The sequence below is a fragment of the Tyto alba genome, unplaced genomic scaffold, assembly GCF_018691265.1.
Source record: "Tyto alba isolate M040663 unplaced genomic scaffold, T.alba_DEE_v4.0 Super-Scaffold_13, whole genome shotgun sequence".
Lineage (NCBI taxonomy): Eukaryota > Metazoa > Chordata > Aves > Strigiformes > Tytonidae > Tyto > Tyto alba.
In genome coordinates, this window is record NW_024881275.1 from 17537081 (window position 1) to 17609169 (window position 72089).

Below are 72089 nucleotides of genomic sequence, written 5' to 3' on the forward strand. Positions count from 1 at the left end.
CGGGTCCGGGGGGTAGGGGCCACGGGCGTCCCCGGGCCACGCCGAGTGGAGGCACTTTGCCCAGGAGGGCTAAGTAGGAGAGCGAAAAGCAAGGGGAGGAGTCAGGTGCTTGTCTTTTCGGGAACTTTCTCAGCGGCAAGGAGAGGCCCTGCTCAGCCTCTGGCTGCCGGGCTGCAGCCGTGCCTCATCCCTGCGGGGCTCTCGCCGGTTTCCCCGCCCGCCGTGGGCTCCCACGGGTCCGGGGTAAAGCGGTCCTCTTCTGCCGAGTGCCATTAGGTGCATCGCAGACTTCCTGCGGGCACGGCGCTCTTCCTCATCCGGGCCGCCTGCTCCCGGCCGGCGCCGGGACGCGGGGGGGGGACGGGACACGGACCCCAGACCCACGGCTCGCAGGGGCTCGGGGCAGGGCGACCCCTCTCCCCGGTGCCAGAACCCAAATCTGTCCCTCACCCAAGAGTCCCCCTCTGCCCCGGGAAGGCTCCGCTCCCGTCCCCGCTCCGCCCGCCCCACGCAAGACAGCCGCGGGGCGCGACCCACCTGTCCCGGCCCAGGGCAGCGGCCGCCGGCCCCCCAGAACCCGTTTGCCGTTTTACCGCAGCCGGCGGGACACCCCTGCCCTCCCCCTTGGAGCTGGGGGAGGAGGGGATGCTGCCGCGTCCAGCCCCGGGCAGGGGTGTGCGGAGGGGGAGAAAGCCGCGCCGTGCCGGGGGGGGGGCCGCCTGCCCCGGGGGTGGGGATGGGGGGTGGAGGGGGGGGGGATGCGGGTGGGGTGGGGGGGTGCGAGGGGCGGCCGCTGCCCTCGGGAGGAGGAGCAGCGGCGGCGCGACAGACGAGGTCGCGGCCCAAGGGGAGACGTGAAGCCAGGGGCGGCCGTGCGGCTCGGGAGGGTGGGAAGAGATGGAAGGGTTCCCCCCCCGGGGCGAGGGCTCCGGTGACCGGCTGTGCACCGCCGCCGCCCGCGGGGACTGCGGGGAGGTGCGGAAGCTCCTGGACGCGGGCGCGGACCCCAACGGGACCAACTCCTTTGGGAGGACCCCGCTCCAGGTACGGAGCACCGCGGGGTGGGAGTGACGGGTGGGGGAAGCTGTCCTCCGCCACGCTGGCGGGGGAGGGGGGGGGAGAGTTTCGGGGCTTGAATTATTTTTTATTATTATTATTATTATTAATTAATTAATTATTATCGGAATCGGACTCCAGGCGCAGCTGCCTGACTAGAAGCGAGAGCTTTTCCCAACCCTCGGCACCCTGCAAATGCTAGAGGGAGTTTGGAGGGGTACCGCTGGCAGCAAACGAATTATGCTGAAGGGTACTCAAAAGGACAATGGGGACTGCAAAATCCGCTCCCAGATAGGTTTAGGGAGTTGACTGAGCTTGGAGCAACTTTTCTTGTTTGTTTGTTTTAAATATAGCCTTAACGGGTGTTTTCCCCCAAGGAAAACGAAGTGGGATCCCTTACTAGTATTTTCCTGTGACTGTGGCTTAGAAATTGTGACGGGGTTGAAAGTGTGACTTGAAACTAGGTATAGATTAGTAGTCACTATTATTAGTAGTATTTTTTAATACTCGCTATTCTTCAATATTGGTAGTATTAATTGATAGATATTATATGTACCAGTGTGTAGTGGAGTTGCTTTCTAGTCATTATGAGAGCTAGAAGTGTGTTATATTAATCGACATACTTACGATGAAAGGTTTTAAATGCTCGTTTAACCATTAATGTATTGTAATATAAACTGGAGTTGTGCATTTCATGAAAAGGTTTTCTCGAGTTACCATTTGAAGCAATATATTTAGTGCTTCACCAGCTAGGCTGAATAGCCATTTTGGTCCTTGCACTTTAAATGGAAAAGGAAATATTTTTCTGAGGTAAGTTGCTGAGAAAGGCACTGAGAAAGTTATTCGTTTTGTTTCTGTTGTAGGTTCAATTTCCAGACGAAAAGAGTCTCCTAATTCTTGTAACCTTTCTATTTCCTCCCCTCATTTCAGAGTGAAACTTAAGTTCTGTTTTCCCTTCACAAAATGGCAGCCACTCTGACTCCACTTGCCTTTCTGAAAAACTTAATCTCTACAGGAATTTATAAATAAGAAATTTAGAAGCATTGTCACACTCTTGTTATAAATAAAACCAAATATTTGTAGTCCATAACCTAATTCTCTCCACATAGAAAATAATGAGGAAACTTATTGTCTCGAGATATTTTTTACACTGTTTAAACTCAATTTGTGGAGGTTAAAATGCTATTGAAAATGACCATCAGAGTGAGGGAAGTAAACCTCCAAGTGTAATTCCCTTCTTTTTGTTTGCTTTTTGTTTTTGTTTGGGGGTTTTTGGTTGTTGTTTTGGGTTGTTTTTTTATTCAGTCGTGCACGGTCAGACCTTGAGAGAAAATTTCTGCTCGTGGTCCAGCTGCGGAGTGACACCGTGGATCATCAGGAAAGTTTTGTGTGTCACCCATGGGCGCCCAGCAGCTTTCCTTGCTCCTGTGAGAAGCGGCGCAGGAGCAGAAGAGTTGAGAGAGGGAGAAATGTCTCGATCTGAGGAAGGGGGAAATCCACACCCAGCACCGGCCGGAGCCCGGGCACGGCCGGGCCGTTGCAGCCCGCTGCCTCGCCCGGCCGCGCTCGCCGTACCGGGAGCTGCGGTGCTCCTCGGTGCATCGGTGAAACACATCCCGTGGGGCCGGGGGGGTTAACGTATGTATATGTCACAGAATACATACATATATATGTGTATCTATGTATGTATATGTCACAGAATACATGCATATGTATATATACATATATGCATATATGTGCATATATATGTAGATATTTGTACATATATGTACATATATGTGCGTGTATATATATACACACACTATATATGGTATCATAAATATATATAAATAGTGTGTGTGTATACATACACACAGAGATATATGTGCACACAATGTATAGTATTATAAATGGTACATATAATAGTATGTATAAATTGCATATATGTGTGTGCATATATATGTATGTGTGTATATACACGTATGTGTGTATATATACATACACACGCCACAGGTACCATATATATACCATGGTATATGTAAGTGGTGTGAAATGTGGAACAGAATGTACGGATATGTAGCACCTGGTCAGGAAATGACACGCACCGTGTCTAATATTTTAATTTACATCAAATTAAATATTTAATTTATATTCCAGCTCGAATATCTCGAGCTGGAAGGGACCCATAAGGATCACCGAGCACAGCCGTGCGCATTTACCCAGGCCACAGAGGCAAAAGCTGAGATGGGAAAATTGCGCCCAGCGCCAAAACACCCGACAGCGGAAAACTGCGCGCAGAAGACCCCCCCATCCCCGCGGCACCCCCCCCCCCACCGCTCCCCGCTCAGCCGCCGCCCCCCCCGCCCCTCCGCGGCCGCGGATCCCCCGCGGCGGGGCCGGGCGGGCGCTGACGCGGTCTCTCCCCGCAGGTGATGATGCTGGGCAGCCCGCGGGTGGCCGAGCTGCTGCTGCAGCGCGGGGCCGACCCCAACCGCCCCGACCCACGCACCGGCTGCCTCCCGGCCCACGACGCGGCCCGCGCCGGCTTCCTGGAGACGCTGGCGGCGCTGCACCGCGCCGGGGCGCGCCTCGACCTGCCCGACGGCCGCGGCCTCCTCCCGCTCGACGTGGCGGCCGGCGGCCCCCACGGACCGGTGGGCCGGTACCTGCGACACCCGCCGCGCTTCCCCGACGAGGCAGCGGGAGCCGGCCCGGCGGCGGGGGCTGCGCGCTGAAACACACACCCCCCCCCCCCCCGCTTCCCTGTCGGCCGGCGCCGCCCCCCAACCCACCGCCGCAGCGCTCGAAGACCCGGCTGCAGCCGTCCCCCCGCCCGCTCCCCGCGAAGACCCCTCTCTCCCCTTGTGCCCTGCGCGCAACTCCGCGGCAGACACGGGGGTGGTCTCCCCCGCCCCCCCCCCCCCCCCCGCCCTGCGCCGTCGAGGCACCCAGCGAGCGCTCACGGCTGCTGGGGAGGGTTTCCTTCCCTCCCTCTGCCCCAGATCTTCCGCATGACGCGATCACCCGCTCCTTGTCCTGCTTCTGGGAGGTGACGCATGTTGCTGCATTTTCTAAGAATACGCGGAAAGAGCCAAAACAAGGCTGCGGGGACCGCTCCTGGTCCTCCCCTCCCCGCAGTCTCCCCTGCGAGCGGACGACAAGCACCAACGGTTCTCCGATTCTCCATGGGAGAAAAAAAAAAAAAAAAAATTAAAAATTCGTCGTTTTCTCCCCTTCATTTATGGTTAAATTGATGCGGTTTAGAGAAGTGAGAATGCTTCGTTTCCCTTAGCAGCTTTCTCACTGCTCTGCAAGCCATTGCCTTGATACCTGTCCTATTCCTGATGGTCCTGATTTTATTAATTATTGCACAATCCTGTAGAGCTTTGCATTTTTGTGATACCGTGTAATTCTTTTATGTAGCGCTCCGAAATAGTGAACACTTTAGCCATTCCGTTCACAAGTTTAATTCATCTTCAGATCTTCTCCTCTAACCATCTTACTCAACTTAGAAAGTCTTAAAATATTTAGCACTGATCAAGATTACAAATTGGGAACTACTACAAATATTTTATATGGATGTATTCAAGGAAGACTATCCCTGTGAGAAATCAATTGTCAATCGTTTAGTTACTGTGTAGTTTTAACACCTGGAGATACCTCGTTGATTCAGAAGTTCTGGGCAACGAGCTCGGTATTTTAAAGACAACTTTCTGGGTCTCTAAATAAGATATTCAGAAATAACAACAACAACAACAAAATATGACTGAGCTTGGCTAAAAATCTGGATATCTTCACACGCATTGTCTCTGTTTTTCCTACGCGATTTCCATCATCTAACCACTGCTCCTACCACTTATGTTTGATGAAATACTTGTTATTATTCAACAGCAAAATGTCAAACAGGTTGCCTTAAAAAACAAACAAACAAAAAAAACCCCACCCAAAAACAAAAAACAAAAAACACCCAACAAACAAAAAACCCCTTGTGTTCAACTATTAAACAGTTCTGTACTCAGCGCTATTCAGTGTTGGGCGGTGTAGTTTATTTCGACGTTGTTCATCGCTTACATTTTTTGTGTCTGAATAAATACATATATGTACACACAACACATTCACGCAGAACGAATACACAGAGCTTATACGCAGATATGTATTATTTCTGCACGTACACGCCCGATTTAAAAACTTCCATGAAACTCGTTAGTGTCCTTACTTAACGCTTACAGAGCAACAGGAAAGCTCATCTGCACTTCGTACCTTCTCATGACATTATGATCTCTTTAAAAAGGGAAAGATTTTTTTTTTTTTTTCCTTTTTATTACTAAAAAACCGATGGCAAGCACACGCGGTAGAAAAAGTCACCACGGACGCATACTATGCCTAAAGGCTATTTTTTTTCCGATTCCCGCAGATACGCTGGTAATCTTGCTGCCCGCGCTCGGGAGCCCGCACTTTGCTCGGGGCACAGACCGCGGGGCCGGAAGAAGCGGCTCAGTGCCCCCCTCGTTTTGCCCCTAGTTTACCAAGGAACAGCTTTCTGCTGCTCATCTCTTTAAAATGGAAAGGGGAGGGGGAGAGAAAGAAAAAAAAAAAGAAAACAGTCTCCCCTCAAAAGTTTATAGCTCTTTGGGGGCCAAATTGAAAGGGGAGCCCCGCCCCAGAGGGCGTTTGGCAGCCGGCGGGAGTGGGGTCAGCAAATGGGTCTGGGTCTGGGACGGGGGCCGGGCGGGTGGGGCGAATGTGTTTTTATTTTTCTGCCCCGGCCCCCCTCTCCGTCCCCGGCTTTCATGCCGGCAGGCAGGAGACCGGCTCAGCCCTGGGCCCGCGGGCGGGTGACGGTCCCACCCATCCTCGCCTGCTCCGCTCGCCGCCGCGCACCAGACGCGCAGCCCGCGGGATGCCCACGGAAGGGCCCCCCTTCCCCGTGGGAAGGAGGGCCGGAGCCCCGGGGAGCCCCGTCAGAGAGGCGGCGAGTGGAGCAGCATTCATACCGGGATGGCCGCGGGGTTTCCACGCGGCCTATTCCCACGCGGGAAAACCGTGGTGAAGGAGTGTGCCTTTCCCAGGGGCTGTGGCCTCGGAGCTGCTGAAGCCCAAAACTTCCTGGAGGAAGGGAAGGGAAGGGAAGGGAAGGGAAGGGAAGGGAAGGGAAGGGAAGGGAAGGGAAGGGAAGGGAAGGGAAGGGAAGGGAAGGGAAGGGAAGGGAAGGGAAGGGAAGGGAAGGGAAGGGAAGGGAAGGGAAGGGAAGGGAAGGGAAGGGAAGGGAAGGGAAGGGAAGGGAAGGGAAGGGAAGGGAAGGGAAGGGAAGGGAAGGGAAGGGAAGGGAAGGGAAGGGAAGGGAAGGGAAGGGAAGGGAAGGGAAGGGAAGGGAAGGGAAGGGAAGGGAAGGGAAGGGAAGGGAAGGGAAGGGAAGGGAAGGGAAGGGAAGGGAAGGGAAGAAGGAAGAATTTGCACTGCCTAGGGAGGTACAGAAAAAGTTTTCCCCTCCAAATGTCCAGCCCAACCTCTGTGAAGAAATATTCACAACTTTGTTCTCTCTATAACACATCTTTCTAAAGAGAGGTTCATCACATTGAGGTAGCAGCTCTATGTTGCTTTCCTTTCTGTCATAAATGTTCATTCTTTAGACAAGGAGCCAGCAGCATGGTGTATTACAAAGCATAGTTAAATTGTGTGTGATCACTAGCATCTAAATAATTTGAGTAGATATTTTCCATTGTGGTGTCCTCTGTCAAGCTTTTATATTTAATGAAAATACCTTTAGGTGTAATGGCACTTAGAGAAGCAAAGTGTTTTCTATTACTCATTCTGGAAATTCACTCTTTGAGAACATGACCCTCAAGCTTTACAATGGCTTCATCCCCTTTAAATTCACATTTATTGCGTCTACGGGTCCACAGGCTTTAAATATCATGTTTGCAGTTTTTGAGATCTTCATGGAAGTGAAAAACAAAGACCATTTTAGGAAAGAAAGTAATCACCTGACCTTTTGTCCTGGTTGTAGCTGGGATAGAATTAATTTTTCTTCTTAGTAGCTAGAACAGTGCTGCGCTTTGCATTCAGTATGGGATTTGGTGCAAGAAGAATGCTGATAACACGCTGATGTTTTCAGTTGTTGCTGAGAGATCCAGGACTCTCCAATTCCCCATGTCCTGCCCGTGCGCAGGTGCACAAGGAGCTGGGAAGGAGCATGGCCAGAGCACCGGACCCACGTCAGCCAATACAACATTCCACAGCATGTGACGCCATGCTCAGTATATAAAGGAGGGGCGGTTGGTAAGTGGGGGTGGTTCTCACTCGCTGCTGGGATCGTGGTATATTTTGGGATTGCTATCCGGGAATGGGCTGGGTATCAGTTGGCGAGTGGTGAGCAATAGCATTGTGCATTAGCCATTTGTACTTGCTATTGTTGTTATTATTATTTTTTAAAATTATTATTATTATTATTATTTCAATTATTAAACTGGTTTTATCTCAACCTTTTAGTCTCCCCTTACCCCTCCAATTCCCTCCCCCACCAGCTGGGCAGGGGAGGGTGGGCGAGCGGCTGTATGGGGTTTAGCTGCCAGCCGGCTTTAAACCATGACAGCTTGTCTGTGCCAAAGGTGTGGAAATGTATCAACCTCACTGCGTTCTTACACAGAAAATAAACCTCAAACACTGAGTCTCAGGAGGAAAATGGAAATGTTCAGAGCCCTCATAAAAGAAAGTGAGGAATTTGAAGATAGGACAGGTAAACCACAGGATGTGCTGCTGAGGAGAAGACCTCTGAAGACATTTATATCTTACAAAAGCTCTGGTGGAGCAATCACTCCCAGCAGTAGAGGTGAGGGATGATATACCTCATTCTAGATTTTTTTTTTTTTTTAATCAGGTCTCAATCAATCCTAATCTGATACTCACTGAAGTAATTCACCATTTCTTTATTTTTTTCCTTTTTTTTTTTTTTTTTTTCCCCTCCCCCAAACTTAGAGGAATAGTAGGAATACTTTAAGATACTGTATGAACAGAAGACAAGACAGAACACTCTTTTTCTCTGTAGAAAAGAGATCAGAGGACAAATTTCTCCACATTTCTCTCTCCTAGTTACCATAGAAACTCTCGCTAAGAAAGTGTTTCTGTGCTGAGGAAAGCCCAAGTGACATAAGAAGTGGTCCTTAGGAGTTGAAAACCAAGAACCTTGCAACTAGAGGCTTCAGGTTGTTTCACAGAAAGATACACAGACGTTTTCCACTAGACCCAGCATTGTCCTTGATAGCGAGTGTAAGCTCAGGACTGAGAGTGAGTGGCTTGAAGACTTGTTTGCACCTATTACTGCAGCCAGAGGCTGTGTAACCAGGGAGAGGGTTTTCACAAGGGATCAAGGGGACAAAACATTTAGAGTTCAGCTCACACTGTCAGCAGAGGTCATGGTGTTTGAAATACCGTACTTCCTACCACCAAACTAGGTAGCTCATGCTGCCATTTATGTAGTCACTCTTCTGAGGAAGCAGCTTACTACACGTGATTTCTGAACAAAGACATTGCTACTTGAGGAAATGGCAGTGGTAATCTAGAACATAAGAACTGGATCTCTGAGGTGGGGAAAGTCCCAGGATGAGCATCCTTTTCTCTGCATGGTGTTGGTGGTTGACAGCACAGGCTGGGTAAAAAGGTAAGAAAACAGGCATGATGAGAGCTGGAGGATGGGGCAGAGGCACAGGGTGTCCAAAACAGAGAGAGAGGAGGCTGGTCCAGCTCAGGGAAGAGACATCTGGAGAAAGGAGAGACAAACACAGCAGAGTCTGCCTAAGCCTGAAAGGATGCACAACAGACCTCTACCTCACCCCATGCCAACACAGATCAATGGTTTTGTTAAAACAAAGGTCATCCCTGCAGACATCCAATGCACAAGGCTGATGAATAGTGGTACTTACAATTAGACAGTTGACCCTGTTTGGTGGAAATCATGGAAGAGAAGGCATTCCTTGCCTCCCAAGATCAAGCATTTGAACACTGTTAGCTTTACAGTTTTTTTACATCTGTTTTTACCTTAGGCCCCAACCAGTCTTACGCCCAGAGGAAGAATTGAGAGCCACGCCAAGGTACTTATAACACTGCAGACTTGAGAATTTATATCAAATATGGATCAGGTCCAAAGGCAGAGCAGATACCAGTGTCCTCCTCATATGCATTTTAAGGTGAAAACAATTTCTACCATACTGGCTTCCTACTGGTTTATCTTGCTGGCTTATCTTCAGACAGATGTGAAAGAATGATTTTGAATGTTTGGCCATTGTATGAAATCAAATAAAATGTTATTTCAGATCCTTCTCACAAGTGGATAAAAGCCCGTACAAAAGATGCTTCCTATAAAACATTAATTAAGAAAACACAGATTCTAAATTAAAATTCAAAGATTTCCATGAGATCAAATGTCTTCCTCCTTGTGCTAGAGAAACCAAACAACTGGACAGACTTCAGTTTATCCTCTAAGATACATTTCCCTTACTACATGCATTATTCTTGCTTCTGAATCTTGCTAAATATGGGGATTGAACATTGTGTCCAAATTTCATTATTATTTTCTCTTTTTGAGGTGTACATAGAAACCACTGTTTGTTTGTTTGTTTGTTTGTTTGTTTTTTTTAAATCATGTTCTTCTCTTAAGCAATGTTGTTCAACACCGTGGACATCAAGATACTCTACAGATTTGCATCATCCTTTTTTTTTTTTTTTCTACAGCTCTATAGAAGCACACAAGGTATTACAATTTATGAATGTACTTCATTTGTATATATGCTACTTCTGTTGTTGTTTTCAGTAAATGTTCATGCAGTTCTTTTCACTGTAGCAGGGCAAACTGTTTCACCAAATGTCAAGCTAAAAAATTTAATGCTAAATAATGTGCATAAGAAACCTGATTCCGTGATGAATGCCTGCCCTAAGGCAGGACATTTGAACATAATGAGAGGTGTATGCATCCAAGAAGAACATGCTGCAAACAGACTAGTCCAGCAAGCTGGTTCATAAAAATTATATGCAGAAATTACCTTCGCATTTCATGTCAGTCAACAACAATTTCTAGGAAATATCAGTCTATGTAGCCATGGAAAAAGTAGCTAATGCTAATTTAAAACTGGAGAAACTTCTAGATTCCACTCAGAGTTATTCCACAATAATTTAAAACTCTCTGTTTTCTGGTATTGCTACTGAGACCATAAGGCATTTATCTTCCTCTGCCCTGAGTAGAAGACTGAGTCAAAAGATTCATAGTGTCATTGATACTTGCCTAAGGTTTCTGGAAGCAGGTTATGTATTCAGTGGTAATCACAAGAGCAATAATGTTATTCTTTACTGCTTCATTTTATGAGAATAAAATTGAAAGGCAATAGAAAATACAGATACAGAGTTAAGTGTCGCCTTTCTTATCTACGCAGAATCTTTTTACTCTCTCTCAGTAAAAACACAAAACTAGTGTTACTTTCTCCAACAGAGTTTAACAAAGATCAAAAGATCCATATGGCCAGTAGTAAGCTAGGAATCTGGGGAGACCTTCTAGTGGCCTTCTAGTACTTAAAGGGGACCTACAGGAAAGCTGGGGAGAGACTCTTTATCAGGGAGTGTAGTGCTAGGATGCAGGGTAAGGGCCTTAAACTGAAAGAGGATAGATTTAGATTAGATGTAAGGAATGAATTCTTCCCTGTGAGGGTGGTGAGACCTTGGGACAGGTTGCCCAGAGCAGCTGTGGCTGCCCCCTCCCTGGCAGGGTTCAAGGCCAGGTTGGACGGGGCTTTGGGCAACCTGGGCTGGGGGAAGGGGGCCCTGCTGGTGGCAGGGGGGTTGGAACTGGATGGTCTTTATGGTCCCTTCCAACCCAAACCATTCCATGATTGTACAATTCTGTGATATGAATTGGACTACTGAACAATGACTTCATTGTTCATGTACAAGAATTAGCAGAAAACAGACAACCCAAAGGTTGATTTTTTCAGCCTAAAGTTTTTTTCCTATAGAAATAGAGTCAATTCAAAATCAGTTCCAGGCTGCTGAAAACCTGGGAGTTCCAGTGCAGCTGACAGACTTCATTTTTTCACAGGTGCTGTAAGGAAAAGCCCTCTCCTCCTGACACTTGGCCATGCAGCCCCATTGTGCTGATGCCACATTGAACCCTTTCACAACCTGCTTTAACTTCCTAATATGGCGGAAGTTGTTGCATTTTGGGGGAGGGACTGTATCTTTGTTTTTTGTTGGTTCTGTGAACTGATGAAATCTAAAGAGGAGTTTGATGTGCATTGGAGCCACAACAAAAGTAAGCAGCAGGGAGGGGTAGGAGAGATGGGGAACAACAGCCCTATCAGTACACAAGATGAACTGTAGGGAGTTGAAAAATCCCACAAATACCTGTGAATAGTTCTAAATGAGAGTCTCTGTGATCTAAACTCATGCAGCTAGGCGTCCTCTATGTCCTTCTGATGTTGAGACAAAAAACGAATTACCAAGTACGCATAGTCACATATGGCTTTGCATCACAATTTGCCTGAGCCAATTTATAGCAAAGGTGGTGGTGAACTTGACAATTATCTAAATAAAAAATTGCAAACTTCTGCAAAAGAGTAATTAAATGTTGATTTCAATGCTCTTGCACTGTCCTGCTTCAGTCAGTACTGCAGTGACAGCAGGGAAAGGAAGCAGTCGTTAAAACAGTTAAGCCAGAGTTTCCGTTTTAGAGGGCTGACCCCTCCCAGTGCTGAGCACCTCCTGAATTAATTTCTCCCCTTACTGATAGTCAGCTGGTTTTGATAAACAAAATACTCTTACTGGTTACAGTTCTGGGAACCCCAACTGCTCTCAGGTCTGTTTTGAATGCTAATATAAAAACTAAATTCTGATGTCATATGCCACCTGTGCTGAGGCTAAGAAATGCTTTGGATGTTGTTAGTATGCAACAGCACAAAATGTTTACTAAGTGAAAATGAGATATGAGTTGGCAATCTCATGTTAGCAAGATAGATCAATGTTAGGCTGCACAGGATGGTTTAGAGGAAATAGAAGAGGGGAAAAAAGAGTAAATCTAATGGCCTGCCTCACAGTCTAGTTTGTGCCATATTTGAACCTGCGATATTGGACTGGCATCAGCACATTATGCTGTTAACACACACACTGTAGGATGACCTGAGCAAAATAAATGGAGATATCCTCTAAGAGAAAAAGACTTTAAAAGGCATGGATAGCTGGGGTAGGCAAAATACAGCATCCAAACAGTCAGTGAGAAGCAGGGTAGGACACAATTGCAATTCCACAGAGAGAGAAAATGCTTGTAATACCAGTAAGTGTGGGGTGCTGGCTTAGAATATAGACAAGGGCTGTTTGGGTCTGAATGCTATTGAGTCCAGACCCAAAAGTCTCTCCAGTCAAAGTGGAAGGAGATCTGTCACCTGTGACACAATGTGCCCTAACACGTGCCACCAGAGGGACAGTTGGACAAAAGCTCCTGCGAGTGGGTGTATGTCTTCCTCTTGCATTTGTTATTTGCATTTTGGACTTACTCTGCAGTGACACTCCTGCTTGTGGTCTGCATGCATTTGGATGTTTCATGTGGCTCCAAGCTCTGGAATTTCCTTGGGAGCCCAGTAGAAAATTTTAACAGGAATCAGCTGGCTACTGATTATGTATTTCCCAGACTTTGGCTAATACTGGTATGTCTCCTGCTTTGTGCACCTGTGCTGTTTACACTCACTCCCATTCAGTCTCCTCTCCGGATACATGGGGAAGAAAATTAAGCTTTCAGCATTTATTTCTAACATACCCACTGTTTCCCAACTGTATTTTTCTATTCCCCCAAGGCAAATCCTGCACAGGAGCATGACAGACTGACCTGTTCTTCAGCAGCTCCTTCTAGTTCTAAGGGTGATCTCTCCCCCAGAAGCCTTGCAAGCATTTAGGCCATACAGATCAATGAATTAGTTTAGGACAATTCTGCTGGAGAATGAGAAGTAGGCTTGAAAAATGTTTAGCTAATACTAGGCTTTCCACAGTGCTAATCCATATTACATGAGACATGCAATGTACTCACTGAGGCACTGCTTCATTTCCTTCAAGTGCTGACTATTTAGGTACCTGTGTTGAAGCAGACACTGTTTAAGTGAGGCTTTAATATGTAACAGTTCAGGAAACATATGGATAGAAACCAGTCAGACCCTGAAATGTCCTGCTGAAAGCCTTGTTAATTTTTGTATGAGACAACATTTGTCAGTGTAAAACTAGCTGTGTGTAGCAGGTTATGTCTAACACAGAGAAAACACAAAGTTCCTGTAAGAGGAGCAATGACATCAGTCAACCTTGAGAGACATTCATTTTGGAGTCCAAGTTCATTTTGGAATCTGGAGTTTGGAAACTAGGCAACAACAAAAGTTTAGCCTTCTATATCCTGGTAAGCTGTTTACTAGGTGGAGGTGTGATTTTCCAAGAACTTCAAACTAGTATTTGTTAGCACTTATTCTGATGTTATGACACAAGAGCAGTGTCGATACTATGCATCAGAAGGCAGCACTCCAAATCCATCACCGCAAATGGACGGAATAGTGGTGGTAAAAAAATAAAGTTGTCATGAAGAGACAGTCAAACAGAAGAGAAGCAATTTCCATCCATGAATTTCTCTGCATGTCACTGTCTCACTCTTGTCAAACCAGAGACACTTTGAGTCTAGGAACGGCCACTGTTCTTTGCTAGAATATTTACTTGGTTTTAGTAATGCAGTACATTAAATTTGTAGCTTCTTGTTCTCTATTGTATCTGCAGTACTTCCTACAATAAATTCAATACCTTCAATAGGACTGCTTAGAAAGACAATTAAATCCAGTTATTTGGCATATCTTTATATAATTAAACATTATGCTTTTCTTGACAGTTATCATCTTTGTCATGTTGTCTACTGGATAAATACTTCCCAATACATTTCAAAGAGTATAAAATGTATGCTAAACTTTGCAAAAACACACTACATGCTACCACTGTGTTACTGACTTTGTATTAATTCTGCATGAGACACCTTCAGATACCAAGCCTATGTCGACAGAGCAAATAGATATCTTAGGATCATAGGATGGTTTGGGTTGGAAGGGATCTTAAAGACCATCTAGTTCCAACACCCCTGCCACGGGCAGGGACACCTTCCCCCAGCCCAGGTTGCCCAAAGCCCCGTCCAACCTGGCCTTGAACCCTTCCAGGGAGGGGGCAGCCACAGCTGCTCTGGGCAACCTCTGACAGTGCCTCACCACCCTCATCATAAAAAACATTTTTAAGTCCAATCTCAATCTATCCTATTTCAGGTCAAAACTGTTGCCCATTGTCATATTGCAATAGGGACACTATGGAATGTTTTAAAAGACAAACCACGGGAGATTGAAAATGGAAACCCAGAAACTACTTTCTCCTAGAACATCCAAATATGAACTTTAGGGCTCCAACCCATTTCACTAAAACTGTCTAGGAGGCAATGATAACAATAATGAAAACAACTTTTAAGACTAGCCATCCGATTTGGCTAGATAGTAAAAGTAGTAAAAGGTACGTTATATCGTCTTTCTGTCAAGTTTCAAGCTCTGGCTCCTGCAGTCTAAGTTATTTAAACAAGCACCATGAAATACAGAAAGTTAGTTAAGCTGTTTACCCCAGTATCTGAAAAGCACCTGTAGTGTTTTTGCTAGGGAGAATATGTCCAAATCTAAAGGCTTTCATATCAGGAGACTGTGTGTCTAACAGAACAAGACTAGTGAGCTAAAAAAACTTATGTACCTTCTTTTTTATGTTTCCTTTAGATTTTTTTTTTTTTTTTTTAATTACTGTGAGAATCTGTACCTTTCATGTTTCTGATTTTTCCCTTGCTTGGATTGGATTGCATTCTGATCTACCTCTGTCTCAGCAATCCCTGTTGTTTCAGGGATGTAGAACCTTCAGTTCTAAGCAGCACAGTATTTTCAAAAAGTGATCTTTCTGAAATTGCTGTTTACAAGGTATCATGACCAACCTGTTCCATGAATAGCAAAAATCACTGTCACATGAACAAAATACACTCACTAATGACTAGAAATAAATAAAAAAAAAAATCAATTTCCACACAGTTTGGAGAAGCATAGGGTTCATTTATTTTATTTACTAGACAAGAAGCAGATTATTTTCTTGAAGTGAAATTGTATTAAAAAAGGAAATGCATACATTAAAAGCACTTGAGCACGTTCATCACTTAAACCAGAAACTAAAACCAGAGTTGTTCAGATCAATGAAGTAGCAAAAGACCAGCACAGTGTTCAGGACATTGGCAGCAAAGTACTCTTCTGTACAGTTCTGTAAGTCACATAAATGCATCTTCAGGCACAAATTTGGCTTAGGCATTACCTAATTTTTTTTACTGAGAACATTCATTCATTACATAACTGATGCTGTGAAAGAACTACCACATTTATTAAACCATGACTTCTAGCACACAAACAAAAACCCATTGCTTTAAAAAAAAAAATCACTGAAATAAAGAATATGAATAATGTATAAAAATAGTGTAATTTTATTTTGCAATTGTCTGTTCAGTTTTTCTGGTATGTTTCTGAAGTGAATTGTAACCATTTGCCTTGTTGAAGGAAAAGGTGGGAGGCAAAAATAGGAAAGCAAATAGGTTATCTACGAATCTGCTTTCTTAGATCTCATCTTATGAAACCGCAACAAAGTGTCACCTAGCCTTTCCATTTTTTCATCAACCAAAAGATATCACTAAATAGAGGATGAAAATTTGCTACCGACTTATTTCTTCAAGCCACTGTATGATCCAGCTTGACAATAAAACTATTCCTAGTTTAAAACATACTCAAAATCTAACTTTTGTAATCTTATACATTAGCAAGCATAATAAAGATTATAAAAGCTGTCTTATACATTATCATTGGTCAACACTTACTCCATTCTTTTATGCTTCTAACAACTTTTGAAGATGTTATAACCTCTGGAAGTTTGAAAGTGATCCACTTTTCCTTGTGAGCACCAAAACTTCAAGGTTCATCCAGGTTGCTACTATTTTGGCAGGATAACCGAACACTGCATTGTTGTCTGAAATAGAAAATCAAAGTAGATGAATGCTTCCTCTGCCAATGCAGAGCAGAATTACTTTTCAATGTAAAGGCAGACTACATAGCTTCCATTTGGATTACAAACATCTGCAACACTTTCCATGGGCACAGTATCTCCAACTTGCTCCAACACCACAAAAGTTAAAAGAATTACAGGGAGGGCATACCCTACAAGAATTCAAGGACTTGTCATTACAACTTTCTAAACCTCTGTAACAGGGTTATTGGTATTGAGAACAATAATCATATTGCAGAAACACTAATTTAAGGACTTTAGTCTCACAAGCTACAAATGAAAAATTGTGTAGCTTGCTTTTCATTTTTAAGCCAGCATACTGACTTACGTGCATCACATTCATAGAAAGCTCCTTACAAATATAATCAGAATGCTCTGAAAACGCACTTAATGCACTTGTGATTTCTACATGTTTCTTCATCAGTTCTGAAGTACATCTATCAAGAACAGAAACCCTTCTCTAACAGTGCACTGTCTGGGAGTGAATGAAATACTCATGTCATGTAGGGACAGGCAACTTTGATATCAGCCACATTCAAGGGTAGGATCTGAGAAATACTTCACTCTCAGCTTTCCTGAGAGGTCATTAGCCTGCAAGGATCACAGTATGTAGACTAGTGCAACTACAGTTGCAGTGAAGCCTTGATGAATTTTCCCTCTCCACCTTAGTCACCTGAGCCCATTCACTCTAGACACATAAGTATGTTCACTGATTTCACTGAGATATTTTTTGAAGAAGAAAATTACTCAAGAATATTTACAAGTTCAGAGCTCTAAACACATTACTTATGAATGTTAGTTGCAGTTTGTGGTAGACTAGAAAAAATGTGTGAAAAATGTTAACATCTATGCCCTCCAACTTGTTAGCTACCTAACAGTGAAGTCAAGCATGTCAGTGATGAAGTGTGCTGAAACATATCTACAGATACCTGTCCAAATCTAAACTATCTCACAGTATTCACTTACCACAGCTCTCTTATCAAAGTACATTATTTCCTGTAGCAGAGGTCTGACAAATATAATTTCACATAGGCTAGTAGAGAAGTTTGAAAAAGGCTGGTGATATAAGCAGGTCTCCTTACAGAGTCAGTAAGTTTACCTGAGGAGCATTCACAGAAGCTCTTAGGCCTTAGCACAAGCTGATTTTCTTATAACCATTCTGTAAGAAAAATCAGTTCTAACATCACATTCTTTTTACCATCCCAGTACAGATTCTCTCCAATCCTCATGGGGTTGAATCTTACTGTAATAAAGGTACAGATCTCAATTCCCAGATGTTACGAGTTAAAATTATTTTCAACAAGACAGTTGTTCTTCTCTCACTAACACTTTTCCTAACAAAGATTAAAAGAATCCACTATATGGGTTCCCCTTTGAAATTGTCTGCTGTCACTAATTCATTTACTTCATTCAGCAATGAGCCCATTTTACTTGATCAACTTTTGGTATAAATGCAGTGGCTGAAGTTCTTGTTGCCTTTGCTGTTCCTTCCAAGTGTCAACTATAGGCAATCCCTACATGCTCGCTCTTGCTTCTGGATTCCTTCTTTGTAGCTTGTCCTTGCTTCCAACACCTGAATGCTGCATTCTCACACTGGAGCTGTTTTTAACCAAGTCAGTCTCCTGACTGGTCTTTCTGTGGATCACTCCTGTGCTTGGAGAAGGCTGCCCTTAAAGACCTGCCAGCTTTCTGGAGCTCCTTGCCCCTCCAGACCTGCCTCCCATGAGATGATACCTACTAGTTCACTGGTTAAACCCAAGTATGTTCACCTGAACTCCAGCATCGGTACTCTGCTATTTGCCTTCCCAGCTCCCCATGGGATGTTGGACGCCACTATTTCATGAGCATTACAGCAACAACTGCCAGTGATTGTTACCTCACTAAATAAGTCTTCTCAGTGAGCAGCAGATCAGCTGTATATCACCCATGGTTGACCCATCCTACCCAGAATTTCCCTGACAATGGCCAGAAATCACTTGGACCACTGTGATCAATAGCATCATCTGTGTTTCCTGATCCACGACATAAATACATTGTGGTCACACCCTGTTCTTAAAGAGTAAAGGCTTTATACCCTGGCCATGCCTCAAAATGACAAGGCTGTAGGAAGATACTATGCCTGCAGAAAAGTTTACTCCAAACTATTTTTTCAAGCTCATGTAATCTCAGCCTGGAGAATAATCTATTTTTATAGAAAAAGAGCCAGGAAATACTGACCTAAATAAAGACATCTTAGGCAGTTAAAAAACAGTAACTTTCAAACTACATGTAAACTCACTGGCATATCACAGATGAAGAGACACATGAAAAGGAACTGATGGCAGGCAGCCTATGCTTCAGGAGAAAACCAGCCCTTGAACATTTTTGCTTCAGTACTCCAGGGTTTTCTAAAGACTACTGTGAGATTCAGGTGACACCACCAAATGTGGATAGGTGGTGGGATCATACTGTCATGGGAAGAGACAGATAAATGAAGCTGGGCAAAGAGACTGGCAGCATAATTTCTCCTTCCTCGTGAAGTTCTTCCAGTCACAGCAGCCAGATTACAGTGCTCAGAAAGGAAAAGTTGTATCCATGTACAGCTTTACGGTTTCACATGGTTCCCCCCAAATGCTAGAAAGAGACAATGGCAAGTGCTCATTTTAGATGCTCAGCTGCAGCCTGGACATAGGCTGGTGCAGCTTTACATCCTCACTGATAGCAGAGTACCGGCTGCAGTCTTGCTCCCCTGCCTCTTTGTCTGCATTCTTTACCACATTACCACAGTGCATCCAGGAGGCACTGCCTTCAATACCTAGGAAAAGGTGCCTCCAAAAAAGATCAGTTCAAAAACCCCATCATCTGACCTTCAAAATTCCCAGAGTAAAATATACAGATGAACCTTTCACATTGACGAAGAGGTAAGTTTTTCAAAACTCTTTCTGATTCAACTACACACTCATAGAGAGGCACATACATATATCTCTCTTTGCTGTATTGCAAAATTGCCTGTCCTTATTCATTAACACAAAAGTCTACGAACAATCCTTCATCCACTTTACCACCATTTAATGCCTCAAACAGAAAGATTTTTAGCCTCTCCTGCCCTTCCTAACTAAAATCAGAGGAAGTCTCCAAAGTCTCAGACTTTCCTGTCACTTTTCCAGAGTACTTGGATGTGATAAATCAGAAACAATTGTGACTCCTACTCTCCTGACATAAAATCTCAAACCCCACATGGCAATTCCTGTTTCCAGTTCTTCTAACCCCTTCAGATCAACTCCCTTTCCCAGTATATTATCACTCAAACCAAGCCACCATTAGCAAAAATCATATAATCCTGTAAGAATTGCCAAACCCAAGTGGAACTATCTCAATATTCATCACTGATACCAGGCAGTAGCAGATGCTTAAGAGAAGAGCATAAGAAGCTACATTACAATGGAATGACGCTTCCTCTGGTGCATCATATTTTCTTCTTTCAGTAAATGGTAGTTCAGGGACTGAGCTGGAAGAAGCACTTGAATTGGCCAGCTGACAATGAACTGAAAGAAGGATTACTGTTGATTAAAGGGTAACCTGGCAATCTCAGTGCCAGCTCTTTCCAGTCACCTGCTCTTTCACTCCCAATGAAGAACCAAGACAATCATGAAAGGGAAAGCAACAGGACATCACTTACTGAAGTACACCTGCCAGAACCGGAGGCAGATACCTCCGTACTTAAGCAGCATTATATATGTACTTGTGAAATTTTCTTGCATGCCAGCATGACCAAAGCACCTGAGGATTATCTAGCACATTTTTCAGATTATTTGTCCAAACTCTGGAGTTCTTTTGTATAGCTAGGTGTCTGTACTAAACAAAAAGTGTGGCTCAGTCCTCTGAAAATGTTTTCTGTGGATTAGAAGGAGAAGAAATACTGTTTCTGTTGTCAACCTTATCCATTCATGACACAACTTCCTAAAGACTGCAAAAGGGAAAGGTCAATTACCTTTCACAAATGTACAGAATGGACATTAAAATAGTTGTTTCAGATAACCGGGTAAGGAAGTGTCATAAACACAATCTATGGTCCCTTAATAAAAAGAGGTTTTCTAGTTAAGAAAAAACACTCATTTTAAGGATTTGGGTTGGACATCTATGAATCTGACACGGTCATGTATGCTTCAAAGTGTCTTTCTTGGGGGAATATTGCTTAATATCTCTTTCTGTAAGGACATTGACTAAACAAGAAATGAGAGTCACTGACAAGAGAAACATACCGGAAACAAAACAGAAAATTTGATCCCAACCAGAAGACAAAAGATTTTTACAGAACATACAGTTCTGTTATAGTTGAATTTCAGGGACACACTTTTAGGTATATGAAGACATGACTTAAGTCTGTGTTCATATTTCTTACCCATTCAAATTTCAGTCACCACTATAATTTTCAAAAAAGAGAAAGAAAAACCTTAGAGAGGAGAGAGCTGTCAGAGACTGGACTCTCTCACAAGTTTCCTCAACAGGCTTCCTCCTTTTCAGACTGCTGCTGCTTCCACTAACAGAGATCCTTGTTGCCCACTTATGTCTGCTCTCTGTCTTTCACATTCCAGTTACCTTTCCTAGCCTCCCACACCATCTCAATATAGTCCTCAGCTGTTCTTGTGCTTCATGCTCTTGTACTCTTGGAAGTGGCTATTTGTCACAAAAGGCTTGCTGAGAAGGTGAATCGACATCCCAACTATTTTAATATTGTTCTTTCCCCTCTATGCTATAGCCACAAATGAATCCCAAGCATGCCTGTGAAACAGAGATGATGTAAAACATGTAAGTAAACCCTGGTCTAAAAAATTCTGCCTAAAAATTCCCGCACCAATATATTTTGAAATGTTTTTATTTTCTTTTTTTCATGCACTGTGGATCTGAAATCTGTTGGAGAACACAGGTCCAGTAATTTCAAACTGGTTATTACCCATATCTTGTAACAGATTCCTCTCTTACATGTTAAAGGGAACACAAAGGTTTTTGTTTGGTTCGGTTTTCTCTGTTTGGCTCTCCATTGTTCTAAGATTTAAGCTAAAGAAGAGTAGAGGTACAGGTTCTATATTTGGATACTTACACAGATTTGTATCTTAGCTGTGCTACAAAGAATAATGCTTCATCAATCATATACAAATGACCTTAATTTTTTTACCTTCTATAACACTTCTTGTAAAACTGAAGCTAGATCTTTGCAATCAAGCTTGTGAGAGTCTTAATGAACTTGTTTGCCCATCTTGAGTGGTTTGGTTTGTTGAAGCATCTACTGTAAGAAGTTATAATTTAAGCAGAAACATCTTGCAACATATACCTGTATTATGTGTATTTATGCATACACTGTCCTTGGTACTCATCAGACTCATATGTATACTTACTTTCAGGGTGTGCAGGGTGTCAGTCCATTGCATGGAACCTATCTGAGGTATAGCAGTAAGGAGTATGCTAGTAGCCTTATTTGCATTCTCTTTCAGCGTCTTTAAAACTTTATCCACTGAAACCTAGAAATACAATAAAACTGAGTGGTTTCTCTCAGTTTTGATGGCACACATTTTAAATACCCAAATAAATTAAGTCATACATCTCTAAGTGAAAAGGTGAAGCTTTAAAATGCCACAATTTCTTTTAGCCAGTAAAAAATTCCTTCCCCTGTAGGTATATGTCTGATTGTATTTTACACATATAGGAGAACTAAAACAGATACATCGTTTTGCACAGGCATGCAAAAGCAAAAACACCAGACCAATTACAGGAAGATAAGCTCACACACAGAGCTCATGAACTTCATACACACAGACCCCCTAATTCAGACAAGAGGAGGCAAAAGGATTCCTAGTAATGAGGCAAGTTTATGAAAATGAATGAGGTAGCAACAATTGATTCTGTTCATACTTTCACAGTCGTCCATCCAGAATAACTCATTGGTACTGATGTAAGAATGAACAGTTTAGATCAGTATGTGGTCTGTGATCAAAATCTACAGGTTCTCATCCAGATCCCTCAGAACAAGAGCCAGAGGAAAGAAGTTTCACTCACTGCTTCTTCAAGTTCCTTCCAGCAGTCGTAATCTGTTGCCATGGCAATACTAGCATAACTCATTCCAGCTTCTTTCGCAAGAATCACTTCAGGCACTGTGGTCATGTTGATAACATCAGCTCCCCAGCTGCGAAACATCAAGCTTTCTGCTCGAGAACTGAAACGTGGGCCTTCTATTGTGATCACTGTCCCCTTGGAATGACACTGGAGCCCAAGTTTCTTGGAAGTCTCAATAAGAACCTGCAAAACATGCCAGGAAAAGGAAATAATTCTCCTGGTGCATTGCTTTTGTATCCCATCAGAAAACTTACAAAAGAAATTAGCTTTACATAAAGCAGGCAAGCTTCATATGGCTACAGCTGTCCAAAACAAAGGATGAGTTCCAGCTTCCTCATCCAACAAAAGAAATTAACAGTCCTACTAATAGGAATGATCTTGAACTCATCTGATTTTGTTAGTATCTGTTAGTTACTGTTTTCAGTGCCGATCAAGCAGATTGGAAAAAAGAAAATTTTTGCATGATTATTTATTTTAGGCTGTGCTTACATTGAGAGCAGAATGGTGAAAACACTCCACTGAGCACTACATTACTACATAGCGGAGTTGAGCTGCAGAGAACAATAATAGGAAGTTTACTTTTTGAAAGTAAAACTTTACAAACACATACTTCAAAGAGTACCCTGGGAATCTGTAAAGAAATTACTACATTTTCCCATGCCAGTGACTGAGCTGTATACTTTACATATACCATGTATGTACTTCACATTAGTCTTCACAGTTCCAACTAGGCCCTTGTATATGTCAGAATCGTCATGACTTTCTCTCTTGGTAAATGGCCTGGGTAACACCAGTTGATACAGTAGGAATAAAAGTGTACCAGCATGTGTAAATGGAACTAGGACACCTGTAACTGCCCTGAGTATGAAGGGGAAAGCAACTGTGATGTCATCTATTTAAAATTATTATCAACAGAAAAGCTTGAAAAGAAGTATAAAAGCAGCACAAAAAATTATAACAGGACAGGAGAGACCTTCATAACACAGCAGCAGTGAAAACCTAGTCTGACACCACTAAAAGCTGACTCGTCAGCATCATGACTCACTCAGTGCAGGTGGAACAGCCTCCCCACAAAACGCAGTGAAAAGCCTGTACTCCAGCTGGCTGGCCTACCTGCCATACACAGGTGCAACAAGCAGTGATACCTCAAGTGTGTTATGTGACCTTGTGGGGTGCCTCTTTGCTGGCATGTGGATCAGTGGAGTGTGTGGAACAGCACAAGTACACACAAAGCTGGAGTACCCACATCCCACTGCAGATGTGTGTAAATAGGTGAACCCACACTCCCAGAAGAGGGTGGGTGTGCACACAACCCATGCTTGTGGGGAAGGGTGTTTGTGAGTGCAACTGCATAAATATGTGTGTAGGGGTAAAGCAGAGCTTCTGGGGATTAGCCACAGAAGGACACTTAGAAATTTGTATGTGTTTATTAACATGCTGTACATTAATCTAACATTAATCACATCTAATAAGGTGGTTTATTGCTGGTATTTGTTCTGAATATACAACTCACTGATTGACAGTTAATTGTATGTTGTTAATAAATCAAGTGAACTTCAACTGTGACTTGACTTGAACCACAGTTGATTAGTATTTCCCTGAAACTTAAAAATTCCAGCTTTACTCCCTATAAGATGTTGCAGTGACCCCCAGTTTCTGAAAGCAGTAATAACCACGACATCCGATGCTATTAAAAACATTTGCAGCTGGAGAAGAGATAAACTCCTTTCAGATTCGCATTTAATTTACTGTGTGTAAACCAAATGAAACAAAGTATTTTAATGTATTTGCACAAATGCAATTTAGTATAAAGTTTTCAGATGTTTTCATGCAAAATTCCTTAAATAGCCTATTACATTAATAGTTTTGGCTTTATTACTATTGCATTTATCTATGAAATTCCCCTGAATTAGGATAAACTAAGCTGAAATGATCCCAACAATTTTCAGGAATAGTTCCAGGAAAAAAGTTCAAGTCATTTTTATCTGTTATTTTCAAATCAAGTGAAAGTATCCCTTTTCGGCCTCACTAAGAGCTCAAAACCACATGTTCATTAAAACATCTGTTAGAAGGAATACAACGCATAGGCTAATGAGATAATGATCACATGTGAGACTGGGAAGTACCTAAATGTTTTTTCTGTTTGAAAAGGAGCATTTCTTTGTTTGCTTTTCAAATAATGTAATACCCAAAGAATATTGACTCTAGCTACTTAATCAAATGAAAACTAGCCTTGGTGTATGTCTCCTGCAACCTCAGGAAATGGCTTATGCATACCTACCTAACGTTTTTTAAAAATGAGAAAAAGGCACAGTGTGAAGTATTGCAAATCACTTCAGTAATAATGCTTTTTTTAATCCATTTCAGAAGGTGTATAGTTAGCTCTCAATAAACTCCTTGTATCTGTTGTGACATGACACCATGATCAAAGTCAGTAAGAAACTGCATGTCAACTAATCTTTGGTAAGACTATGTGGCTAGGCTCTTATGGCATGAAAAATGCAAAGTATTTTGCATAATTTCCTACTCAATGGAAGAAGGGCAAAAGCATGCACATGTATAATATGTAGTGGCTTGTCTTCTCGTGAGATTTGAATGTCTTTATTTAATTGAAAACACCTTGATTCCCAGTGCACCGAAGCATTGTTCTAATAACAATGCTGTGGATCTGCTGGTGGATGTCTCCAAACCACACTGTCTGGCCAACTAACACAAATAGCCTATAAGAACACTGCAGTGAATTGGTGACAAGAGTAGAATAGCTCAGTCATATAGAATTTGTACATGCCCTGGGTACACATTGGGCCACCTGCTTCAAAATTCTGTTTTGTCCTGCTCAGTGTAGTAATTGACTGCACAGAGAGCAAGTCTCTTAGACGGATATGACTGAGTCTGTAAGCATTCCTGTGCCCAAGAGTGCACCTCCTTGCAGCTTCTGATCAAAACATTCCACAACAGCATAAAACATGCAGTTCAATCTTTACCTTTCCTTTTCCTCGGGTCTAAGAATACACTAAGCTGGCACATTTAATCACAGAAACGCTCCTCCCAGAAGCTTGTAAAGGTGTTGAAAAATAGAGCAGTGTTTCACACTGCTTAGCGTAAGTGTTTTTTAAGCCTGAAAATCTTGAAGTGACAAAACTAAGAGCAACAGTTAAGAATAAAAAGCTACTGTAATTTGGCTTGTTTCTGCATTTAACACCCTTTAAACTAAGCCTGGACTCTCCACCACCACCAACTGCTACAATGCACAAAAGCAGGAATGCAATATTGTAATTTCTGTGAATTCTAAGTACTCTTTATTTAATTCTTTGTATTAAGTATGTAGAGTGCCCCTACCATAAGTGCAGTTTTATTCATAACAAAAAGGAACTAGTTCCTAATTCTATCTTCCTGCTTTGTCTACTTTGTTGCCCTCTTGGCTTGTTACCTGATAAATAAATATCCCATTATTAAGACCCCAGGAAATGTGGATTGACAACTGACACTTTCTGCATACCTCCCTTAGGAAGACAGCTCCCATAGACACAAGATTTTTCAATTCCCATACCTTCTGAATGTTACATTTTTCCTTAATGCCATGACATATCTGAGAAACAGGAATACAGATTATTTCTGTATTCTAAGAATGCATAATTAGACTACTATATCATGTAGTGCCATCAAAATAACATTTCTAAATACTACAACAAAATTCACTAACCTCTCTGGTTTTTGTGCAGAACGGCTCTGCCATTGGAACGTGACATACTCCTGAAAGAGTGCAATGCTGCCCATCATATAAAGTACAATGTCTTTTAGTTGTCCTAGGAAAGCAGAAAATGTGCTTAGAGAGAAGAATGGGGGGAAAACAGATGAGAAAGCAAGAAAATTACACAAATCCAAAACCATAGCATTCCTGGGAAGGAACAAAAATATCAGTATGATATTAATGGCCATCTGTTTTGCCTCTGTATAAACCTTTCAGAATTGAGCTCAAGAGTATAAAATTGTTACTCCAGTAGTTCATTATTAATTAATTGATAAAATCTATTGTTAACAAGACACTAAAATGCTGATTTGTTCCTAAATGACACAAACAGCCACATTATGCTGCGACTCTACCCAAAGGAAATCAGCTAAATTGAATAGTTGGGCAAGTAATCTCTGAAAACAAAGAGCACCGTAATCTTTCAAGAAGGGAAGGAATCAAGTCTGAATTATCATGAAGTTAGTCAAAATAGAGCTTGTTCATATCATTTCATTCCTACATTGAAAGGATGGTTAATTTATAGGAACAGCTTCCTGAACAAAAGAGGTATAAATTCAACCAGAAAAAACCCTGGAACAGGATGTCTTTGTATTCTCAGAAAGATTACACACATGCATTGGCAGCTTGCAACTAAAAGAATCATGTTTCTCTGATCTTTCAATTGAGAAACTGTTTCCTTGCATGGAAATGGTCAAACATGCTGCAGAAATTACCATCCAGCATGCCATTTTGACAACTACTGGAATTGTTACCCACCAGCACTTTACCTTAAAATGCACTGCCTCAAGCTAATTCAGCCAACTGGATGGCAAAAACCAACTGGAACAAAATTCTTTGAGACATTTGCTTCCCTTCAGTGTGTCACACAATGTGCCTCATAAGAAAAAAGTAAGGCAACAGCCACAGTCAAAATATAAAATTTCTGCTGGCAATACTGCTCATAACTGTTCACCACCCAAGTCACCAGCAAATATTAAAAATAAGGTTTTAAATACAGGTTACATGTTAGAGCAGATTTGAAAAAAAAAAAAAAACAAACCCTGCCAATAGGGTAGCCTTAAGGATGACATAAAATAGGAGAAGAGATCAGCAAATTAAAAACATCTGTGAAATGGCATACAGCTGTTAAAATAGGTTGAAACACTAATATTATTTTTTCCTTGATGGGATACTGAAGAGACGCAAATAGAATGTATCTGATTTTACACATTTTTTTTCAGTGTCTGCTAATGAATTATTTAGAGTTGGAGGAAACGGGAAAACTCATAATCCATTTACCGCATTATAGTATTTCAGATGTTGCTAGTCAGGCCCTTTCACTCAGAAAAGTGTTGAGGAAAGATCACATATGTATAAATATTAATATCTGACTTTCAGATATCCTATGTTATTTGGAGAGAAAGGCCACATCACTATGTGGTCTAACCAAGTAATCACACTATATTTAGCACCATACATACAAACTGCATGGGAATAAGTAACAATGGTAAGATGTATGACTTCTCTGAGCAACAGACCACACATGTTTGCACTCAGAGTGCAACCATTTCTATTCTGCACGGAAGGCTGCAACACTGCACAGGCCACAGTTATTCCATATGGGGCCAGCTGATGTGTCCATAAATTGCGAGGCTTAGGGGGAGAATAAAGTCAGATTTGAACCAGCCTCTGATTCTTTCTATCTCCGAAGTAATGGCTGACACAGAGGAGTGACTTTTAGCCACTTCTCCTTTCTGTAGTCCTGCTACTCAAGTCAGGAGTTGGCCACTCTGATCTGTCCCACTCACCTGTCTGCAAGGTACAGGGTAGCAGCACATAATTTTCACTGTTGCAATACTGCTCCTCTGTATCCCTTGCAGAGAGAATGAAGGTTGTAGAATCACAGATGCTTTCTTTGCCTTACTCTTATAGAGACCAGGAGCCAGAGAGCAAATGACATTATCTGCCTGAAGCTCCTCTCAGTATAGGAGTTTCAAGAGCTCCCCCATGTACCTTGAGTGACTCCTTACGGAGCCAGTGGCAAACAAGAAATAAGGAATTCAACAGCTACTCTTCAAAGACAATCTGCTCCTTAGATCTCACAGTTTTAAATGTGGAGAAGTCTGCATGCCCTCTATTAGGAGGGCCTGCTTAACAACAGAGCACGACTGAGTGTTATACAACTGCCTGATTGTTTACATTGAAATAGGAAGAAGTCACCAAGTGCCTGCCTAGAAACTAGCCACACTACTTGTAGTAAAAGCACACAATCCAGAAGGATCAAGCATAGTGTAAAGAGAAAGTAGAGAGATGCTCCCAGTGGGTGCAATCAGCAGCAGCACCTGAAAGCAATGGACTGGTAACTACAAGCAAGCAGCTAAGAGCTGGGGCTGCATAGCTCCTGCTGGCCATCTGATCTCTGTAGGGCTCTATGGACAACCCCCACTGGACCCTCACGCTGCTTCTGTGCCAAACAGTGGACAGCAGTACCAGAGGAAAGGGAATTCTTCCCCTGTAAAAGGGGCATGTATGTCTTTATGAATAACTGCTTGTGTAACAAGTTCAAGGAGACAGTGGTACTCATAGAGCAAGCAAACTCCTGCACTGTTGCACAGTTTTGCCATGTCTGCCTTGCCCTTACTGCTTTTTCAAATTCAAAGCTGCACATACGTCAATTTTGGTACTCCCTGTCCTGCAGCAATAGCCACAATTTTAAAAAGACAGTAAGGTGACTTTTGGTCCTTCATTTTGATTTTATAACAGTAACACAAGATTTTCTGGCAATGCTGAGCATGACCAGTGCTAGGAAGCAAACCCCAACTCAAGTAATTGAACAAACTGATAATTTCCAGCTGTGACAACCAGTTCTCTACCACTAGCATTATTAACTTTCTTCCAGTAGTGTTGAATTAGCAACAAACTATTATAAATTAAAGAACAAAATAAAAATTCATACTGGCATCTACTGCATAAAAAAACAGTCTCATCATGCTCTGCCTCCTCAGGATCACTGAAAGAAAATTCTCCCACGAAAAATTTTAGAGTGTAACAATACTGTAATAACAATTGTAGTGACGTAAGTGACACAAATAATTCAAACAAAGTTGGCAGCTGTTACAGTACTTCTTTTATGAAGCTATTTTCTGCACCCTTCCAACTTAGCTGAGTCATCCAAATAAGTAGTTACCTCCTTACTTTTAACATCAGCAGCAAACCAAACAGAAAGTTTTAAAAATCCCCTAATCAGTCTGATCTAGCCACTTGACTAACAGCACTGTAATAAACTAACAGGAGCCAAAGGCATAAAAAAAATTCTTCCAGATTTTTTTTAGGCACTCGTTTCAAAGAAGAGAACAACTGTTGTAGCCCATAATAGTACCTGTGGTTACTTTTGGATTTGAAAGTAGGGAGAACACTATGTAAATATTTTGGTGCTTATTTAACAAAACATCTTTTATTATTTAAATACACACATTAATAGATGAGCATGAAGAAAGCAGAGACTATATATGAAATCAAACACTGACTAGGAGTGCTAATGATCTGCAGAATTAAGCTCTCAGAAGTCTGGAAATGCTATATAGTTATTACACCTATACAGTGTTCCCCACTGTAAGTAAAACCTATGCCCTAAACTAGGCAGACGTCTGACACAAATCCATATACTGAGATCCTGTCATTAATGCCACAGTGTACATGCCCAAAGGGAACAAATTACCATTGCTGCCTACAGCTTTCTGTTTAATTCTAGCTCTTCTCCCATTCCCACTCACTATTCCTCCTTCTTGCTTCATACCTGAAAGGAGAATAATGACGTGCTCCCTATTGAGAATTAGAACTCAGATACCGAAAGGTACCTGGACACCTAGAAGGCACTGATTTTAATGGCAGCTTGAATAAATCCTTCCCACCTAGACCCAAGCCTCCTTCCTATGTAGTGCCTGACATAGGTTAATCACTATATAAAAGCCAGGACACCTTTCTAGAAAAATAAACGATTGTTTTTACAGCTTTAACTAGTACCTTCTTTTCCAGACTGCTAAAATTGTTTGCAGGACTCTGATCTTTAATTAGAAGATATTTTGGAAAAATTGCATCTTTACAGACTTTGGAGGACAATTATTCTATTTTGTCCCATGAAAATATCTTTCTGTCAGCAGCACTGTTTTCATAATGATTTGTGATATATAATACAATCACTCTTACAGATGACACAACCCTATGAAAGGCAGAAATGCACACCTCACCTCCAAAGAATCAGCAGTCTATCCCGCACTGGCAAAGATCAGGGAAAAAGACTTATCATAGAAATCAAGTTGTCAAATGAAACAGACTACTACAACTTGTCTGTTTTCTGAATTCAAGGGCAAGCCAGTAATGATTTAAAAATTCAAATTACATATTGTTTCCCATACTGAAACATTCTCATGTGCTTTTCCGAGAAGCTTCTTGGACTTCCTGAAGCTATGAAACAAGTCCCCACAAGTTCCCACTCTTCTACATCAAAATGAAAACTTACTTGCCTGCATTAAACACTGCATATATATGGGTTGTGCCATTACTACAGTGGCCACCTGAATAAACTCTAAATGAAGACACAGATCACAGAATCACAAAATGGTTGAGGACATAATCTAGTCCAACACCCTGCTTAAGCAGGGTCACCTAGAACTGGTTGCCCAGGACCATATCCAGGTGGCTTTTGAGTATCTCCAAGGATAGAGACTCCACCACCTCTCTGGGAAATCTGTGACAGTGGTCAGTCATCCTCACAGTGAAAAAGTATTTCCTGGTGTTCAGAGGACATCTCCTGTGTTTCAGTTTGTGCCTGTTGCCACTGGTCCTGTCACTGGGCACCATTGGAAAGAGCCTGGCTCTATCTTCTTTGCACCCTTCCTTCAGGTATTTATATACATCAATGGGATCCCCCTTAAGACTTCTCCAGGCTGAACAGTTCCAGCTCTCTCAGCCTTTCCTCACATGTGAGGTGCTCCAGTCCCATAAACATCTTTGTTGCCCTTCACTGGACTCTCTCCAGTATGCCCATGTCCCTCTTGCACTGGGGAGCCCAGCACTGGACACAGTATTCCAGGTGCGGCCTCACCAGTGCTGAATAGAGGGGAAGAAGGATCACCTCCTTTGACCAGCTGGCAACACCCCTACTAATGCAGCCCAAAATACTATTTGCCTCTTTTGCTGCAATGTAAATGATCCCTGTCCTTTCACTCATCTTCACATCAGATAAATATACTGATTTTTCTATAAGCTTTTTTTCTTCTTTCTTATTGAAAGGGACATGTTCTTAAAATCCAAACTCAACCAAGTTGATTATTTATTTTCCAGCTCGGAAATTATGATGCAGACTGGGGAGTGCTAGGAAATTAAAAGCTGTGAGATTAGGCAGCTTCAAAAGGAATTGTTAATTTTGATAATGACATTTTGGATGAAGGATGGTCTCAGATTTCGTATCTGTGTTCATTTCCTGGCTCTGTTAATGCCTTTCTGCCTGACCTCTGCAAGGGTTAATTTCTCCATCTTTCTACTCCTCATCGCAGTGGAATAACAACTCTGCAATCATCCCAACTGTTTCTTGTTAACAGCTGCAGGCTCCCTGGGCCAGAAGCTACTTCTTACCATGCATGCAATTCACAGTTTATCATGGTTAGGTTCCCCTCACCTACTCAGGAGTCTATTAGATGATAACACTGTCAAAATAAGTACAGCTTTACTCACAGTCATCCAAACTGTATACCCATGTATGTTTAATATCTTTTCTACATACATCAATATCAATACTAAAATACAAAGTTTCAAGTACTACTGGCAGAATAAGGATGATTGTGATTTAATCTGTACAAACAAAGTGGTCAGCCTAAATACTTTTGAACTTGAAGGAAAAAAAAAAAAAACCATTGTCAGCAATACAGTTGCTTTCCACCCATAACTCAACTCTAGTGTAACAGGAACCAGTTTATAAGGGGCTTGCTCCTGCAGGGTACTTAGTCATTTAGATACATTGTACTTAAAACATATTCTCTTACACAAAAAGCATTCCGGTTACACACACAGAAATATGTTAGTAAGTCAAAATTTGAATAGCACTGCACTGCAGAGAACAAACGTAAGTTATATATATGTTCAGTTGGCAATGAAATATTGCCAGCAGACCCACAAAAGCAGAAAGATGATGCATAAACCATTCCAAACACTTGATATTGGGTGGTATACCCAAACTAAACTTCCAGATAAAGTACACCAATAAGTACTAATAATAAATTATAAATTTACCTCTTATGTGCAACTACATTCTTCTAAATATTTGGTGTAGTTGGTGACCTTTAAATGTAGCTTCCTCCCTGCCCCCCTCCCTGCTTGCTTGAATTTTTCTAAACATCATATAATCAAGCAGGCGAAGACTGACTGGCAAACGCAGACTTTGGAAAAAATGTATTTCCTTACCATTCTTAGCAAAAAATGTTAGCATCCACCCTGGTTTTAGAACAACTTCCTCTCTCTTCCCACTGTGTTGTATTTGACTTCTCTTCTGAGGACCCACATTTTTACTGCATGTATTTTCCTACCTGGCTTCTACTATGCTTTCTTGCACCTCTCCATTTCATTTCAGATTCTTCTTAAAACTTAGAATGGCCTGTGCTCTTACCCATGTCCTTCCTCCACATCTGAGAATAGGAGATCTCTTCAGAATACTCTTCCCCAGGAGCTATGCTTTAGTTCATTTGAGGCCATGGTATTTCTTCTATGTCTGTTAGACCTGAACTTCTTGTAATCTAATTCCTGTTTCCTATCATGTCTTCCTGTATGAATCTTACTTTTTGCCATAAGAACTGAGGCTATCACCTCATTTCACAAAGACTTAATTTAACATTAACATGTTATTATACAGTTTAACCCCACTTGTCCCCTTTTTTCTCCCCCAAAACTAAGAGCAATTAAAAACAGATGTTACTCACCTGTCAATGAACTGGTCAATTATGACAAGATCACCAGGTTGTATTTCCTCTCGTAATGAACCACAGGCAGTAGTCACTAATACATGTGAACAATTTTCTTCTTTTAATGCCCAGATATTGGCACGATAATTGATGTTTGATGGCATAATTGTATGATGCCTCCCATGTCTGCGAAGATACACGTTGCAAGAGAGTAAAATAAATCAGACTGAAATTGCTCGCCTTCTCCCAGATAAAAAGAATTCCAGGAAATGTAATTTCTCTAAATAAACACTGAAAGTGGAACTGATCATTTAATCTACTTCCAGTGTAGCTTGTTTTCCTAGCTGTATTAAGGTTTTCTCAATATTTAAGAAGTAGTGGTATAGTGTTTAAATGCAAAATTTTTAAGTTCAAGACTGTAATGAAAAGAATCTTGAAAATATAAACCAATATACTTTAGCAGCTTCAAGAGTACAAAAAGCATTTATTTCTGAATTTTCTAAGACAGTTCCATAGATTCTGAAAATCTAACTCTAGCAAATTAAATCTTCCTCCATACATTACAACAAATTTGTAAGGTTTACACACAGCTCTACAAATTTTCTGCTCAGAAGTGCTGTTTGTATTCTCCCATAAAGAAGAGTGGCACACCACAGGAAATTAAAACCAGAAAGAACACACTGTTTTAATGTCATCTTCTCCAAAAAACAGTAGAATCATCACATTTTTCTCTTTGCTCTTAAAATGATCTGACAGCTTTCATAAATTAGAAGAATGACTTCATACTGTTGCAGTGTATTTTTTCACCAAGACAGGAAATACTTAAGTCTTATAAGCACAAACTTATGTGTTATCTCAGTCATGGCTACAGAGGTACATCACTCACATAATGATTAAACACACTTGAAAATTATTTTCAACCATGTACAAGGAAAAGAGAACTTAATTTTCCAACTGATTCTTTCATAAAGACAAAAAGGTCTTCAGAACTTTATCGATTAGGAACTGGGAGTTGCACACAACACGACCAAGCACTGTCAAGCGTGATTCCCACATTGTCATTAGCATTTCTGATAAGCTACTAGGCATGTAGATTTATTGTTTAATGTTGCAGTTGTTGCCATAATCCTCTTCTAGAATATATGTGCCTCTTTTTTTAAATCTCACATTTACAAGCAACTCTGTTTTTTCCCAAAACACAAAGTGAAGTTGGAGGTATCTTAGCCCCAAAAGTAAACTCACGAGGGTCATATGTGAATGGTCATAAATCCCGGCGAGGCTGTAAACCACAGCCAAGTTGTTCAGCCACCTGTAGCCCAAAGCCGACTTTGATGCAACACAGCTATGATCTTGGCTTAGCATTTAATTTCAGAAAATTAGAAAAGTCTTGTCCAGGTGTAATAAAATACAGGAGCAAAGTCCATGCAAGATAAGAAAAGTAAAACCACAGACAGAAGTGTAGTTGCAGAGATGGCTGACAGTCAGCAGCTTATGGAAAAATACTGGCATGAAAAGAACTGGGGCTCTGAGCGCACCACTGGGTCGTAATTGCCCTGACCAGCCTCACCCTAAGCCTCCCCCCAAACAACTGGTGCCCATGAGCCCAGGTGCTCCTGTCTCCAAGCTTAGGCTCCAGACTCCACTCCTGGTGTAAGCTACGTCACAGGCGTGCCTGTCTCCTGGATGGCCTTTAGATCTATGCTGTAGTTTGTCTCCAGACCTGTGTTCTGGACAGACTCTGGACACACCTTGAAGCATTTGTCTCCAAACCTGTCTCTGGCTCCATCTCCTACTGCTCCTACCTGGACTCCCTGGATGGATCCTGGACTTGGTTCATCATCTCCACTTGTCTGGCACTGCTGATGGACCCTGTTATTAGCACCTGGCTCTTCCCATGCTGTCCAGATGCTGATAACTGTTGATATTCTTCTGTTTAATCTAACAGCACTTTGATCCTGGATATCCACAGTTACATTAGTGTGAAATGCACTCATCTGAAGATCCTGCTTTCAGGGTCTCATCTGATTATGGTAGCAGGTGTCTGAATAAAAATGACCCAGGGAGGGAGAACTAAAGGGGATACAGCCTCCTAAGCAATAAAGGTAACAGCCAGAGGACTCAATCACAGGGAATTACTTGGAAGGGTCTACAGTGGTACCAGAGATACAGTTTATCTGGAAAGTGGCAATTTCCCAGTTTCACAAAGGAAATTTGCAAACACAAGGAGCAGACAAATTTACTGTGGTTATCAGGCACCACCTACTTACCACCAGTAAGTATCAAGCAGACAGCCTTGCAGGTTCCCGTTCTTACTAGGACAGCATCCTGCAGTGGATTTCTCTTTCCTAACCTAGATGGTATTTTGAATACATTCAGTCCCTGCAGCATCAAATTTATTCAGGAAAAAATCCAGACTTCTGCTGGACTTTGCTAGCAACCACACAGAGCAAGATGAAATCAGTATAAAATTTCAGTTCACCTAATGTAAAAAGAAAAAACTTCTGAGAAAAATTAAGACATAAAATATAAATCCCGTTAAAATGCTCATTTACCTTGCCAACAGCACACAGTCCACATTTTTTATCTTTCCCAATATCAAAGCATCTGATGGCTGCAAAATAAGCAAGTAAGAATCAGTTACAGCCTGACAATCACATTAGAAACCTTAACTGCTACTTAAAAATAAGCAGAACAGTTGTGAAAGGAAATACTGATTACCACTGTAGTCTTACATTTTCTTCAGCTCAACTCTGTAATTTGATATGGCAGATTAGTAAAACAGTCTCGAACAGGAAGATCAAACTTGACACCAGAAGGTTTATCACAGTTTTTCTATGTCCATACTAACATTAACATTGCAACTCTTTCCTTTGGGGTTTGAAACAATAATACTTGCACATACTTTGAAACAGTATTTCAAACAGTGCTACGCAAACATGAAAAAAGAAGCATGTATGTGTTGCTTTCAGTTGATTAGCACTTCTCACTCTCTCCTGTAAACTTTGGTTGCTTTCTGCTAAACAAGTGTCATTCCCTACTAAAAGGCCCCTCCCAGCAGAAATCTGATTTAATCTGTCCCTTTCCATAACACTTCCCATTCTCTCATCCCCTTTCTATCATGGCCCCCTAGCTCACATTACAGGCATGAGGAGGAGTTCTAGACTCCTCCAACCTGCCCTTCACTTCTTCCCAGCGTACTGACATACTTCCTCTTCCCTGCTGCTGGGAGTCCTGCTTTTGGGAAGAGACCTGTGGTATCACAGAGAACTCCTGGTACATTAGTGGCAGAAGCAGTGTTGTATTTGGTCAGCCCAGGGACCAGGAGACAGCATGCGCTCTCCTCTCACAGCTACACAATGAGAACATGCATAACCAACCAGCCAGGAAGCTAGAGCATTTTGGTTTTAGTTGCCCAGCTGAGACGTGTGTCCTGCCTTGGTTGTACTGCTCACACAGTGCAGCCCCCAAGTCATCAACCACTTCTACAACAAAATGACTGCTCTGTGGGCTGTGTTCTGCTCCTAGGCTATATGCATCAGGGATCTGAAATACACAATGCTTTCTGTTAAAAAATGTAAAGACTCTGTTTAATTAGATGCTAAACTGCATTTCTGCTGAACAGCGGTGCAGCTGGATGTGTTGCTTCTCCTGCTCAATTCAGAATTGTGTGCATTTCACTCTTTTTGTTGCAGTGTAGAAGAAACCATAAATAAGCTGGAAGCCATTCTGCATCAATCTCTTCTTCCATGCCTTGGGATTTAAAGCTGAAATAGCTATTAACAAAATTAAGATTTATTTACTGATCACAGGTTTGCAAGTATCTGAAAGGACTCACACATTTGCATTTAGAAATGTTCTGTTGCCTGCTACTTTATATAATTTTATACGCATTTTAATTCTAGCTGCAAGATTTCTATTAGCATTTAGTTTTACAGCTGTTAACTCTATTACACACTTGAAAACTTGCAGAGATCTAGAATAAAGTAGTATGTGAGTCCCACCTAGTTGCATTTTAGAGATACTAATTTCTGATAAAAACACCACTTTGTGTTCCCTGTTGCACAGATCTTTTGGGATTTTTAACGTGACATCTCTTCAAAGCACCATAATTCACTCAATCACCTAGGTTTAAATTCTGTCACAGATTTACCAGGTTGTTTTTTTTTTTCTGTTTTTTTTTTTTTTTTTTTAAACAAAGGGAATGTTCTAGAAAATTTATTTTTAGAACTGTGTTCTGATTTAAAAGTCACAGTTTAATATTAACCTACTGACATGGCAACGTTTAATCTATTTACCTTACTTTACCTCTACTCATCTGAACCAGACATGGCTTTAAGAGCAAAACTTCACACAGAGTGAAAGCCTTATTGTCTAGCTGCCAAGGCATTTTAATGTTACAACATTCCATAACAATGAAGGTTCACACTTTTGTGGGTTTGGTTTCAGGGTTTGTTTTGTTTTGTTTAGAGAGCATACATTTGCTGTGTGAAGTAGTAAGTGTGCAACTTAGCTCACAACAGGATACAAAAATACTTCCAAAATCCCTGGCCTCATATTGAAATGAAAACTAAGGATCACTAAGTTGAAGACTGGACCCTGTGCTTTACAAGTGACAGATTCAAGTTTATATCAGTTTCGAAAAGATCTGGGGTATAAAGGCGCAATTTAACTATTTGATATTCAGCCCTAACACAGAAATCCACTGAATTCTGGCATACACTGCTGATGCAGCAAGAATGCAACAGTTTTGAAATCAAACAGGCTTCAAAATTTAGTTGCAGCAGCCAGAGTTTCCTTCCCTATCTCCTGCCATCCTAGTCACTTCATGTAACAGAACTATTTGTCATCTTTACACAGATTTTCACATAACACATTCAGGGCATCTTCCAGGTGACTGCCTGAATACACTTCTTGCACATGATTGCTAGAAACATGGCAGAGAAAAAAAAGAAAAAGATTTGGAACAAAGAATGTGTGGCTAAATGATGAACTGACAGTTTAAGAAAAGACTTTGCAGATACTGCATCATATGTCATTAAAAGAGAAAATAAGGATAAACCAGCATGTGTAAAGTTACAAGGAAGTGAAAGATACAGGAATTTCAAACCATGTGTTAACCACAAAACAGAGCTAGTGTATGCCCTCTTTCTCCCACAAGTTCTTTCCAGTGCTGTACCTCTCTACTATTATCTCTGTTGTATTCAGGAACTTTGAAATGCTGACAAAATAATAAAAATTTCCAATGGAACAATCCGAATTTGAAGCTCTAATAGAGTATTTTTAAAGCAAGATTTAATAATAAAAGGCCCAATGAAAAGTTCCTAAACATGAATAATTCATATATGTATTTAACTACTTCCCTGTTCCACAAAATCCAAGTCAGATATATATTACTCAGTGTTGCAAAACAGAAAAGGAACTAAAGAACCCTGGGCAGTTAAGCCTAAATTATGACAGTAACAAACAATTGAAATAAATTCCTTTTATCAGCAACATAAATATGCATAAAGTATTGTTCATGTGATGCTTACAGATTTCATTTTTTCTTTAGTCTCACCACAGAAGCAAGCTGAAACAGAAAATAGAATGAACAAGCAAAATAAAAATCTAAGTAAAACTTGAGATGGAAAAGTATCTCATAGGTTCCCCAAGCCTTCATTTAACCTGTGATCTAGTTTAAGAACCAAACAACATACATGATTTTGGGGAGGCAGTAGAGGAGCTTAAGCATTACGTAACACGTCCTGACTTTCCTGATGTAAACATACAAAGCTTATTTGCAAGGTGGAAACCCCCATCCCACTTTGTTTGCCAGATATACCTATGACCAAAAAAAGAGAGGGCATCTAAAATAATTTTCTAGAATGGGAAGATATCTTGCTGACTTGGGGAAAGGTGATTCAGCACCAAGTTCTGTCATCCGGAAAGTAAAACAATCTATCTGAAAGCATATTCTGAACAATGTTTTATTAGTAGCTTCAAAATGCAATGATGAAGATAAATGGTGTTATAAGCAATTTTCACATCCTACAAGAGAACAATACCTTCCATATCTGGAGATAGAATACCAAAAAGTTTTTGGGTATTTTCCATAGAATAACAAATCTTTGATGAAATTAAAATGGTGGAAGTGGACAAGGGAGAAAAGAAGGCTGGAATATTAACACTGTATGCATATTTATTTTTGAAAAAAAAAAAAAAAAAAAAAGTACTGCATTTTCACTAGTATTACTAATGTAACTTGGAAGATCATGGGAGGGCCAATGCCAATAGAGAGAATTTCAAAAATTCTCATACTAGTTTCCTTTAAACTTTTCCATATTTCCCCTGAAAAGAATATCCTCACATTCAATAATGATGTAAGCTTTCTTATCAAATGATTCTTATGATTCAAGAAGGCCAAAGCAGAAGACAATTCAAGGACTATATATGAACAAAATTTTTAAAAGCTATTAATAATTGGCTAATATTTAGCTATTAATATTATCTAATTAAAAATCTATTATTCTGCTTTTAAAAGTAAAGAAACAGCATTAAATAAATGTTTATTTTGCTGTTGTCAAATGTCAGAGGTGTCAAGGAACATCACCACCAGAAAGGTTTTCAGCTAAAAGTCTTTTGGCTATGTCCTTGCCAAGAAACATAAGAATTAAAAAGGAAAATTTAAGTAAAGTAGAATTTTACACTTTGCATTTTTACAGGATAGAATAAAATGGACATAGTTTTTTTTTAACTATGCCTTGCATTTTCCTTTTGGCAGTCAGACATTAATTTTCATTCTTCCCAGTTTTGCTTGAATTAAATAGGCTTGATGTTGCATCTCTAATTCTCTCAGCAATTAAAAGACTACAAAGTTCTGAACTTAGAATCTTATTTAGATTAAGCCCTCTATCTCTTAAAACTTCAGGCAGATTCTCTCTTCACTGATGTCACAGCTCTATGAAAAAGCATCTCTATGGCAGAAAAATCCCAGTTTGGTTTTATTTCAGGACAGTTTGGTTTTATTTGGTGACAATCACGAACACGACACACCTTTAGGAAAAAATACTAACCTAAACCACCAACTTCTAAACTTCTCTAAACACACTTAAAAACAGTTCTCATCTGCCCTTTTGCATTCAGCAATAGCTGCTTCTCTCATCTCTGCTGATGACAGGCAGGCTGTGTAACACCTCCTTCCTGAGTGCTAAAAGGTCTCTGCAGCAAAATAAGCAAACATGGATCCACCTAATGACACCAATTAAATTTGACTCACTCAATGCATTTTATGCCACTGCTACTTGTGGTCCAAGCCCTGCATATCTTACAGTAAGGCTGATCTACCAGTTGCTCCATAAAGATGAAACTGCATTCAAACATTGAAGTTAATGCGATTCTATGCAGGAGTGAATCTATCTGAAACAGCCATCAGACTGACTGTCTTAATTTTTAGGAGTTCACATCTACAGGCAGAGAGAAGAGAGACAGGCCAGCAGGGATAAGGACAAAACCCCGCTGTTTGGCTGTGCTCCCCTTCACAGATGCAGAAGCACCATGAAGTTGCATTCAGGACAGCTTAAGAGTCCCAGTTCAGCTCACCACAGTATCTAGAATCCATGTTTGGGTTCCTACCATGACATCTCAGTTATACACCACTCCCCAGCCCTGCCTCACACAGAGACAAAATATTCAGAATCTATTTCTTTAAATTGAGCCTACACAAAATGCATAATACACAAGCTCAGACACAGCCAGCCCACTGGATTAAGGTTTCTCACAAATCACAACAGGCAACCAAGATTTATTTTCCCCTACTCATGTTGCATACTGTGAAGAACACAAAAACAACAGTAGCTAAGCTGCTTCCTAAATGAAATTTAAAAATCCTTGCATACTGAGGAAGCTTCTTCCACTCCCTTGTGCAGGCACCATCCTGCAGGTACTCCTATTCTTCTCATTAATACTAAACCCTGCTGTAGGCCACCTACTGCACCACACAATTTGGGCCACCCAAATTCTGCTGCATTCTAGTGCTGTGACAGAACAGCAAATGCTGTGCTGCTACTGTGCCCTTAACTCTGACCTGAATAGACCCCAGTGAGGGAAGAGTGTTTCATCCTTCCTGGATACTTTTGCTTTGTGAGCACACTCCAGACACAGAGACTCTGTGACCAGCGATGACTCTTAAAAGAATACAGAATGCAATGGCAACTGGTTTGTTTCAGACCAGTGCTGGCTCTCTTTTGGAGAGCAGGGTACAGAAAATGGAGGAGCCGAGATCCCTTCATTCTCTTGTAGTTTGTAAGACTTTGAAGGAAGGTGGAAAAGTCAAATGTGTTTTTCTGATTATGTTTTCTCCTCCCTTAATCTTTATCTCCTTCCCCTTCTTGAATGGCACGCACAGAGACTCTGCTTGCTTTTTACACTCTTACTTCCCCCTTAAACCACTTTGAATGGAGGCACAGACTCAGATTTTCAATCACACACCACAGTGCTTAGCTTTCTGGCAAGTTTCTACCCATTAATTGGCTCTTGCTATCACACACCAAATGTTTTATTGTATGTATACTAGCTTACACTGGTAGATTTCATAAGAGATAATTCCGACAGCAATTATAAAGCACCCAGACTCCCCCAGTCTTATGACATTACAGAGTATCTAAGATCCAGTTCTACTATTAACTTCCTGTGTTCACTAGAACCTCTCTCTCCCTTCCTGCCCATAAATCTCTCATCCTTTGTCTTGCCTGAACCTACTCTAAGTGCTTTGGGGCAGAAATTGTCCTTCATAACACACTTGGCACTGTGTATAGAGCAACACCCCTAGCCTCCACTCCCTTTTGCGAAGGAAAAGGGCTGAGGCAATGTGAAGGAGAGCTGGCCAAGAATACCTGTGCCACAAAAAACATTTCAGAGGTTCATTTTCAAATCAGTTTCAAATTATGTGGTTATAAGAATGACCGTAAGGAGAGCATTGGTATGTAAAGCATAATTCAGTGGTTACAGGGAAAAGGGTGGCCCATATACCTCAAAGGAGTTTTCTGCAATTCAGAAAGGCTCCTAGAGCAATCTGAGATATACTACAGGTCACACAACAGCACAGATTTGAAAGAGAGGGTTTATCCCTCCTGACTGCAAATTCAGGACAGAGTTTGTAAATTCATCCAATCTACAAATGAAAAGAGGTATTATCTCCTTTGCACATCATCTTTGTACAAACTAAGATGCACAGAATACATAGCAACTAAAAGGAAACAGTCCTGTGACAGTATTTACTTTATACATTCATTTAACAGTCCGAAAATTCTTAAAGCATATAAATATCTTTAAAACCAGCAAAAATTCTCAGTAATAATAATAATAATAATAAGTTATACACACCTTGCCATAAGGAGTAGCAACATATTTTTCTGTTCTTCCTTCTAAGATATCCGGATCATCCAGGCCAGTTCCACCAATAATTCCAATCTTACACAGAAAAGTACATATTAGTCTTCTGAGATTATACTCCATCTAACAGCATGTCTGAAAAACTAACTAGACAGCTACAAAATGTGTTTTTTGCTTGAGATAGGGCTAGACTACAGATCAACAAAACATAAGATGCCCAGCAGTTTACCAGAAAGGAAATTTAAAATGACTGATTTTAAACAACTGTATTTAATTCACTAATTTCTTACTCTATGATTCTCCTTTTCAAAGATACCAAATTAAAAAAGCTATGGAATATGCACAAAGATGGGTCAATTCGTCATTCATTACCAATACAAAAATGAAGGGTGTTATTTGGGAATGCCTCTCATGAGAGAGAAATACCTGTATAAAGCATATTATAACAAAGGCTTCTTGTTCAGATGGGGAAAAACAGTCCAATACATAACGGCCATGCCGAATACCAGGCATTACTATGTAGTATTATACACACAAAATAATTATTTTTCAAAAAAATTAGAAGCTTTTTGTGTTGACTTGGCAAGATCTAAGAACTCAGTTCTGTAAATAGTCTCTGTACAGCTTCTGAAAAGGAGGATGGCTCAACAGCATCTTCACAAGTGAAATAAAAAGAATCTGCTGATTATTTCAACTGCTGTTAGCACCACTGGGTTTCTTCACATATATGCAATTAGATCTTCTGGTACCTAAAAGGTGTAAGTGCTCAAACTCGGCCTGCAGCTGGGTCACTAACTGTCTCCAGCATAGACGCATTGGTGTCAGGTTTTATTGAACTCATCTTTCCCTAAGTAGAAACTTAACAGACTCTTGCTTCTTCTACTTTTTTAATGAAATCTTTTCAAGTACTTTTTTGCAAATTTTTATGATGACTAACAGTTTCAAAGCATAAGAAGGGAAAAGAGAGGGCAAAGCAAAGGGCCACTTAAATAAAATGTATGTTATTTACCCAGGAAATTAGGCTAAAAGTGCTATGATGTGTATTGATACAACTTGCAGTGAAGAACCATGAAATGACTCACAATTACCACTTATCTGTCATGCTTTAGTAATCACAGATTTCTTGTTCTTGCTCATCTGTTCTATTTCTTTTGTAAAAGAGGGGAAAGAAAATAAAAGGTAATTTGAAACATAAATTCTCATTGACATTAAATTCACCTGTGATTTCATAGTCCAGCTAAAGAAAAAAGAATCTTAATTGTCTTGTTTCTAGTTTATCATTGGAAAGTATCTTGGTTTTGTCCTTCTAGGGATAATTTAACTTTCAATCAAGTCAAGTTTTCTCTTGAGTTCAGAACATTTCTAGTTCTTTGGATAGAATGAGTACTGTCAGGCCCTTCACAGCCTCAATTTAAAACTAATGCCACCATTTATCATACACAGAGAAAATTCTACTCTTTTTTTTTCCCTCCAGTGTGACCAGTTGTTGTAAAGTTTGTCTCACTTTTAAGTCAAAGAATTCATATTATGGTGGAGTTGCTTGTCATGGGAGGAAAAAAAAAAAAACTGAACCATTCTGGCATGACTTATTAGGGCATGGTTCCACCATTTTTTATTATTTTTAAAGACAGAAAATTTCTCAAGTAAAACCTCCAGACCTTAACATACACCACCTCCCTTCCACAACACACACCCAATTGTCTCTTACTCTAGCTTTTTCTTAACTTTCACATTCAGAGACCTCATTTGTTCAACCACTGTATTAGTTGGCTCATAAAACATCTTATTTCAACAAGCAGCAGTTCTGTGGTCTTCATTACACACCAAACACTTCCGAGAAAGTTCTCCACACCAGAATGTGTAAACAGTCGTACACTGAAGTAGTTTCAACAGATCTCCTATTTCCTTTTGCTACCCTCATGTGGAGCACGAGGAGTAGCGCAAAGGGAAAATACCAGTAAAAACCCACAAACTCCAACACTGAATACACTCAAGCATTAGGGAAGACCTAGATCACTGTTTGCAATAGTACTGAGGGGTCTGTTCCCATATTACTCATGTTACTTATCACAGATGTTCAGATTGTTAGGTTGCTCATGAAAATCCTTAAAACTATATAAATTTTAGGATGAATAATTTTTTGTCTTAAGAATCATGTGAGAAGTGTACAACAGGAGCAATCAGAAAGCTCAAAAGCAACAAAAGACCACTTTTAACATTGTTCATGCATGCATTCAGTAAACATGGAAGATTACTACATTAAGAGAAGCCAGGATCAAAATGGTGCCTTTTTTGTTTATTTTGTTTGTTTGTTTTTTAAAAAATCTAGAAAAAATATGGTTCCTTCAGTAACTTAGCTAGCTTTAGTTTGGTATAATCCTTGTTTTATTAGTGTCCTATGACTTAAGATTGAGAACTTTCAAAATCAAATGCTTATCTGCCTGAATTTTTATGTCTGGCAAAGTGAAAGTTGGGACTGAGAAAAACAGTGCAATGCTGAAGATACCAGCTACAGCTACATGACATAAAAGTTATTTTGGATTATTCCTCCCTGCAAAACACCTCAGCAGCGGTTTGGTCAATCTTCAAGCCATCTTAGGCAGCACTGGCAAGAGAAATGCTGGGCTCACTGTAATTCACAGAAGAGCTACTACAGTGGAAGCAAAGTTAGGTCAGCAGAGATTTGTTGAAACAGCTGCTTCTCCAACCATGTAATGCCAGCTTGGAGCTGGCAGCTCCAAACATAAAAGTAATTTTATTTCTCTGCAATATAATTATTTTTCCTCCAGTTTACATAATCTCCAGGAATATCAGGTGTGTCTGGGGACTGGAGACCCCAAAATCTGATTCTACATTAAATTCTGCTTTACAGACCATCTAGTGAATTATCAAAAGTAATGCAGCAGCTCTACGCTCAGCGGGGAGATACCCTGGCAAGGGAGCTGAAGTCCATTTCCATCTAGCAACCCAGTCAAGGAATGGCAAAGAAGAGTTGACTCAGGGAAAAAAGTCTCACCTTTCCTCAAAAGGCAGAGACAGTCACATCTATATAGGAGTGACCTCAAGAATGGAAAGATGCAAGACTGTATGCTCCATTCCAGACTTTGCATCCTACAAAGAGACATGAGAGACCTCTAAAAAAAATAGTAGAGGCTGCAGCTAAGGCTATCTGGAATAAAATCTAAAGTAAAATAGAACTGCAGTAGAATGAAACATGAAGTATTTTACTATGGTATAGTCCACTTCAAACACTGGGATGAAGAGCAACAAAAGTGAAACCTAACAAAAAGTTATCGCACCACTAACTACTAAATCAAAAGCATTTCTTTGTAGGAGTCCAAATAATGATCACACTTAAGTGTATGCCTTTCTTCACCTGCTGTCTGGTGAAATTCCTCAAACAGGTTGAAGCACAAGACACAGAAGTCTCAGGGCAGTAACAGTCTACACTTGTCCATCTCAGTCTTAAAACACTGGTATGTGTTAAGCGTTGTCGCAATCATCTAAGAGTCCTTGTGACAACTGACAACCAATGAATACATCTGTATTCCTCATTCTTCTAATTTGGGAATAATGAGAAGAGGATGGCATTAAAAAGACTCTCATTTAAAAGGTCATAAGCAGCAAGCTGCATAGAATTTACTGTTTCTGTAAAATTAGGGCAGTTTATAATCGATTTCCACACACCAACTGGGAAAGGTACTTCACCTCTGAAAAGCAATTCGTATTTTGGTCAAAAAGGCAAACCCAGAGCTCCAGTCTAACCGGCTTGCGCATCCCCGGCCAGGCCGTCACGTTTTGGAGCCATTTTCTAAGTCCACGGGACAGACCAGCCTCAGGCGAAAGTTCCGTACCAGCTCTGGTTTTTGTGCGACTGTTACAAACCCGCCCCAGTCCCTCTCACTGACAAATCCGACACACGGCATCCGCGTCGAAACACCCGAGAAGCAGAGGCCTGCAGCTTGCTTTTTTTTTTTTTAAGAAAAAAAAAAAAAAAGAAAATCGTCTCTTCCGGGACGGCCGCGGCAGAGCCGGCAGGGACACGCGGGTCGGGCCGCGGCGGCGCGGCCCCACCACGGGCGAGGCGGCGGCCGCGGAGGGTCCCGCCAGGCCGGCCCCTCTCCCACGCGGCACCACCGACGGCCGCCGCGCTGCCGCGCCAGCTGCCGGCGGGGCGAAGGCAGCGGCCGGCCGGCCGGCAAGCTGCGGCGCGCGAGAGGCAGCGCCGGGAGGGCGGCAGCGCGGCCCGGGGCCGGCGTGGGAGGAGGAAGACAACGAGCGGGCAAGCGGCTGAGGGCGGCCGTGGGCGCCGCCTCCTTCCCTGTCCGTGGCGGCGCGGACAGGCGCTTACCTTCACGGCGGCGGCGGCGGCGGCCATCTTGGCGGGGAGGCCGGGGGCGGGGCGGGGCGGCCGCCTAGCCCTCCGGGGCCGCGCGCCGCGTGTGGCCCGGCCCCGCCCCCCGCCGCTCCCGCCGCCGCCGCGGCCCGGTGGGAGGGCAGTGCCCGCCGCCGCCCCGCTAGGGGGCAGCGCCCGCCCGCGCTGAGGGGAGCCCGCGCCGGGCACCGGCGGCGGTGGGGGCGGGGGACGGGGCGGGGGATGGCAGCGCCGCGGGTCGGTGCCTGCGGCCTGAGGGGGGAGGGCGAGGGCGCCCGAGGGACCCCGACGCCGGGTGCGGGGCCGATACTCGCTGGTTTTGCCTAGTGCCAGGCGCGCAGCTGGGATTCTTCAGGGAACGATTAGGAACAGGCGATGAGGAACAGCACCCCGGAATGAAATCTGGTTTGTCGTGATTGTGTATCACAGCATCGGACATAACTGCCTTTTTTTTCTTTTTTTTTTTTTTTTTTTTTTTTTTTCAGAAGTGGATCTCGCCATCCCATTATTTCTGAGTGTTTGTATTGGTACACTGTTCTTACACTTCACCACTGGCCTCATTAGAATGTCTCCAGCGTGCTTTTGAAACATCACTATCATTTAGTCTGTAAGCCCTGATATGTTACTAAATCCTTGAAATGTCTCCTCAGTAAAGGTTTTATTACCCTTTTAAAAGTTTTCGCCTTGGAAGTACTTTTATTAAGTCAATGAGAATGCTATGTTTAAATACGTCTTGAAATCACAGCCAGGGTACCCATCCCACTTTCTTTTTGATAATTCTAATCCGCATGTTTACATGCAACTCTCCCGGAGTCTTCACTGGCTGCATGTAAACAGAACGATGCTGCAGCTGGTGGTAGGCAAACACTTTTCAAAGTTATGCTGCAGTTCCAGAAAATGGTGTTCCACAAATGTTGTGGTATAATAGAAATATCTATTTAAATGTGTAAGCATGTGCTAAAAATGCTAAGCATTGGCTCTGTCTCTCTGAAAGCTACCTTTCAGATGGTCCATATTTCAGCTAGGCCACCTATCATACTCCTTGTGGCACTGTGGTTTATTTGACTTTCCCCAAAAATTCCTCTGTTTGTCAACAGAGGGTGGAACTAAACCACCACAAAATCCCTGGCGCACCTTATAAAACAGTCACATGAAGCAAAACCTGCTGATTAGTCCTGTATTGCCAGAAACAACAAAACGAGACTAAAATTCCAGCTCTAACCTATATGAAAATTCCTAATTTATAGTATTTGTAACTAAGTAGAAGATGTTTGCTTTTAATTAAAACCCAATTCATTTAGAGGTTTAATATGGTTTAAATTAAGGATGATCCAAAAATTATCCTGAGATCAAACTGGAGCATGTTCAGGGAAAAAAAAAAAAAAAAATTTCTGTCTGAAGTACACATATGTAGAAAGTACATATATTTAGCTCTCCAAGCTAAATATAGCTTTAAGTCATATGAGAAGGTAAATACTATATTGTTATATGTTAATAATTACAATTTTCTTATTGTTGCCACAAGTCCATACATTTAATCATAACATTCACTTTACCATAATGTGATCTTACATTTTGAGAAACATCAATAGTTTTGACATATTTATGCATTTTATTACTATAGATAGATACAAATATCAAATGTAGAGCTTTCAAAAATAGACAGTATCTTGTTAATTGGAGTTACTTATATTTAGAAGTATTTGTCATAGATTTTCTTTAAAGCAACTTTATCTATCAGAGAGACCTCAGCCATCCAGACATGCTATTCTCACGTGTCACTCAGTGTTACCTGTCTGTTAAAAAATGTCATATATCTGTTAGTAAATGCAGTCGGATTCATCACTGAACATATGTCCTACATTTTATTGCAGCTTAGAAATTTGCTGAGATCTGTGAGGCAGTTCACTGAATACCAGGAAAAGGATATTTCTGATAATTTAAGGCAGTAGCAGCTGGTTCTGAACTTGTATTTCAGCTGGAATTTGGCCTCTGTGCAGCTTTGAACACTTCATCATCTTGTCTTCAGTGTATGTTAGAGATCTTCATATACAGCTGGGATGTTCAACACAGAGGCTGAAGAATTCTTACTGCATTTGAAAATGTGAGACTATACTGATGAGAAATGGACTTTGGAAAATCCAAAGTAGTTAATAAAGGGAGAAAGAAGGTCATGGGTGAAGTTACGTATTAACTTTTCCAGTGCAGTGCAGTATAGCCATAATACCATTCTAGGTTGGCCTTTCTATTGAAGGTATACGTTCTACTTTCAGTGCACAGAATCTTATAATCTGAATAATTTTTGGCAATTCCTTCTATTTAATTCTACTACAATTTTCCTCTTGAATTGCTTATAAAAAGCTGTGTCAGTTGTGCTGCAGTCTTCATCTTTTACCACAACTATGTGCAATCCATTTGCTTTTTTGGTTCTATTTTTTAATTCTTTTTTATTATGAAAGCTCACGTTGTTTAAATGGTGTGAAAATACTCATTATTTGAACTCTGAGGGACTGTAAGTTAAAAGGGTCCTTTCTTACTTCCATTAAAAACTTGTGCTACCTGTTCCCGCAGAGGCTGTTCCCACCAGAGTTTGATACTGTAGCTGTCCAGAGAGGTACCAGTTTTCCAGTTTCATGCTTATGGACTTTCTGTATTATATGTATCTTGTAGGAGTATTGCTCTATATAAAGCTGTCTATATATCCAGGGTAAACCTGAATACAGAACAGCAAACAGAAAAGACTACTCATGGTGAATTGTTAATGACATAGATATTGCCAAGAAATGTTGAACTGGAAGCCCAAAAGAAGATGTCTAGTCTAAGGCACATTCAGGACAGTGGGTGGACAACGTAAAATCAGAAAAAGGAGCTGAAAAACTGTTTTCTTGCAGACAAACTAAGTACCTTTTAAAATTCAATACCGTGCTAATTTCAGTTTAGCAGTTGACTAGTAAAGAAAACCTCTATTAATAGGAAATTTTGCATTTCTTCAAGTGAGCTCACTGTGTATTCATTGTTGTGGTTTAAACCCGGCCGGCAGCCAAATCCCACGCAGCCGCTTGCTCACCCTCTTCTGCATGGGTGGTGGGGGAGGGAATTGGAGGGGTAAATGGAGACTCATAGGTTGAGATAAAACCAGTTTAATAATTGAAATAAAATAAAACAATAATAACAATAGAAAGTAGAAACAGGTAATGCACAACGCGATCGCTCACCACCTGCCAACTGATTCCTAGGCTATTCCCACCTAGCGATCCCAAAAAAAGCCAAGATCCCAAAATCACAATCATGGAAGCAAGAGAGAACCCCCTCCTTACCAGCTAGCCGTCTTCTATATACTGATCAGAAAGTTATATGATACAGAATATTTCGTTAGCTAATTTAGGTCTGGTGCTCTGGCCGTGCTCCTTCCCAGCTCCTTGTGCACCTGTGCACGGGCAGGACATGGGGAGTTGGAGAGTCCTGGATCTCTCAGCAACAACTGCTGAGCATGTTATCAGCATTCTTCTTGTACCAAACCCCATATTGAATGCAAAGCACAGCACTGTTCTAGCTGCTAAGAAGAAAAATTAATTCTATCCCAGCTACAACCAGGACAGTATCAACATCTAGTTAATTCCCATTATTTAAACCAGCTTATAACCTAGGTCGAGCCATACATGCATTTAAACCTTCAGAATGATTTAACTGTTCACTAACAAGTAAGAAATAGTACTTTGTGAACTAAACATTTTCAAATGCTTACATTTCTATAGACAATATGCTTTTGGTAACTCAGTTTTGAATAGCTTAAAATTCAAGTCCTGTTATAGGACTGAGAGAAGGAATCCAGTTCAGTGGCTGTTCATGAGTAAACTGTAATCCAGAAATTCTTAACACAGCGTTTATAATCATGAGTAGTCAGCTTTCTACAGCAGCCATTTGAAACTGGAAGCAGGTAATCAAACACCACTTGACCAAAACCACCACCATAATATTCAAGAAAATATTGTTAACATGGATATTCAGTATGAATGTACACTATTAAAAATACTCTGGTTACAGAATTACTGCAATTTCAGTTCACAATTCCATTTATGATATCAGAGAAAACCTTGAAACAAAATGATAGCTTTGCATTTTCCCAGAGTGTGCACTTTGTACTTCATATTCTAAATGATGGAATTTAAATCCATTTATCTGAATAAAAATGAGTCATTTAGTGGAGTTTCATTTCACTTTTTAAAAAATAAAATAAATGCATGATGACTTGTAGGCTCTCTGCTTTGATTTCACAGTGCTTCAAGTGGCTGTGTCTCATGGGCACTGTTTCATCGGCTTAAGTTAAAATAATGCATAAGAACTAGGTATCATTTACACCTTACACCACTCAAAAAAGCCAAAATAACCTTCAGATGAAAATAAGTAATTTATACATCAGATTAAGGACCTTCAAACTTAAATGTAAAGTGTAATTTTTTATGTCTTGAGAGAATTATAGTGGAAGTCCACATGTAGCTAATACCTGAAAACCTCATCCTTAGAAGAACTGATGGGAAGGTCTGACAATTTAAGGTTCCCACAACTGTCTAACAGTTTTGACCATATGCCTGGCAGAGTTATGAAATCTTGTCCAAGTGAACAGAAAAATTCTTGTTTGTGTAAGAAGCACTTTAATTACACAAATAGTATATTATTAAGTTAAATATAGAAAACGATCTATGTGTAAGAAGGTAATTCTTCACAGTGCAAACCAAGGATGGGAAAAGAGGGTCTAATGTGAGCAAATAATGAGGACACAGTGACCTTTGAGTTTTAATCCCTCTTCTGACATCAGATACTTTTGTACATTAAAATACTTTAAACTCTGTCCCTCCTGTAAAGTCATAATCAAGATGATAATCAACCTCAACTATGTTAAAGGGGTGTTCAGATTAGCTAGAGTGTATTTGTGAAGATGCTTTGAAGATGAAAAGCACAGTGTCAAGGTAAAAGGTCTTACACTTCAAAGAAACAACATTGACGCTGAAGAGAAGGGAAAATAAAGGCTCAGTCAAGTTTACCTCCTTCATTCATTCATGCAGACCTCAGTGTCAAGAGTTCTCATTATGCTGTACTGCTTGTAGGCTTTGTTGTTTCTGTCCTACAAATTCACAAAATTTATTTCGATAATGATGGAGTATTGCACACATGTTAAAAGAAGAGCATCCTGTGTGTCCTATATCAGCCAAGACTTGACTCAAAGAGGAAGCCCATATTTACCATATGCTCTTACTACAAAACTAGCTTTCTCTCGCACATTCAATGTAAATTTTATGTTTTCTCCTGTAAACTGGAAACAATTTGTTGCATTCTGTCCCCAGAGTGATAATTTAAGTTTTCAATGGACTTCAGAGAAAAATGTATGTCTGTGTTTAGTGTTAGGACAAATAGGTTTTAAGCATAAACAAACTTCAAGGCTATTGTATGGAAGTATCCAAGCATCATGTTCACGAATATTTGAAAACCTAAGTTTCCAGCTGTTTATTATAATCCACTACATAGTTTATTGTTTCTACAGTTCTCTTGTGGAGCAGAGAGGTCTGTGGACTCTCAAAAGCATGCCAGCAAAAGGCTAACTGAGGAAGTTCAAGCAACCTTTGTCAATAGCTGAAGTGAAAATGGCTGTCTTTACATTGACTTTGCTATGGGACTGTAACACTTTATATTGGTCCTTTCATTTGCAAAATGAACAGTTGGCTTTGCCCTAATTTGCAACAAGTGGAAGTATCTTCAAGAGACCGTTTTAGCAATATACAAGCACCAGAAAATCCTTTCCTTAGCAAGATTTTTTCTGCAAGGAGGAACCATCAGGAAGTTGACCTCATCAGCTTCAAAGCTGTGATGTGCTCCTTGAGCACTAAATAGCCTTAATGAAATGAAAATTGCAGTCCACAGACAGAGCAACTCTGACAGTTGGAGGGGGGAGATTTTTTCAGGATACAGGTAATTTACTAATGTGGTGTTTTGGAAAGCTTCAATGCAAAGAAACATACATTGTGTGAGATCAGGTATATAAAATCTACTACAAGATAGTCAGGTCCAGAACCTTGACATTTGACATTACTGACCCAAGTTACTTCAAAAGGTAAAATCCATACTGCAATTAAGCAGTCATATTTTTCTTCCTGGATGCAGTGTATGGCCTCAAAGTCCACATTATCTTCAATGATGCCCCAGAAAAAATGGAATCTCAGATCATGCAGGAAATTATTACAGAAGATGAGCATTGTTTCAAATTATAAGTGCACCAATCTTCTAGAATTAAAGGTATATGCTTCTCCCTAATACTTCCCCCATACCAGTCAATTAGGTTTTGTGCGTAAGTGCATCTGTATCACCTGTGAATAGAAGTGCTTATAAAATTAATCTAGGTAGCTATAGTACAAGCTGCTTCCACATGTGGTTCTGCTTGGACCTGCTCATCTACCACATGCTTCTACTGCCAGCATGTATTTTTAACATACACATCAGTTTAGCTCTCCATCCATCACACAAATATTAAAAGGGGAAGAATGAAAAGACTGGTGTAAATTTTCCATTGGTTTTTGTTGAGGTGTAGTTATTGGTACTCCAGCTGTGTTTTGTTTCCCCATAACTCCACTTTGACTGCATCTTGACTTCAGGTGCCTTCCTTGGTTGTGCTCAGACATCAATTCTATATGACCTTGATGACTAAAATTTAGATCTCAGTGATTGCAATCTGCAGCTGAGGGGACTGGCCCAGGAGGCATGGTGACTCAGAGGCATCTGACGCAGACTACCTCCCCGCTTCCTCCGGGCTGCAGGCATGCAGGTGCTCACTGATGGCCTAACACAGATCCTTCAGTAATTACATGCCCATCCCACACAGCCTTGCTGTGGATAGTGAGTAGCGGGAGAAGGGCCAGATCTTTGCTTCATTCATGCCTCTGCCTGCTGCCATGAAGTGGGCTCGTGGTCCTGTTTCTCTACAGTTAGACCCCTGGTCCAGCAGGTCCTCTGTGGAGGTGAATAGATACGTGGGGTGGGCATTTAACACTTCATTCTGAGGTTTGCTGGTGCTTTTAGCCAACATCTGTCTATGATGTGTCAAGTAAAATGCACATCACTCTTTCATGTGAGTCCATTGCAGGTACAACTTGTGTCCTTCACCAACGTGATTTAACTCAGGCAGTGGAATAGCTCCTTTTCTCTATATAGGTGCCTTCTTTGCTAATGTGGCCTGTGTGGCACCACTGGTTAAGGCCTGATGTATATGTCATCCTCTAGATCATCATCCATCTTGAAATAGGAATTAAAAATTAGGCCCATGCACGTTACCTGAAAAAGAGGAGTTTTATATGTCTTCTTTATATTGCCATCTTCCAAAATAATGGAAGAAGCTTGAGCTAAGAAGGTGACAACTTAAAAAAGAGTTTAATTCAGTAACTATTGTAAAATATTTGGAGTGAAGCTAAAGAGGTATTTAAAAGTTTATACCTAATATATTAGTTGGTCTCATTATAGGGTGACTAACTGTCCTGGTTTGGGCTGAAATAGAGTTAATATTCCTTTTGGGAACTAGAAGGGTGCTGCATTTTGGATTTAGCTTTGGGTTTGGTATGAGAAGAATGCTGATGGCACACTGATGTTTTCAGCTACTACTGAGACGTCAAGGACTCTCTGACTCCCCATGTCCTGCCCGTGCGCCAGGGCACAGGGAGCAGGGAGGGAGCACGGTCACAGCACCTGACCCTAACTGGCCAGTGAAATATTCCATATCATGGCACGTCATGCTCACTATATAGAGGAGGGGTGGTCGGGAAGGGGCTCGCTCTTGCTTCCAGGATTGCAATTGTGGGATCTGGGTAGTTTGGGATCGCTGGCCAGGAATGGGCTGGGTGTTGGTCAGTGGGTGGTGAGTGATTACATCGTGCATTGCCTGTTTATATTTTCTATTACTGTCACTGTTTTCATTTTATTACCCTTATTAAACTGTTCCTATCTGAACCTGTGAGTCCCCCTTTACCCCTCCAATTCCCTCCCCCATGCCCAGGTGGGGGCAGGGGGAAGGGTGGGTGATCAGCTGCAGGGTGGTTGGCTGCCGACCAGGCTCAAACCACAACACTAACACAATGTAGTAAAAAGAGTAAAATAAAAACCCTATATCAAAGTACATATTACTTCCCGGCTTAGTAAAGGGACAATGCTTTGAACAAAGTGTTCCTGTGTGCTGGTATCCATTATGTGTATGGCATTGATTTTATTGTAGTTTGAAATATGCAATATTTTAAAAGTATTTCTCCTACCAACACCTAAATAAGATGGGAAAACTACTTACAGATGATAGGCTAAAGGCTTGATAAAGAAAAAGGTCAGGGTGTTGAAATACTGAAAACCTCAGCTGGTGCTCAGGTCTCTGTGTAGGTGATCAGTTAATGGGGAGATCTGCACACCTTGTAATGAGATCAAAGTGTCCCAATGCCAAGAGAAGGCATCACCCAGAGGTTGTGGACTAAATTCCGTGTTGTCCTTGATACAGGTTGAGTATTTTGGCAAACATGAGCAGGAGGGCAGTGCAATTGCAGTGAGTAGTTCTGCCATGGTCATGTCTGTAAAGAGAAGGGAACAAATTTCCCAAAAAACTTTTCCAGGAGAATTCTCTGGGTCTCAGGTGAACACAGAGGTGCATTCTGAGACACCGCTGCTCATGCATCTGAGTCTCACCCAGACTCAGGCACGAGGAAAATAACTCCTTGATTGTGATGGGGAATCTCCATCAAATGCTCATGTGGCAGAAGGAGTTTTCAGAAGCCAAAATTTTGTCTGAAGAAAAGTCTATCAAATTTCCACTATTTACCTTTGAGCAAGATTTAAAAGATAGCTACAAGGTAAAAGTCACAGTTCTTGGGATCAACATCCTTTGCTGCGGTTTTTTAGCTGCTGTAATAAGTAAAACATGATTAACAAGAGTGTTGTGCAAGGTGTGTCTCTTATGAAGCTATGCCTTGCTGTAACCACCAGCATACCTTTAGAAGGAAAAATCTTTAGTGTAGACAAGTGCTATTAATTGTGAGGACAGTGCTTTGCAACTGCAGTGTGTATTGAGATGGTCTCTGCTTCAAATAGCTTACCATTCACATGGATCCAAACAGGCAGAGAGGACATGAGACAGAAACAAAAGCAACTTAATCTACTTTAGCAAGGAAAATACAGAAACAGAATCCAGGTCTTCTGACTCCCAATCCCATACTTCTTCCACTGATCCAGACTGAGTTACAGTCATGGATTTTCCTCAAGCAATAACAAGTTGTAGTGGTCCAAATCCTAGTTTTGAGCTCATTAACATTAAGAATTCATCCTGATGCTGCTGAGCACTTATTGTCCCTCCACCTTCCTAACAACTCAAATATCTGCACCCCTCCCTGCTTAAGAAAAGGACTTTGTCAAAACTTCGCCAACTCTCGTCAAGACAATACACAAGAGCAGATTTAAATTTTAATTACTTCAGAGAATTGTCAAACAACTGTGGAAAGCAGAGGGAAAGCAGCAGAAGACCATGACTGTCTCTAGAGGTAATCAACCTGAATTAAATGAAATGGGAATAGTTTTAGAATCCTAAAAACACATGGATAGAATGAACTGTTTGACAGGTTTGGAAGATCTGTGAAATCACCACTGTGGTTCTAAAAATGTCTTTTCCCCTGTTTTCTGGTTTAATAAGATTAATTTAAGAAGATCATCTTCTTTTTCTAAGCAATTAATATAAATCTTTGGATGAAGAAAGGGAAGGGTTATGCTGCAGTAATTGATTCGTCCTGTTGCTATAGTGCATTATGAAAATCATTTGAGTTTAACAAGCGTTAACAAACTGTCAAAAGCTGTTAGCAGTGTAAAACCCTGCAGCCATAAAGAAACTTTGTGTGTTGATAGTCCTGCCATGAAGAAAAAGCTGAGGGCTAGAGGAAACAATGCACTGCATAGACATACTGCAGGTCCCTGTGGGGATGTTAGCAGCTGGCCTGTGACTGGGATTTGTGCAAAATTAAGATCTGTATGGTCTGAGAGATTGCATGGTTGGAGAGCATTTCTTGTCAATCCTGAAATGGGCTACAACACATTTCATGAGCTAAAAGACAAAAATATTGCTGAAGGATGAATTATGGAGCTGGGGTACTTCAGCTGCTAAATGAAGAGACATCTAAAGTAATTCTCAATGTTCTATTTAGAAAGTACTTGAAGTCACTACTTTTGGTGGGGGTCTAAGAAAACCATTTTCAACAAGTATGTAGGAAAACTTCTTGGACTACAACAGATTGCATGATCCCATGACTCATTTGAATTGTGGAAAGGAAGGTTGACTGGGAGAATAAAGAAATATTGGCAGAATAACAAAATAAATACGAATTGGTGTGTGACCAGGCAGGACACAGTGCTATCCTGTGGGGGTGTACATACTGATGGTCTGAATGTACTGCTTACTGTTGTGAAAAAGGTGCTATTTTAAAGAAATGGCAGGAGAGAAGTGTGGAATTTTAAAAGCTCTTGGCAAAGTGCTACTGTCTCAGTGGGAATAAAATAACTTCAAACTCATCTGAAACCAGCAGTTAGTTCTCCTTTATCTTTGGTATTATTAACAGCTGTGTCATAGACTTTTGAGTGAAGTTAGCCTCATGATAATAGCTTTTTATATAAGACACAGAAAATAATGGCTATGGAAGGAAAAAAAAAACCCAAGCAACAAACTGGAATACACAGCTAATACGTCTATCTACTTTGGCATGATTACCTATCTGTTTTTTAGGCGATATTCTTGTTAAGGGAAATTTCTATTTAGTTATCTCTCCAAATCAGTAAGGAACTGAAAATAAACCAAACAAAGTATTCTTGCCATGAGTTGATGCTTTGCATTGTACGTGCTCTGGTGTCCTGGACCACAACGGAAGATGACAAAGCCTAAGGAAACAGAGCTCATACTGGTTCCCAGTGAAAGGATCTTTGCACCATGCACAGAGGAGGAAAAGAAAGAAGCTTGTGATTCTTATAGACAAATACAGCCATTTAATAGCTTTTGGCCTTTACATTCCTCTACAAAGAAGAAAAAGGAGAGAGATGAGGATAGAAAAATTTTATGTAATGTTTAAGCTTCACATACTTATTTTAGAAGATCTTCCCAGGGAGAATTGGACATATTCAACCATTCTGCCTCTGTGTGTATCTGCACCCTCTTTTCTCACGCTCTCCCACTGGCATTTGACATTACTGTTCAATGTCAATCCAATCTAAGAGGAAGAAAAGTCTCAAAGATACTAGTTCATTTAAGATATGTGAAAATATGTGGCTGGGCAGAAATGGAAGAGTCAGCTAATAATCTCTTCTTTCCCACCTCTTCTTCCAAGAGAAAAGGCTAGAAACCTGTCCTGTTGTCAAACAGAAAATCCTTCTGAAATGTACCGGAAACCGGGCATCACTGTTTCTGCTACTCAGATGGCTACTTTTAGTTTTTAGTCATTTACATTCTGTCCAAAGAAGCAACTGGGTACCAAGATATATTTCTAAAATTCACCTGTAAGTGTGTTAACTGAGTTAAAACACATTAAGCTGAAGTCAGCAGCAGGACATGCATGTTCATTGTTAAGAAGAGGAATAATTGCTTTGAGAGGATGGACCTGTTGGGTCAGTTTCAGTTTTATAGAGATGCTTCCAGTCCAAATTCTCTTTACTCTTTTTCAACAGTGGTAATCTTTTTCATCTCTCCAGGATGTAACAATTGGACAACACGAAAGGAAATGGAAAGTCTGGAAATCTCATTTCTTGTTGATTTAAACTACAAGCTAAGAGACATTTGGAGAAAAAAAATGCATCCTTGGGCACAAGGAGTGCAGATTTACCACATTTATTTATTTATTTATTTAACAACATGTTCTATTAATTTTTGTTCTTTTTTCCTTCTTTTTCATTGTAAAGCTTAGGTCATATATTCTTATATTGTTCTCATTCTCCTTTCTTTCTAGGCTTCTGTTTTGCCCATCTTATTATGTCTTCCCAATTTGTCTGATGAATTCTTCCACCTTTATTTTGAGGCTTCTGGAAAATAAAGACAAAAAAAAAGAATGTAAAAACCCAAGAAACTAAAAAAAACCCCAGTCTTCTTGTAACTGTTTGATGTCAAAGTGCCTTACTTTACTTCCAGTACAGTGGCAAATACATATATGCAGCAAGCTTTTTCCAAAAGTTTATGTACTCAAGTAAGTTTTAGTTTGGATTGTTCATTGGATCAATTTCCTGTAACGTCATCATTCTGTGTTAATACTGTGTTGATATTAGGTCATATTGAGTCTAAATAAACAACTCACTGCCTGGCAACGTTTCAGCAAACTTGCCTGGCATCATTTGACTGGCCCTTCCAGCCTGGGAAATGCTTCTTGTTATTACACAACAGCTTTTATGACTAGGCTGAAGAAATGGAGTTGACAACCCATTTAAATATGCTGTCTGCCTCTCCAGTCAGCTGTCACCTGTATTGCAATATCATGGTATCATGCCAAACACAATGTCTAGCTGCCATTTGGCTGATTAATTATTATTTGCTAATAAAAGTTTGTAAAATGTAAGAAACTATTATTGTTCATAAATGTGCATAACAACATGTTACTTTGTGCATGAGCAGAAAAACTCTTCTTAAGGAAAACTTTTCAAAGAAAGCTGTTTTAAAGAAAACAGTTACTTAGAAGGAAATTGACCATTTTATTTCAGTGTTTTATTTTCTTTCACCTAAGACCCAGGAAGAAACTTGTCAGTCTTTACAAAAAATAATGCAAGGGATAGGGTCTTTGCTTAACACTTAAAAATGAGGCTTTCTCTAGTCAAGACATTTGTTATAGAGGTAGTTTAAAAAAGTGTCAAATGCCTGTCTTATTATTATATGACGAATAAACTCAATTATTTTTATTTTTCTGTACTGGAGCAACTCATCTAGAGAAGGGGGCCATGTTAAACATGAAAAATTACAAAATTCCAGGCATGTTTGAGGACAATTGTTGGGCAAACTGGCTGGTTATAACATAGAACAATATTAACCTAAACAGTTAATTGGCTCACAGTTAATTTAACCTGTTGGTTAAATCTAAGTTTTTTAGAGGTCGTTGGGTGGCTAACACTCATATCTAGCTGGTGCATAGTTGTAGGGAAGTCAGACAGGTTTAGGATTTTGCAAAATAAAACATACAACCATCCAATATTATCAGACCTTAAATGAATATCCTGATTGTGGCTGAGATGATAATTTTTCTTCTTAGTAGCTAGAATAGTGCTGTGCTTGGCATTCAGTGTGGGATTTCGTGCAAGAAGAATGCTGATAACATGCTGATGTTTTCAGTTGTTGCTGGGAGATCCAGGACTCTCCAACTCCCCATGTCCTGCCCGTGCACAGGTGCACAAGGAGCTGGGAAGGAGCATGGCCAGAGCACCGGACCCACATCAGCCAATAAAGTATTCCATATCATATAACTTTCTGATCAGTATAAAGAAGAGGATTGTCTGGGAAGGAAGAGGTTCTCTCTTGCTTCCATAATTGTAATTATGGGATCTTGGTATTTCGGTATTGCTAGCCGGGAGTGGGCTGGGTATCAGTTGGCAGGTGGTGAGCAATCTCATTCTGCAATACCCATTTGTACTTTCTATTGCTGTTATTATTGTTTTATCTTACTTCAATTATTAAACTATTTTGTATCTCAACCTTTTAGTCTCCCCTTATCCCTTCAATTCTCTCCCCCAACCCCTGGGTACAGGGAGGGTGAGCAAGCAGTTCCATGGGTTTTGGCTGCCATTGTTGGGTTTAAACCATGACAATGAATTTCACAGTTAACTTAAATGTTGCTTAGTAATGTCAACATTACTATATTCCTTACTCTAGAATGATAGTTTATCAAACAGACACAAACCCCAAATCCTCCCAATAAATATAAATAATATTTATTCAGATATGGCACATAACTGCCATTCATTTATGAAGCGTGATTATACTATTAACATTTGCACCTCAATTCACATATGCAAAGAATCAAATGATGCATTAAGGGAAATAGATGCTGTAAAGAACTTAAAGCAGGCTTCTGTCTGCATAAATACTGTATAAATGGCATGGTAAGGACTTGTGGTAAAGAGACTTCAGGTTATTTCTTTAGTGCGTAGTTTGGTCTTACGCATGTATAATGGAGATAGAGAGACCATTCTTAGTAATAGACTAGATTTGTGTTGGCAAAGAGCAACAATATTGCATGAAGCTTTTTGAACACAATCCATCAACTGCTTGTAGAAAGGAAAGGTGGTGTGAAGAACCACCACACTCTTTCATCTTTGAACTGAAGATGTCTGACATTCAAGAAGAGAAATGATTAGCAAAATCATTTAGGGTCCACTTCTCCAAATCTTAACGATTTCTGTAAATTTGGTCCAAAGAATCTGGCATATTCCAAGTAGAAAAAAAAAAAGACCTTAAATTTTGCCTTAAATTTTATTCCACAAAGAAGAAATATCCCAAAATATTTTACCTTCCCAATCTTTTGGCACTGAGCTCAACCTACTACATTTGTTAAGAATTCATTAGTAGCATTAATTTTGCAATGCTGCATTACTGAAAGCAATCAGCTCTATTTGTGAACTCCTTTGATTTGATATCACATGTAGTGGATGAGAATGTTATTACTTCAAATGAGAAGCTGAATCATTTCTTCATTGACCTCTCATGCAGCTTAAATTACTCACATGTGACTTGCTTTACTTTTCTTCAAGCCTAGTCACTGTAAAAATCATTCTTTTTATGAAACCTCTGAAATCATTAACACCTACAAGATTCAGATTAGATGCGATAGTTTCTTTCTGAAATATTTGGCACTTGTCAAGGACTTTGAAATAAGACTGGTGTCATGATTTAAACCCAGCACAACAGAGCTTCTTGCTCACCCCCCCGCCCCAGCAGTGAGGTAGGGGGGAGAAATGGAAAAAATAATTAAAACTCATTTGTTGAGTTAAAGACAGTTTAATAGGACAGAAAAAGAAGGAAAAATCATAGAATCATAAAATCATAGAATTGTTTGTGTTGTAAGGGACCTTAAAGATCCTCTAGTTCCAACCCCCCTGCCATGGGCAGGGATATCTTCCAATAGACCAGGTTGCCCAAAACCCAGTCCAATCTGGTCTTGAACCCTTCCAGGGAGGGGGCAGCCACAGCCGCGCTGGGCACCCTGTGCCAGTGTCTCACCACCTTCATAGTTAAGAATTTCTTCCTTATATCTAATCTAAATCTACCCTCTTGCAGTTTAAGGCCATTACCCAGCATCCTATCACTACATGCCCTAATAAAGAGTCCCTCCCCATCTTTCCTGTAGCCCCCTTTAAGTACTGGAAGGCGACTATAAGGTCTCCCCAGAGCCTCGTCTCTCAGCCTGTCCTCATGAGGGAGGTGCTCCAGCCCCCTGATCGTCTTCATGTCCTCATCTGGACCTGCTTGAGCAGGTCTATGTCCTTATGTTGGGGCCCCCCAGAGCTGGATGCAGTACTCAAGGTGGGGGTTTTCATGATAACGGAGTAGAGGGGGAGAATCCCCTCCCTTGACCTGTTGGTCTTGCTTCTTTTGATGCAGCCCAGGATACAGGTGGCTTTCTAGTCTGTGAGCTCACATTTCCTGGTCATGTTGAACTTCTCATCAACTAATACCCCCAAGTCCTTCTCTGTAGGGCTGCTTTCAACCCACTCATCACCCAGCCTATATTTGTGCTTGGGATTGCCTTGACTCATGTGCAGGACCTTGCACTTGGCCTTGAACTTCATGAGGTTTGTACAGGTCCACTTCTCAAAACTTCCAAGGTCCCTCTGGGTGGCATCCCTTCCCTCCAGCATGTCAACTGCACCACATACTTTCAACTATTATTATTATTATTATTATTATTAGAAAATCTTGTTACAAGAGGAATGATTAGGAAAATAATTCAGGATCTGCTTCTCCAAATATTGATAATTTCTGTAAATTGGAACTGTGTGTTTTATTGCTCTGAGCATTTGCTTTGTTAACCAAATTGATTACCATAACACATGCTGAAAAACACCAGCTGCTCACATCTAACAGTATGTGCATGTTTTTTCTTCTTTCAGGCTGACTACAAAAAAATACTACTGATTGCATAATTTCACAGATTCTTTATTTAGATTTCACTGTGAAACTAATGAAATGAGATTGGCTGATGGAGAGGAGGAAGTTCAGCAAGTACTGCACATGTAGTTAGTACATTTATACACTGGCAAGGAATAGGTAACTGGCAACATACTTTACAAGTGAAGAGTATGTCTTGAAGGAATTAGTACAATGCCAGTGGTATCTTATGGCCTCATTTGCTGCCCTACTCTGGCTTTTCCTCAAAGTTGTCTGACCCATACTGGTTTGATTTTTTACAGAATATATTTACATTCTTCTAACAGCCCTAAAGAACTGGTGTTGTATTGTATAATAAGAATGTGCAGGAGAAGGCAGCAGTATGTTATGCAGGATCACCTGTTGAAATCCTGCTTACATACAGGAAGATCATAATTGTTTTATGGGTATAAAGACCATGTCACTCTACTTTTAAATATGAATTATTACCCATGGATAAACTACCCACCATGAAAAAGAACTGTTATTTAACACTTCACATCAGTTAATTTATGATCTTACACATCTGAAAAACAATACTTAAAACATTCACCTAATAATTACCAACTGGTATTCTGATCACTTTTGTGTTCAAATCTAGAAGGTCTTTTCCAGGTAGCAAATATTTCATTGCATCATTGGAGCTTGACATCTGTGAAGGAAAAATAAGAGTATCATTGTAATTGAACTGCAAAACTAGCACATGCAAAATGTGCAATTAATATGCTACCTCTGTATTAATGCATAAAGCTCAAGAAAATGTGGAGGAATTAGAAGTCTTCATACATGACACAGCTATACAGTTGTTACTACTGAGATTTGTTAGCAGGATTTATGTGATTGAAGTCCTGAAATTGTTAATGGAAACCTATTTATGAAAGGGGACAGTGGTGGTATATTGTTGATTTTATCCAATTTATTGACAGTTTGAAGGTCATGTTATTGAGTCTGGTAAATCACTAGGTAAAGCACTGCTAGAAAACCTTTTTAAAAAAATCCAGTCAAGTCAGGTTTAAGAGCCAGTGCATAAAAATGTTCATCTCTTCTCCAAGGTACCAAAAGAAAAAGGTTGTTACCCAGGACAAGTGCTGTTATGAAGACGCATGCTAGAGAATTTGATCTGCCACCACCACTAGTATGGCTTTGGATTTTCTATAGTTCTCAGAAGTTCAACTTTCTCTACCACCAAATAAATGCAAAAAACTAAAACTGTGTGACAGCTCATTCTGGTAATGCTGGCATAAATTTAAACACTAAATTAGCACTTAATGCCTGCAAATGATTAATGACCTGCTAATGTCTTCTGTACAAATTGGACACATACCCATCTATTTATTTATGTACTTAACACTGTGGAATTGCCAGTGCTCCCAAGAAGAAATTATTATTGCACGGAGACATTTCTACAAAAGTGTAAATAAAACATAGTTATGTTATGATAGTCTGTAACTGAAAAGAAAAAAAAAGAAGCTCAGGTTCCTTATTTTTGAAAAAATTGGCTGCTTTCATCAAATGCCCCTTATTAAATCAACAAATGCCTGAAGCATATATACAGTTCAAAACCTAATCAAGAAAATATTTCAGGATAAGCTTAATTTTCTACTCTTCTATAGGTTAAGATGGCTTACATTTTTCTAATGGTTTTATTTTTCATTTGATGATTCTTTTTAACTAAATTTTTTTAAAGAGTCAAATTTCCAGGGGGAGGAATAAAAAAAAGGGGGTGAAGGGGATGGGACTCTGTCATCCTGAGCCTTCCTTCCTACAACCTTCAATAATAACTGTCTCCTATGATAACAAAACCAACCTGATGAGTCACGACTGTTGTAGGTGTTTTGCCCTGCTTAGCCACAACTCAGCAAATCCCAACTGATGTCAATTTATAGCAAAAACACTGCTAGACTACATGAGAACAGCAGGAACAAATGAGTGGCTTGGATGTGTGCCCAGCTCTGTATAGTGCATACATTAGGGAAAAGGCAACCTACTCAGTCGTATCTTCATGCTTCCAGCTTTGTCTGGTGAATTTGCACATGCAAATATTATGGCTGATTTGAAAACCCCCCAAAGCTTTGTTTTGAGTGATTTATTAATCAGATCACGGGGATAACAGTCTGTAATAAATTTCATTCAAAGTATATTTTCCTGAAAAGTCACAAAACAAGCCCTTTTCTTCCTTTGTTCCTCAAAAATAATTCTCAGAATTTGATGGGAAATGTAATAGGACAAAAATAGATTGTAATGAAGAAACTACTACGGACTACAGAATTCGGTGTCTAGCACTTAGGGAGGATCAGATCTGTGTCTGTTTCATTGTCAATACTTACTCAGGAAAGAAGAAACTCACCCCACTTTAAATGGTCCATGTTATGTCACATAGCACATAAGGTGATACATACTTTGTAAATTGCAAATGATGCAGACAAAGAACCAAAGCAAAGGAACAATCCTTGTATGAATATGTAAGAGGAAACCCAATGTCTCTAGGGGTCTCAGTCCAAGGCAGCGGAGAGAGGACCATGGAGTCATGATAAGGCCTTAATATAACTTTGCTTATATTACATAACAAACATAACAAATAGGTTTAGCATTGCCTGTGGTGAAAGACTAATATACTAATGTACCCTTGGCCCAGACTAACTATAAATTGTTATTATATTTGTAAGACCATAATGAAATTGCTGATATGCATTGTCATGAAGAGATTTAGCAAACCCATGATTTGTAGAACTTAGGAAAAAAAGTGCAATAATGGCATGGTTAGAATGCCTAGGGCAATGCTGAAAGCAGTGGTCACCTCTGAGCTGGTTTCAGAGAATGGACTCTCCCGGGGAAGATCTGCAGGATGAAGGCACAGTAGTAGGAGGATGCTGTGACTGGTCGTTTTTGGATCAGCTCAACAAGTGACTCAGTAATTATGAATCAGTCCAGAAAATGGAGGAAACGAAGCCCACAGGTCCATAGGTCATGGTGTCCTAAGCAGCTAAACGGACAACCCAAGGATGATAGGGAAGGGTCAGCAGAAAAAGGCTGGCATTGGTGACACTAGGTCATGAGCATCAGCTGCTATGGTAGCCGTCCTATTTTCCAGATCACCTTGACCACATGCGATACCCTGTGGCCCCATGCCATCAACGTGGATGCTCAGGGATGAAAGTGGGGTGTTGCAGACTTTGTAGCACCTGGACAATCCAGAGATTTGGGAGCAGCCATCATAACCTTACAATTGTACTGTTAACTCTTCCATGACTGCATGCTGCTCAGCTATTTGTAGCTGTCTACAGCTATCATCATAGTTATCTCATAGTTATCTTACAGTTGAATACTGCTAAACCGTAACTGTAACCACTATTGTCGTGCTTGCATTATTATATATATAATTAATAGTCATATAAACTATCACACTGCACATGTTATTAAACATCAGTATATAGACTTGACATAGTCACAGTCTCTTTTCTTGCTGCATATTACCTCTGCGTGCTCCTGACTCCCTGCCACCAGACCTCTTCTTGCTACACCTACAATTTAGTTAATTTCCAGGACAAGCTGTGTAAAAATTTCTGCCTGTGCTCCTCCACCCACCCCTAGAGGCACTTGTAAATTTTATCCCCTTTACTGTGTCAGCATGCATAGTGACATTTCAACATGCCAGAGTGGATAGACAGTTTGTAAACAAGGTCTGCCTTTCCAGAATGACTTGGGTGGTCTAAAAAGGGAGATGTAAACCCATCAAACTGAAAAGGAGAAAAAAAAAAGCAAAAAGACTAATAGAAGAGGTGTGTTGTGAACACCATGGATGGACCTACTGTTTTGTTTCATAACATGTTACATTTACCAATTAATTCTAACTAGTGAAACCTGTTCTAATGGAGGAGTTGCAAATACTGACATGAACATGATGCTCAAATGCCTTTTCTCTGGACAGGTGTGTTATTTGCTCTAGTCTATGAAGACACCCTCTTGATTCATGAAGATAACTTAAGAATTTGCAATGATATGAAAAATTGTCTCTGTGTGATGTAGAAATTTTAACAGTCCCAGTGGCTAGACTAAATTACTCTTAACTATTTTCTGGGATATCTCTTTAGGGGCTAATGCACTGGCCTTGTAGCATATCTCACTGAGAAGCAGACTGAGACTTTTTTACACCAAGGCACAGTTCTGACGCCAGCAATAAAATTGTCTGCTGAGTTTTTCACTTGCCTGAGAGACATCTGGATGAAACCATTTCTATTCCAGTACTGACACAGATCAGAAGGGAAAGGATAAGTAAATCTAACCACAAACCGTTTCATAGAGTAATGTCAATATTTTAATTGTTCCACAACCAAATCACTGACATTTAGCATAAAATTTTGGCTCCATCTTCAACATGATAATGGAGTAATGAGGTATTGAAAATATGAATAATCCCTCATTCTCTGCCTTTTATAGAGAAAAGACAATAGGACAGTTGGAGATTCTCTCCTCTTAAATGATAAAAGAAGGGAGCAAAATTTCCCAACAGTTTTGAGTGCTTGAGAAAAGTTTATCACATGGCAAACGTGTAAAACTTTTGACTCAACAAGTGTTCCTTTGCACTTCTTCTGGATACATAAGGTGTCCTATTAACATTTAAGTAGTCTCTCCAGTTCCTCAGAGAACACTGAAGGAATCAGTTAAGGTTCATTTAGGATTCTCTACATTCTTATGGCTTTTACTCTCCTTGTAAACAATACAAAAATTAAGACAAAAATAGTCATGCACCAGATGCTGCAATTGTAGAAATTCTTGCCTGAAGATTTCTCACTCAGAGGTAAAGGAATCTGAAAACGAATACAAAGGAATCTAGAAAATATAAACCAGAACAGCACTCTGCCTACAGAAGAAAGAAAAGGGAAAAAAAAAAAAAAAAGAAAAAAGAGAGAGAGAGAGAGATTCTGAGCCATCTGTAGCCGCGTATTACGTCTATTCCTGACAGACAGAGTAAAAAAGTGAATCAAACCACAAGCATTTGGGATATAATTACTCTTTCATCTTGCAAATATGTTTGAATGCTCAGAACTCATTTAGTCTTTATCATGAATGCCAGCACCATTAAGAAGAGACCTGACTCCTCACCTGTATCCAAGCTATGTGTGCTACAATAGTGGGAAAGAGGACTGGTACTATGATCAACAGCTGCAAAATAGAGGGTGTCTTCCCTTCTCTGCATCTATCTTTCCAAGGGACATCCCAGTCACCCAGCCAAGCACTGCCAGGGCACAGCAATACCGTGGCCATATCCACTTAATCGCATCAAACCATCAACTTCAGAGGTTGTTGGTACTGCCAGAGTAGCGAAAATGGCAAAAAGGGCATACCATAAAGGGAAACTAAACCAAAGTATTTAAAAGAGTCAGTAAGGACTTGTAAAAAGGTTATTTTCAAACTGAAGTGTCTGACAGTCTATGAATTGGTGATACAGAATTTCTCTCTTGACTGTTGAAAGTACTGTTGTCCCCAAATCTGGGTTATTTTACCCAGTGCGCAATGAGCCAAAACCCACACAGAGTCAAGATATTTGTATAATCCAATCTGCACAGAGATGGGTGCTAGGTCGTAATTCCACAAAGCTAACACATTGCACACAGCCAAGCAACATATTTATACATTTCAAACTACACAAATGTACATTTAATGTAATGATCGTTGGTTAGTTTCTCATTATTTTGTTTCTCATTGGTTAATCACATGCCTTGTCTCAATTTAAAGTACAGTATTCTCTTTTTTAACTGCTCACATTCAGTGAAGAAGGGACTTTTCTTGGTAGGGGGCTTTTTCGTACTCAAGTGTGTGTTTTTATTATGTTAATGAAAAGCTCATTCATATTTCAAGTAATTCTCTCCTTGGTTCAATTAGCAGATTTTGTTCCTGTGTGCATATCTTGGTGTTTCCCTGTCTGATGATTCTATGGTGTCATCCCTCGTGTTTATCTCAGTTTTTCCTTGCTGTAATTGCAATGTTGCTTCTTCAGGGTCACTCTGTCAGCTTTACCAGTTCCTTTATTAATTCCTGGCATTCTTTCACAACCTTTATTTAGTCATTTTATTAATTAAGATGTAACAGTATTAGACAATCTCCACTTATTTTACAAAACATATGTCACAAAAGCCCCAATATGTGACTGCACATTTGCCAAGTGTCTTGTTCCACATATGTCTAAATTTCTGTGATCCTGCACAAGTTCACCACCATTGTATATCATAAATTAAAAGCATTGGTAACTGTATTTATCAGATGGATTAGATTTAGTAACTGGGATTGAATTAAACTCTACATCCTGCTTATCCTGGAGATACATGTATTTCCAGTTCAGAGGAAGCGTTAGGGCTATTTTGGAGTGAATGAAACCAAGAGCATGATGACTACAGATAAATAGAGCAGGTGACAGGAGCAGAGCCCAAAATATACACTTTCACTTCTTCAGGAAGCTTGCTGCACTGTCCTCCTAAGAGCACGTGATGGCCACTTGTACACACATCAGCATAAGTGTGTGTCTGTGTCAATGAATACAGATCAGACCAATCATTTGTAAGTGAGGGGTTATTTTTGTATGGGTTCAAAAATCATGTCATGATCAGCTGGTTTGCAATCATACATGGCACATCCATAGCTATTTTCTTCCTCTAAACCACCCATTCCCCAGCAACCATGTCTCTCTGGCACTGGCACAGCCTAGAGCATAAGTCAGGACTTGAAGTGCATTTCTTTCATTTTCTTGTTCTCCAGTACTGGACCTTCTTGACATTAGCTTAACAGAGAGGAGGGGCTAGAAACACTTCTGGGAGCTGTACATGCTACTGGGGTGCATTTGCTGTCTACTGAAAGCTCCACAGCCACCAACGTCACAGAATCATAGATTCATAGAGTTCCAGGTTGGAAGGTGTTGTGGTTTTAGCTCAGAGGGCAACAGAGCACCACGCAGCTGCTTACACATCCCTTCTCTCCCTGCAATGAGAAGGGACAAATAAGCCAGGCCTGGGATTTGAGATAGGACTGGGAGGGGCAAATCACCCATTATGGTCACAGGCAAAAGGCAGACTCGTTAGGGGAAGAAAAAAAGAACATACATTTATTAGACACTAATACTACTTAACAGAGTAGGACAGTGAGAAGCATTGCCACATCTTGAGAACACCTTCCCCCCACCCCTCCCTTCTTCCTGGGCTCAGATCTGCTCCCAATATCTCTACCTCCTCCCCCAGCGGCGCAGGGGCAGGGAATGGGGGGTGCAGTCAGTGCTGCCGCTTCTTCCATCTTCAGTGGGAGGAACTTGTTCCCCCTGCTCCAGTGTGGTCCCCCTCTCATAGGAGACAGACCTCCACAAACTTTCTCCAACATGATTCCCTACCACAGGCTGCAGTGTTTCCTTACACTGCTCTGGTGTGGGACACCTCCACGTGCTGCAATCCTCCCAGTGACAAACTACAACAGTGGGGGCTACCTTTTCCCACAAGACCCTGGCCTTCTTTGGGCACAGCACCTTGATCATCCAGGCAAAACACAGGCCATAAATCAGAGCAGACACTCCACTGTAGATCTTCATGGGTGGCAGGGGGCGGCCACCCTGCCATCTCACCACAGGATACAGCGGGGTCTCTGCTCCGGCACACCTCCCCCCTCCTTTCTTCCTCCGTTCCTCCACTGACCTTGGTGTTCATGCAGCTGCAGCAACTCCTCCTCACAAGTCCAACTCTTCATCACCACGTCCCTTCTTAAATACGTTACCTCAGAGGCACAGCTGATTGGCTCAGTTTTGGTTCAGAGGAGGAGCTGACTTGGAGCTGGGGGATCTTTGAGAAGCTTCTCACAGGGGGCTACCCCTATATTCCCTCCTCTGTTACCAAAAAAACCCCACCACTCACTCAAACCCAGGACAGAAGGGACCTCAAAGATCATCTGGTCTAACCTTTCTTGGCAAAAGCAGGCAAGAAAGTCCTCTGGCTTCTTCAGCATGTGACCTCTTCCCTCCCTGCCTTGCTGCCTGCCAGTATTTACTGGCTCTCTTGGGAGAAGGAAGATGAGTATTAGATTTTCTGTTCTGAAGAACAATTGCAGCACTTCACCTTCACAACAAGTTCATGCATGTGCTCTGGTTGCTCCTGTCTCTGTTTTCTTACCTGGCTCTCTTATCCCCAGGTATATGTCCATAGTGTATAATGCTTCTGTATGTCTGCTGGAAAACAACTACAAAATTCTATTCAGTGAGCGTGCAAAGGGATGTGGCTTTGAGGAAGGAGACTGGAGGTATTCCTGACCTCTTAATTCTATGTAAAGTTGATCCATAATGATGTTTAAAATAAAAAAAAAAATACTATATTTATTTTTCCATGGCTTTATGTCTGGGAAAGGGTGCTGAATTCTGCAAATGGAGAGGGAAGGTGGGAGCAGGAGCCAGAGGCAAACACCACCTCCTGAACCAGGTGAGTGGTGGGCAGCGTAGATCTTGGCTCAGCCCTCTGAGGCAGTCACTCCTGTGTTTCTGATGTCAATAATCTAGCTACATTGGATCTTGCAAAGCCACAAGCATCCATGATATCAGCACAGCTGCTGCATACAGCTAAAATGTGAGGCACTAATTGGCTGAAAGTTTCTTATTTTTAAGCCTGTGTTTATAAGATATCTGGATGCGTGTCTGGCTGTAAAACTCATTTTGAGCAGAACTTTGTATGTTTTGCTAGGTGCCTCTGAGAGTGTGATTTCAATAGCATGATGATTGCAGAGAAGTGAAGCTGATGACAGGAATTGAGTTGAGGACAGTGATGTGGATCTGTTTAAAGAGGTAATACTTGGCAGTACATGAAAAGGTGGAGAGGGAGAGGGCAAAAGGTGGGAAGACTTATGACTGTAAGAAAACTGTTCCTCTTTTTCCAGAAAGACTTGGACACCATGCTGTATGGGCTATTTAGTTCTCCTGATGGCTAATTAAAAACCTCACACATGGCCACTGCACCATTCATATCAGCCCTGAAGCAGAGCCCAAACCTCCTGGGGATCCTCACCCTTGCTTAAAACTGCTGCTTTAGAGTAGTTGTCCTGTGAGCAGCACAGTTAATCGAGGCCAGTTTTGCATGGTATGGGGTGCTATGTCCCCTTTGCCCCCTCCCCTCACACCCCTCCTTTTCCCAGGAAGGGAGACCCCTGGTTCTGGTGGGAGCCCCACTCCCTCCCTGGGCAGAGGACAGTGTATGGTCAGAATTACTTGCATAACTGCAAGTGATGGTTGGT

General features: G+C 40.9%; 2 protein-coding genes across 5 annotated transcripts in view; one reads left to right on the forward strand and one right to left on the reverse strand.

The window, feature by feature from the left end:
• LOC122152904 (cyclin-dependent kinase 4 inhibitor B-like) overlaps positions 1-5059 on the forward strand; it is an 11322-nt gene extending 6263 nt beyond the window's left edge. The window contains exons 1-2 of one of the 3 annotated variants that reach the window (XM_042788089.1): positions 861-1044; positions 3465-5059. In XM_042788089.1, coding sequence (XP_042644023.1) covers positions 898-1044; positions 3465-3770 — 453 coding nt within the window. In that variant the 5' untranslated portion in view covers positions 861-897 and the 3' untranslated portion in view covers positions 3771-5059. Of the gene's footprint in view, positions 1-860; positions 1045-3464 lie in introns of those variants that run through there. The other 2 variants (XR_006164881.1, XR_006164880.1) reach the window with 2 other exon arrangements.
• A 10093-nt stretch (positions 5060-15152) lies between these two features.
• On the reverse strand, positions 15153-46686 carry LOC104366271 (methylthioadenosine phosphorylase). Of its 2 annotated transcripts, XR_006164870.1 has the most exons (9): positions 46646-46686; positions 42286-42372; positions 35478-35536; positions 32944-33111; positions 25946-26048; positions 22186-22425; positions 21528-21650; positions 15968-16116; positions 15153-15363 (listed from the first exon to the last, which is right to left on the reverse strand). XR_006164870.1 is itself a non-coding variant. In XM_042787951.1 (8 exons), the coding sequence occupies exons 1-8, from the start codon at positions 46670-46672 to the stop codon at positions 16081-16083; spliced, it is 843 nt and encodes a 280-aa protein (XP_042643885.1). In that variant the 5' UTR covers positions 46673-46686; the 3' UTR covers positions 15153-16080. The 2 variants fall into 2 exon arrangements, 1 of the variants encoding a protein (XP_042643885.1); XM_042787951.1 differs by having other exon boundaries at positions 15153-16116.
• Positions 46687-72089: the final 25403 nt, after the last annotated feature.

Excerpts from the sequence above, each read along its gene's own strand:
- LOC104366271 (XM_042787951.1), bottom strand. The coding sequence starts at position 46,672 with ATGGCCGCCGCCGCCGCCGCCGTGAAG. Across the intron at positions 35,537-42,285 it reads TTGCTACTCCTTATGGCAAG|CCATCAGATGCTTTGATATT; the intron begins GTGTGTATAACT and ends CTTATTTTGCAG. Across the intron at positions 22,426-25,945 it reads TCTGCACAAAAACCAGAGAG|GTTCTTATTGAGACTTCCAA; the intron begins GTTAGTGAATTT and ends CATGTTTTGCAG.